At 37.6% G+C, this 72,089-nt stretch overlaps 5 protein-coding genes and 1 long non-coding RNA gene across 8 annotated transcripts in view; 4 read left to right on the forward strand and 2 right to left on the reverse strand.

Moving 5' to 3' along the window:
- The first annotated feature begins 2,999 nt into the window (after nucleotides 1–2,999).
- On the forward strand, nucleotides 3,000–10,592 carry LOC578073 (solute carrier family 10 member 6-like). The gene is made up of 5 exons (XM_031000122.1): nucleotides 3,000–3,546; nucleotides 6,622–6,758; nucleotides 7,195–7,502; nucleotides 8,729–8,939; nucleotides 9,502–10,592. The coding sequence occupies exons 2-5, from the start codon at nucleotides 6,696–6,698 to the stop codon at nucleotides 10,018–10,020; spliced, it is 1,101 nt and encodes a 366-aa protein (XP_030855982.1). The 5' UTR covers nucleotides 3,000–3,546; nucleotides 6,622–6,695; the 3' UTR covers nucleotides 10,021–10,592.
- A 3,154-nt stretch (nucleotides 10,593–13,746) lies between these two features.
- On the forward strand, nucleotides 13,747–38,944 carry LOC583801 (ileal sodium/bile acid cotransporter). Its single transcript, XM_030972389.1, has 5 exons — nucleotides 13,747–14,279; nucleotides 24,860–25,047; nucleotides 25,839–26,140; nucleotides 36,401–36,611; nucleotides 37,205–38,944. The coding sequence occupies exons 2-5, from the start codon at nucleotides 24,958–24,960 to the stop codon at nucleotides 37,724–37,726; spliced, it is 1,125 nt and encodes a 374-aa protein (XP_030828249.1). The 5' UTR covers nucleotides 13,747–14,279; nucleotides 24,860–24,957; the 3' UTR covers nucleotides 37,727–38,944.
- A 4,152-nt stretch (nucleotides 38,945–43,096) lies between these two features.
- LOC583818 (ATP synthase F(0) complex subunit C2, mitochondrial) lies at nucleotides 43,097–49,221 on the reverse strand. The gene is made up of 5 exons (XM_011667624.2): nucleotides 49,129–49,221; nucleotides 48,831–48,921; nucleotides 46,293–46,357; nucleotides 45,458–45,545; nucleotides 43,097–44,032 (listed from the first exon to the last, which is right to left on the reverse strand). Exons 1-5 carry the CDS (start codon nucleotides 49,161–49,163, stop codon nucleotides 43,766–43,768), a joined length of 546 nt encoding a protein of 181 aa, XP_011665926.2. The 5' UTR covers nucleotides 49,164–49,221; the 3' UTR covers nucleotides 43,097–43,765.
- Nucleotides 49,222–56,604: 7,383 nt separating this feature from the next.
- On the forward strand, nucleotides 56,605–68,043 carry LOC754309 (juxtaposed with another zinc finger protein 1-like). 2 transcript variants are annotated; one of them, XM_031000173.1, is made up of 5 exons: nucleotides 56,605–57,129; nucleotides 60,315–60,387; nucleotides 61,148–61,248; nucleotides 62,342–62,580; nucleotides 63,088–68,043. In XM_031000173.1, exons 1-5 carry the CDS (start codon nucleotides 57,030–57,032, stop codon nucleotides 63,565–63,567), a joined length of 993 nt encoding a protein of 330 aa, XP_030856033.1. In that variant the 5' UTR covers nucleotides 56,605–57,029; the 3' UTR covers nucleotides 63,568–68,043. The 2 variants fall into 2 exon arrangements, with proteins under 2 accessions (XP_030856033.1, XP_030856034.1); XM_031000174.1 differs by having other exon boundaries at nucleotides 62,345–62,580.
- A 231-nt stretch (nucleotides 68,044–68,274) lies between these two features.
- On the forward strand, nucleotides 68,275–70,420 carry LOC115929966. Its single transcript, XR_004066769.1, has 2 exons — nucleotides 68,275–68,895; nucleotides 68,985–70,420. It is a non-coding gene; the product is annotated as an uncharacterized LOC115929966 (long non-coding RNA).
- Nucleotides 70,421–70,690: 270 nt separating this feature from the next.
- The window catches only part of LOC580777 (CDK5 regulatory subunit-associated protein 3), a 17,037-nt gene continuing 15,638 nt past the window's right edge, over nucleotides 70,691–72,089 (reverse strand). For both annotated transcript variants that reach the window (XM_031000171.1, XM_031000172.1), the window contains one exon: nucleotides 70,691–72,089. This exon is cut by the window's right edge and continues 505 nt beyond it. The gene's annotated coding sequence lies outside the window, so the exon portion shown is untranslated.

Below are 72,089 nucleotides of genomic sequence, written 5' to 3' on the forward strand. Positions count from 1 at the left end.
AGTCTTCTTCATTTTTTGTTCACGCTTGCGAATGTGCCCAAACGTGTGTCCATGGCACAATACGAATGCCGGAGTGATGCAAAATGAATATTCTGTTATGAATTTGGGATTGGGGGTGATGCGAAACTTTGTATTTCTTAAAAGGGTGCCGTGACTTTTGAGAAATTAAAAAACGCTGCAATAGGTTACTGAAATTGCCTCTGAGTTGATTTTCGAAAGTCTCTATATACGATCATGTTCTAAATACAACGATATTTCTTTAACAAATGCAAGACTAATTTACTTGTAAATTACATCGACCTTTACTACGAACATTCAAACGATGTGAAGTTTTCAATTCTCATTTGACTATCACAGTATTCATGATCGTCATATAATAGTGCTCGGGTAAATTAGTGATCAGTGTAAACAAAAAATTGCATTGTTTTACTTCATAAAATGCAAAAAGGAAGCACTACCATAACCAAGCGAGGGTTTTCTCATCTTGATATGGCTTTGTAGATCGGACCGCAGTCCAGGATTTACCACTCGGCTTTCCAGGACATAATTATCATGGTATGACCGACGTTGGTAAAATACGTGGGTACACGTAAGTAGATGTATCGTGGAGGTTGGATGTTATCACTCAAACCTATCGAGAGTAAATCGTCTTTTACCATACAGAGCCATCATTCTGTATAGATTGCTCTGCTACCATATATTCTATACTGCCATCTAGCGTTAGATGCAAGTTAGATTTTCATTTGACAAAATAGTGTCCTTTCTAGCTATGATCTTTTACATCTACATTGAACTGAATTCGTTTTTATTTTTCCTTATAATTATTGTTGAGCCGAGAGCCAAAGGCCCAAAGCAATATAGCCACGTTTAATCTATGATTTTCAAACCGGCTAGTTGTAATTATTATATTTCAGCAATTTTCTGTTGCAAGCTTTGCAGTTGAAAAGTAATATTTCCGTTTCTTTTCAGACATTTAAAAGAAATGGTTTCATACGAATATTTTATTATTTATATAACTGTGTCAGAATTCCATATCATAAATATATAACACATCATGTAAACGAGAGTGAGAATTGGATGATTACTTTGGCGATTATTTTAATTATTATACGGCAAATTGAGACCGCATTACATTGTCAGTGCAAAGTGATACAAAAAGTCATCAGTAGTTATATCGAAATCTTCATTCATTAAATTAATAATCTTAAAAGAACGATATTGATTAAAGGAACAAAAGTGGACAGATCTTGTAAAAAAAATCCAGTTACATTTTATTTCGACCAACCTTTCTTCTAAAGGGTTCAAAACTATATTCTTTAATAAAGATACAGCAAAGACAAGGGTTGCATGAGTTGGTGTGTTATTTCACTGAGCACATAGTATTGTACTACTATTATGATATGAACTCATGGACCTACTACTCCATGATGAAAAAGAAAATGTACCGGAACCGAGCGAATTCTAAACATACTTTTTCGAAACGGCCCGAAACGTGGCACCAACTGTAGATGGCGCCATACCATCCAAATGTTTGTCAGCCTGTTAGCAAACCTAATAGCTGAGGAAGGGAATCTAACCTCAAACTGAGGACACTGTCTTATCTAACCCAATGATCAGTGCTTTGCCCGCAAACGAAGGACAGTGTCTGACCTCAAGCAAGTTTGACCTCATCTTAAGGTCAATCCGCACGCGCCTATTTAGTATCGAAATGACCAAGTGTCTACACAACAAGGGCAAACTCGCAAGGCGAACGAATTTTGCATTATATTACGCAACAACTTGCTCGAGGCATTAAACGACAACACAGATGCAAGGCCGTTTTATTAGAAAACCGAAAATGACATTAGTCTTGAAGAAACAAACTCTCTTTGAAAAATGCAAAATCTTTTTCTGATCTAGTGGCTAGTGTCATGCCAGCCGCACTGCATATTTGAATACAAATAAACCAGATTACTTTTATGGTTCTTATTTCAACATCGTCTGGTGATGCCAGATTCTTTCCTGAAGCAGTCATTAACATAATGCATGCACGATTCCGTTCATTTTGGTACTTAATTTAGGATTGCAGAAGGGGAGTAACATCTCTTATTCAATTTTTATAAAAGATATGCTTGCCGATACAAAGTGCAATTGTGCAGAACATATAATGTTGTTGTTTTTATACACAGATTGCTTCATGTCCTGTCTGATGATTGCTGATTGTTGTCCATATCCCCCAAATGGCTGTGAAGTGGCAGCTAGCTTGCAACAGGATGTCGAGGCTACCCGCGATAAAAACGGTCTATTGTGACGTCATAATAGCCTGCGCGCCGTCGGATTCTGCGGTCCGCTTTTATAATACACACCCACATGCATCTCATTGAACGTACGACGGATAGGAGCACAGCCGACTGTCGCGTCCAGCTGGGAAAGCGCGACACAATGATGATTGATTGTGACGTCACAAGGGCATCTGCGTTTATCGGACTTACAGTAGCGAAACGACGAGACTGTGACGTAATAAAGGCTTGCTTGTTGTTGCGCGCATGATTGCTTCCGACCAAATAATGCGCAAAGCATTGTTCAAATAAGTTGACCTAATTGACCTTGGCATGTAAACAGTGTTTAGTTCGGTAGACAAAGCTTTTGGCAATCGAACATTGTTTGGTAGTGTCGAGAGCTCTCTTTGGTGATGTAGTCGAGGTCACAACCTCCGATATACCAGGGCATTGCCTCCGAGGCTGAGGTCTATGGTGATAGACTCGTATTTGAATGTAATGTATACGAAGTGAATTCAAGCCGGTGACGATGGGGGAGGGGTTGGAGGGGACCCTATGGATGTATATTATAAGCACTAGCAAATTTAGCCCCTAAAACACTTCTGCTATCGAGAAAAATTGAATATCAAAATTTACCGGTGCTCCAGGTAAATTTTGATTAATTAAAAATACCACCTATACTGCCATCCAATGGTAGCTGCGACCATGAAACTCTCAGAATATGCAGATGTGATATATATATAATTTCCAAACGGCAATAGCTAATAGGTCAATTTTAGTAAAGCAACATTAATTTATAGCATCAAGTGTGACAGATATGAGGGCTATAAAGGCCTACACCCACTGATATTTTTTTACACCAGTACTGACAAGTAAAGTTGTATAGATTCCATAGAATTATAAAAAGGGCGCGTTTCTTTTTCAAAAATCGCTGAATCGTGGAATATGGCGAAGGGTTAAAAGTTAATCCGAACATCAACAACCAAGAAGCATAGAAATTAGAAGAGAAATACGGTTTTACAAAACGTGAGAAAATTAAGCGAACAGGGATTTTTGAAGGTGCAGATCTATGTGCTGTCTGGTACAATTTCAGTCCAATGCATCCAGTGACGTGTATACAACATCTGTCGTATACTGTTAGGCCTAGATCTGCGGAACATCGGTATTGAAGATCCACTTTTCAAGCCGTATTACGACTGGAATAATGTTAAGTGCTGGTATTAGAAACTTCTGTTGCATTTGTACTTGTATGAAAGTGTCAAATTAAGAAAACCCAATGTGCTGTAAGGTGAGTGTGTTTGGCTAAATATGTATGTTCCGATTACAATGATTCTAAAGGTTGAATCTGTGTTTCCTTTTTGTGACTCACACTGTCTAAGTCATCTCTCTAATTGTATTAACGAGCGTAATGTATCATTCCATGCAGACGAAACCTGAATCTATGCAAAACAACGGAGCACAGAAATAGATAAATTATTTTTTTACAGAAAAGTTGAATAATTTAATGTGTATTCCAAGTGTAACTTTAGACTAAGAGAATATATATGATGTTTAAGATAAACAATTGTTATTGGCCCGTTCATGTATCATTTCAACTACAATGAATGTAATGTACAGATAATTTCAGTTCAAGGTATTAAATAATATTCTGAATTTGAATTAAAAATTGTATAGGTCATAAGTTCCCTACTTTGTTCTTTTTGTGACATATTAAATGAAACGATTGAACATTTTTTTTTTGGAAATGTACAACAGTATAAGATTTTTGGAAAAGAGCTGACTATGTTTGATTTCTTGATGTTAACCGAAAAAATGGTAATTCTTGGTATATTGTCGAAGAATTATATTCTTTTTAACCATATATTAATAATTGCAAAGAAAATATTTTACCTAAATAGATGCAAATTAGCTAAACCAAATATTACTGACTTCATTTCCTTATTAATCAAATCGTACAAAAAGGAAAGATATATTGCTATACATAATGATAAAAAAGCTGCCCATGACAGCAGGTGGCAGGGCATGGCCCTGTGGATTTTTAAAAAACTGTATCATCTTTAATGCATTATGTAATCAAATTTTCATTTTCACTGGTGGGTGAATCTTTTGTCACATAATCAATGTACCTTGAAGTGACTGAAAAAAAAAAAATTTCAATACACACAAAAAAGTGTAACTTTTGAATAATTACATGGAAACATGAGACATGATGAAAAAAGCTACGTTGCACTCTCCTCTTTTTCATTTTGTCAACAAATAATTTGTATGCAGATCTATTGTTTGATTGTTACATGCCTTTTCATTTCCTTCTTTCATTCATAATTCCGTATTACGTTTTTATATTATTATTTTATGTGCACAGACTTCAGACAGAAAGTTTTGTTTCTGAGGTGGGCCCTTGCGCTTTTTGAAAAAGAAAGTTGAATTCTGGTAAAAATGAAAATAAATTGTTGAGCTTCAATTTGAGAGAACACAAAAGCAGAAAAATAAAAAGTCACCTGAAAATTGTCCTCATAATTGAAATAAGACAAGAAATAGCTGAAAGTTTGGACCAAAATATGTGGGTAGTCCCATGCATATGCAATTTCTGCGTGTGATCCTTCATAAGATTTGGTCAGTTTCCTTCACTTTGACCGTTTTAAAACGTCATAGTATACACCATTTATAACCATACTACACTTTTCCCTTTTGCTTCCTTACAATTTCCTTTAGAATGTAATCACATAACCAGTACTCAACTTTATCTCTGCCACGGCATATTACGAAAAAAAGTTATCTCAAAAACGAATCTGCTACCATTCTGTCAATATGGAAATTCAGAACTTAATCATCCACGATATACCGCAGGACAGTGTTTGGTTTGGCACAATTCACCCATCATTCACCCATAAATGCAGTGAACCCAAAACGAAGCTATAGAATTAGAGGTATCACAATAGCGTAGAACTACAGTGCTCACAATATTTGATAATGTGCCTAAATGGAGTTTACAATAATTGGGTCAGTTCGAGGGAGAGAGCTTTTATTTGAAAATAAAAGATTCCAATATTTAACCTTTTATGATATGGGGACTTTGTACGATGTGACTAGAATCCCTGTGTACTGTTAGTACACCAAACAAATTGAAGTAAAGTGGGTTGAAAATACATTCTTCAGTTTGGCACAAATCATTTTTTAATTTCAAAGAAAATTTAGTCATTTTGTCCACAACTTTCCAAACTCTTCATATCATTATGGCATAAATCTGACGCTTCCATACGATTTGAACTGCATCACAGATCGCATGCCCTTTTATAAGTGTATACGATGAGGGCTATAGGGCTGCAAAATATAATCTCTGTTTTTGCTTGTCATAAGTTTTTAGGCATTGTTCTACCTCTATGCCCCTACATCAAAAAGCGGGGGGGGGGGGTATTCTCTAATTAAAACCCTATACTGATTTTACCCTAATTTCTATGTTTATTTAGTAATAATAATAATAATAATATGGATATTTATATAGCGCCGGTATCCGCCAGGCTCTGACGCTCATGGCGCTGTACATACATGTATTACTATCACAAAATATAACTTTCTTAACTAAAATAAAGTAAACTAAAACGACACAAATTAATACGCTACATTGACATGATTAAATAGCACTGATTAGAAAGAGATGGGTTTTTAGAGCAACTTTGAAGTCATGAAGGGCAGTTGAATTACGAATAAGTGGCAGCTTATTCCAAAGGGACGGACCAGAATGAGAAAATGCTCTATCCCCCCAGGAACTGCGCGTCTTAGGAACAACTAATAAGGAGGATTGAGATGAACGAAGATGTCTTGTAGGCTTATACTTAACAATCAACTTGATATTGTAGGAAGGAGCAGAGTCATACAAGGAATGGAAAACTAGCAACAACAACTTAAAAATAATTCGGTCACATACCGGGAGCCAGTGAAGAGTTTTGAGAATGGGGGTGATGTGGGTTCTACGAGAAGAAAATGTGACAATACGTGCAGCAGTATTTTGTAGTTTCTGGAGTCTAAAATGATTATTAAAAGGCGATTAAACTCTATTAACACGGTGCTATAGAAGAAACCCACCCCACCCCACCCCACCCCCCAAAAACGAGTAATTTATTTGAAGTTGTAAATGTTTGAAAGTTGGAATATCTAAATATCCATGACTGCACGAGTATCTCATATTAGCAAATGTATTATCACCGTTGTGAATATGTATTGTGGACAACGTATTCCCTTATTGGTTTTCGCTGAAATTTATAATTTAATAGTGATAAGAAATCTCATAGGAATTAAAATTTTCGTATTTGTTTATCCTATATTTCGTTTAACATTCTGATTCCCAGATTTGTTTTCATTTTAGGTGTCTACTTTAGCATAAGTCAAGGCCAGATGATTTCTCTTTGATTTGACAGCAACCTTGTGCAGCTAATCATCATGGAAGATATGTCCCCAAACTTGACCATGAGCCCGAGTAACCAAGACTCATCACATCACAAGGTAACTTTATACAAGAAGTTATCCGGTGCTCCCACACAATTAATTTGAAAGATAAAAGTGCAAATTCCTTGCTCGATACGCTATACTGAATGACAAAAGTATGATTTTGGCCGGGAAATCCGTTACATCATGAAAATTAAACTAATGTTTCTTTCTTTCTGCTATTCACGCTATATTCATTCTCTCTCTCTCTCTCTTTTTCTTCTTCATCCCGTCTCTGTGCCTAGCTCTTTCTGTATATGTCTCCCCATCCACCTTCCTTCTTCGTAGCGTTTCACCTCTTTCTTTGTCTTTATCTTTATCTCTGTCTCTAATATGTTTCACCACCTACTTTCCTTCTTCGTAGCGTCTCACCTCTTTCTTTTCGACTGTTTATTACCATTTTCACAAGAAACATTCCAATAATATTCTACCCGTTTTTTTTTTGTTCCTATAGCTCCTAGAATACTACCTATCGACGGCGAGTTACTACATCAGCTACATCGGCATCGCCGTGGCTCTTTTCGCTATGGGTTGCATCATCTCCATCAAAGATTTCTCCGATAAAGACAAACACATGTCAAAAAGTGTCGTCATAGGAATCGCCTTCCAATCCGTCTTCCAACCCCTGATCGGGTACGGGCTCGCCGTCATACTGCATTTGGATGTCAACGAAGCAATGGCCATGATCATCCTGGCATGTTGTCCGGTATCACCCTTCTGTGCCGTGTTCGTCTACTATGGGGAAGGTGTCGTCATTGTCGGGTATGTGATGTTAAGTCCGTTTGTACAAATGTTTAAACTTGAAGCGAAAAGGCGACGTGATTAACTCACCATGACGCCATGTTTAAGACGAGAGAGTGAGTTGTCCAACTTGCCAAGGCGCCATTATCGGTAAAGCAGCCCCCCCCCCCCCCCAACTCCGAGAACGGACGGATCCCATGCGTGTTACCAAAATGTCCGGTAAAGGGGTACTTTTCGTGCGACAAAGTCCGGCCCGAGAATTCTAAAAAAAGGGGTGTATTAACTTTTCACCCGGAGATTTCTTTAAAAAGAGGGTGTTTTTTTCTTCTTTTTTTCCTCATCTCTTTAGACTCCTGAGAAATTATTCCGAATTTAGGGGGGGTCTCCAAGGCAGGAAAAGCCCACGAAAAGCCCGCGAAAGGGGGGTTCGGAAATGTTGGCAGTCCTCAGATAGGGGGTGCTTTCAAAAAGAGAGAACAAGCATATGCGTACCCTAAATAACACTGAGGGGGGGGGGGGGGGGGGGGGGGGGGGGCGCCGGGGTCAGAACCACGGAACTGTATAGTGGTTAAAACTCGCCCTCTCGTCATTTCGGTCATCAACATTACGCCTTCTCGCTGCACGTTTAAGCTTCTGTTCTTCTTTTAAAGAAAAACTCTTGCACTTAAGAAAAGCACCATTTCCTATATCAAAATTAGGTTTCCCATGATAATTATTATGATGACATATAAACATTTTATTTGCAAACACATGTGGTATGAGTTGTAATAGTTATGCAATGTTTCTTACCCCCTACGCTGGGCTACCGCTGGGCTACTGGCAAGTCCCCTTTCCATAACAAAATATCTTTCCTTGGATCCCCCAAGATTTATGTAAAGTATGTCAGGTTTAGGACATCGTTGTTGAGGTTTCATTTTTTTTTCTTTCTCATTGGTAACGTTTCTCCTTTTGAAATGTAATCATCTCTTTAAGAGATCATATCAAATGAAATAAATTTAACTAATAACTTTGATATTTATTGGTTCATCAGGCATTATGAATGAGCAACGGTTTACCAACCGTGCCCCTACCCTAACTTGAACTAGGGCCTGGAAATATTATTCTTGATGAAATCTAGTAAGTGTAATCAGCCAAGCTATGTTGTTTATTGCTTCCCAGCCAATAAACTAAGTCATCGCGTTGTGATGTTCTTGTTACGGATTTGCGCACTGAACTTTTTCATTGTCGTGTTCAATTGATCATTGCAGGTTATCTCTCGCCATGTTCTCCACAGCCCTATCCGCAGGGCTGATTCCGTTTTGGTTCTCCGTCCTCTCTCGAACCTGGACACGGGAGTATATCGTCATTGGCCCTCCATCTGACATCGGTCTTGCCGAACTGGAAATATTCATACCCACAGCCCTGGGTCTTTTGTACAAGAGAGTACATGGGAAGAAGAAAGCACGGCTAATGGCCAAGGTAATAAACCCTGAACGCTATAATTTTTTTGGGTGTATATTTATCACTCATTCTCTTCACATGCCAATGTATTTTCCCAAATTCTCTTTTTATCCTACTGATCAAATTGAATTAATCCTTGTCTTTTATTAATTTCTCAAAACGCCCTCTCTCGTGTTTTCAGTTTCAATTTTAATGTCTCCGTCACCCCCACCCCCCCCCCCCCATTTTCTTATTTTCCTTCACCTCACCCTCCACCCCTCTCTGTCTTTCTCTTACTGTCTATGTGACTGTCTGCCTGTCTGTCCCCCTTTCTCTCTCTCTCTCTCTCTCTCTCTCTCTCTCTCTCTCTCTGTACATGTCTCTACTTCTGGTCCCTCTCCCTTTCCCTGTCTCCCTACCCCTTGTCTCTACCCCCCCCCCCACCTCTGCATCTCTACCTCTCTGCTTTTATCTCTCTATCTCTGTCTGTATTTCTGTCTTTGCCTCTCTGACTCTCAATTTCTCTGTTTATCTTAATTCCCCCCCCCCCCCCACACACACACACACACACATCCCTCACTCTATTTGTTTCTCGTCATAGGTTTGCAGCAATGCTTTCTGGGTGGCCGTCATCATCAGTCCTATCCTGAACGGCATCGCCTATCCCCAGGACTTTGTCGCTGACTGGCATGTATGGACCGGCGCCTTCGTCCTCCCCTTATCCGGCTTCTTCTGCGGCCTCCTCCTCTCCCTCTACTTCAACCTCCCCTTTCAAGTCTGCAGCGCCATCTCGCTGGCTGTCGGCACGCCCAACTGGTTCATCGCCAAGAGTCTCGCCACCAGGTTCTTTTCCGAGGACGAGGAGACCCTCCACGGTGTCTTCGCGCTCCTGTCCATCATCAGTATCACCCTACCCATCGAAGGGTTCATTTGGTCTATCATGTTCCGCAGCATCCAGGAATTCTTCATGGAGTTGTCTCCCAAGTGCTGCTGCAACGATGCGGATGATGATGACGATGATGACGATTTTGCTATCATAGAAATGGATGATGCGGCATCTCCACCACCAGTGGAAATTAAAGTTTCTCACCATTTTGATATTGATGAGACTGAAGCTTGATCTATAGCAGGAATTGAACTCCTAAATCAGCTTGCTTGCTCCCATCTCTAGTTCCGAGGAGAAAAGTGGTTACTGATAAGATGCAGAAGGACATTCTTATTGCCAATATATAATTTCCTTGCATGGATATTTTAGCCCAAATTGAGGCTTATACAGGCTTGGCCTTCACGATATTATTGATCAGTATATAGCAAAAGCAATTTGTCGCTAGAAAGCATTGTATAGTAAAATGGTCTATAAGGCTTATAGATGTCTGTATTCACGAAGTTCAATCAGAAATAAGCATGAGGTTCTGATGATGAATATTTTGTAGAATGCTTGATAGTCATCAGTGATGATTATGCAGAAATGTTGCAAGTTACAAATGATTTGCCCATTTTCAGAGGTTTATCTTTGCTTACAATGTTTCTGGAATAGCGTACAGTTCAATTTGAATAATTATGTGTAATCACATTCATGACTGTTATATTTTATTTTACGAGATCTGAGCTATAAGCTTTAGTTTGGGGACTTGAAATTCTTGATTCTTAAATATATATTCATTTTAATATACAATATTATAGTGTAACATTTTCGTTACCCCCCCCCCAAATCGTCTCTCTCTCTCTCTCTCTCTCACTCCCTCCATCCACCACTCTCTCTTACCAAGGAGTTATTGCTGATATCTCATTGTACTTACTATGTTCTTACATTTTGTATCTTTCTCTCTCCCTCTCTCTCTCTCTTTTCTCTCCCTCTTCCCTTCACATTTCATATTCATGGTGCCAAGTGGTTCGAGCTAGTTTGTCGTTTTCAAATCCAAATAGTTTGTTTGTAAGAACCTGTCGTTTATACAAAAATATGATATTGTTTTTAAATTTGTCGACATTTATTTGATTACACTATGCAATAATAAATAATAAAAAAGTAATGCGTTATATTCTATCAAACCTTTATATTTTTGAAATTTAAACGTTTTAAAGTAAATGATGTATGCATGATCTTCACTAACCTAAATGTATTCATTTAGCGTTCTACACCCAGGGGCGGCGATCCCGGGGCCGACGGGTGTGTGTCTGGGTGTGTGTGTGCGTGTGTGTGTGTGTGTGTGGGGGGGGGGGGTCCTGGAAAATTTGAAAAATGGCACCCACAAAAAACGTATAGCAAATACTGACTAAAGACCGCAACACACTTTTAGGCTCTGGAGGGCCCACGAGTGCAGCGTTTCGACTAATAAAAATGCAAAAATATTGCTGTATTGCTTTACACTACTTGGCCACATGGCACATACATTCGCAAAGTATTGAAACACAGGGTGCCAAAATGATTCCCATTATTCTTCATTTATCTGAAAGTTGGTGACTCTAAAGCGTGGAACAGGTTCATAATTCTGAACATGAAGAATGGCTCGTGATTCCGAAATGAAACGGGGTTCATAAATCAGAAAATGGAATATAAAGTATATCAAATAAAAGGACAAACCCTAATCGATTTTCGAAACATTTTCCGAAATTTCGAACTTTATTTATTTTATTTTCAGAATATCGAACCCTGTCATTTTTTTTCTCAATTATGAACCTTGAAATAATTAAGTACATTAATTTTGTTCGAAAAATGAATATTACTTTATGCACAGAGCAATAAACCCTCTAGTATAGGATTTTGTGAATCCTAAATTATGAGCGTTCGGAACTATATTAAGAAATAGAAACAGAATAACAAGCACAGCTCATTATATTTCATGATATTGGAATTAGTTCGTGTAAGTACGATCCGCAGTAATCGTACACTACTTTCGGGTTTTCAAACATGACGTCCCTCTACCCCTTTTGAACATCCTGAATTCGCCTCAGATAATGATTTTCAGAGTCTTACAACTCTTCTCAGTGAGCAATGGATGAACAGAAAGACCCATAAACGCCGGTAATCAGAGCTATATGGCTGGAAACGATTGGTGGCGCCTATATAGTCAAAATGAATCTGAGATGGATGACGAGCCTATTTGAAAGTGTCTCCTTTGTCAGTCACTGTAAAATCAGAAGTGTTTAACTGAATTCAGAAAACAAAATTTCACACTTTATGATTCAATATTGAAATTATATGGAGAATCTTATTTTTCGGTTTCGAATGAAATATGATAATAATAATCATATTTTGGCAAACGCCCAAGGGGAAGACCAGCTAAAAGATGGACAGACTGCATCAAGGCGGACTGCAACAACAGACAAGTTGACTCCCTGACTAAAGCCACTAGGCTGACAGAAGATAGGAAGATGTGGCAAGCCATATTGAAACAGAAGCCATCATACATCCCAGTGATGGTGTGGACGGCTTAAATCAATAATTCAATATCGATAATGATAATAATAATGATAATAATAATGATGCTGGCAATGATAATTATGATGATAATAATATTAATAATGATGATAACATTAATAATAATAAACCAAACGAAGTAAATAGACTAGTGGAGGAAATGAGAAAGACGGTGTGATGAAAAGATGATGAAGATGAGTATGCTAATGATGATGATGATTATGACAACGGCGATGACGTTGGTAGAGGGGGTAAATCACGAGCTTCTAAGATTCATACTTCTCTATTTCATGTTCAATTCAATTATGTTTTCTCAAAGATAATAGAAGGAATAAACTTGAAGTAATGAAGAAAAACAAAATTCATACGTCTCGACAGGGCTCGCATGAGATATATATATATATAGAGAGAGAGAGAGAGAGAGAGAGAGAGAGAGAGAGAGAGAGAGAGAGAGAGATGGGAAGGGGAAGGGCTGAGAAGGTTCAATTAAGCAGTCCTTTAGTTTAATTACTAAAAGTATGTCGCCTATGAAGTGGCGTTAGAGGCACGGGTAACGTGTCCCTTATTCGTAGACGAAATAGAAGAGAAGAAAGAGAGAGAGAGAGAGAGAGAGAGCCTGAGAGAGAGAGAGAGAGAGCGAGAGATATATATAGAGAGAGAGAGATAGAGAGAGAGAGAGAGAGAGAGAGAGAGAGAGAGAGAGAGAGAGAGAGAGAGAGAGTGAGGGGGAGGGGCTGAGAGGGTTCAATTAAGCAGCCCTTTAGTTTTGTTACTAAAAGTATGTCGCCTATGAAGTGGCGTAGCTCATTAGAGGCACGGGTAACGTGTCCCTTAGAAGAGAAGAAAAGAGAGAGAGAGAGAGAGAGAGAGAGAGAGAGAGAGAGAGGGAGAGAAGGACGGGAAAGGGAGGATGTGGAATATAAGAGAAGATGATAGGAACCTCCAGATAGTACCCTAATCTGTGACTTGTACTTCATCGACCCCGTAAGATCGGTGCACCCCTCCAGTACGAAGTGCCCACTCAATGACTGCACTCACTCTAAGTCGCTCCCCCTATTTTTGAACACCTCGTAGTTGCATTGGACACTGCGGTTAACGTTATGATATTTTTATATAACGACATTTAGAACATAATATAAATTGATAATTTTGTTTTTCAAAAATTGTCAACATCGTTTATAAAGCGTTTACTTCTTAAGTGTAATTTATACATTAATACATAAATTCTCGAATGTTTATTTTCTTAGATATATAACAAATTACCATTTTTAAATAGCTTGACCTGAGCATCTGGCAAACTAGAGAATTGCCCACGACAAATAATGAGAAAGATCAACAGAGCGAGTAATATACTGGTATCCTAAGCTGGGCAATTATCCTGGTACTACAGTGTCGAATTTCATCTTGTGCAAATTACATATACCATGTGAAGGGGAGGCGACGGTGGCGTTGACATGACGGCACGTACGTTTTCATCATAACGAAGCTTGTTGCATTACGACTTGCACGAGTGCCAAGCTTACAGCTTTTCATCTCTTTCTCCCGTTGTGGTTTAACTTATTAACAAACCAGCTATGAACTTTTAGGCGCCCAAATGGTCTGTGACAGCATTCACATACCCTTTCGATGATAGATTGATGATAAGTGATGTCAATCAGAATTAAAGTCTGTGTTTGGCTTCAGGAAATCACTCAACTGCACTCTATGGTATGGGAGACGCCACTCATCTTTGTTTAGAAGTGTAAATATAATATTACTTCTGTTCCACCAGCCCGCTCTTATTAAGGATCCTAACGAAACGGAGAGCTTTTTCGACACACAAACGAACGCGTTGGACTGTGTGCCCCTCTTGTGATCAGCATTTTAAGGGATTAGATACACTCAGTCGCTATATTTCTTCATGCCGAAGTCTGTTTTTTGTGGAAAGTAATCTATTCAACTGCAGTGAATCGCATCAAGAGGTAACATACTATAGTTTTAGTACAATTCTAACTTGTTTAATAATGCAAATTTGATAATTACATTCCTTTGTATGCAACATAATAATTACAGCTCATTCATTTTAATCTATCATTTAAACGCATACCGTTTGCAGTATCGTAACATAACCTTTATATAGCATAACATAATAACAAAATAATTTTCAATTCCGATGCGAGTATCTTAACTTAGTATCTTAGTATCTTTATATTTTCAACAAGTATATCGATAGTCAAATTACATCATTCTGTTTAGCCATGGACCTACTGGTTTAGCATATACATTTTGTGAAGTAATACAAATAACTTTGACCCGTTGGCTGCCAATTTTGTATTCCGTGTCTAATCCATATGTAATCCCCGCCAATAATATGTGCAGTAACAGAAGGCATTAATGACATATTGTGTAAATTTCAAAAATGGGTATTCCTATTATAGAAATATTCATAGCCATCATTACTTTACACGTCAAGTATAGGGATTGCGAGAGAGCTACCATAAGATTGATCATTATGTTTTGGTTATAACCTGAAATACCAACCAATAACATTCAAATTAAAAACTTACAAGGTATATAATTATATCTACATTTTGAAGAAAAAGAAAAAAAAACATACCCGACCACAACATAATTGCAATGTGTTAACCACATACACATGCGCATCACCACCCATACACCTTCAAACACAAGCACATATTTATACATATCTATATGTACATACATAATTATCATACATATTTGTGTGTGTATAAATATGTATCATCTACACGCATAACACAAATATATATATAATAATCAAAACAATTGGATTGAAACTTCTTGAGAGTTTTCTTCTTCTATGTTTTCTCTTATTGTGTGTGTTCTCTTCTCCTCTTATTATGTATCATGATATTGTTCAAATATTCTTTTTTTATCGTTTCGATATCCTCACATGTGTTAATGTATATAAATGATTTAATTAATTGCTCTGATAAACTAAAATTCATTCTTTTCGCTGATGACACCAATATCCGTTAAAGTCATGAAAATGTTAAAATGATTTATGTCAATTTCTTAATGAGGAGTTATGCCATGTTTCACAGTGGTTTAATTGTAATAAATTATCTCTTAATACTTCCAAATCTAGCTTTCTATACTTTCATCGTACGCAAAATACAATCACAGAAAATTAATTAACCAATCTTAACATTAGTATGAATAATGTAATCATAAAACGTGTCCAATCTACACATTTCTTAGGAATTATTATCGATCAACATTTAACATGGGTTGAACATATATTTACTATATCTAAACAAATATCAAGGAATATTGGTGTCATCAGCAAACTGCGCCACTTCTTGCCAGAAAATATTTCAATCTTACTGTATAATTCAAAGATTTTACCTTGTTTAATGTATTGCAATGTTGTGTGTGCCAATACATAACCCAGTAGGCTCCTTGGATTTATTGAAATTGCAAAAAAAAAAAAAAAAAACTTTAGACTTACACAAATCAGGAGAAGTTATCGACAAGAATTAACAAAGACTACAGGGCTAGAAAGAACAGGAGGATATAATTATGGTTACGAGGGAGCAAGGACTACACAGTTACAAAGAACACGAACAAAATTCGACAAGAATGAGCAAGGATTACCTACACGACGGGTTTAAAAGAAGATTTGAAGACATCGATGGGAAGGAGCAATGACAATATAGAGTTACAGTGATCTTATGAAGATATGAACTTAAGAAGATATGAAAAAGAAGGAGCAAGGATCACATAGCTATAACGAAGCGATACAGACATCGACAAGTGGGAGGAAAACAATAGAATTTCAAAGAATAGGAGGAAGTCATCAACAAGACGGAGTAAAGACTATTGGACTGAATGAACAGAGCTAGAGACAGTGAATATACTGGCAGGAGGGATCAAGGATATTGGTTACAAAGAACAGGAGAAGACATCATCAAGACGAAACAGTGAGTATATATAGGGTTACGTGGATTCGGTAAAGACATCACCAAGAAGGCTCAAGTGCAATGCTGGTTACAAAGAGCAGGAGGAGACATCAACTAAAAAGAGCAAAGACAGCCGAGTTGCGACGAACAGAAGGAGATATCAACAAGGATCACACGGTTACAAAGAACAGGAGACATCAACTAGAAGGAACAAGGACTCTAGACTTATAAAGAACAGAAGGAGGCACCGCCAAGAAGGAGCAGAGGATAGATTGTTACAAAGAACTGATAAAAAAAACTAACAAGGAAGATCAAGGACAAGATCAAGGGTAACATGAAGGACACAGGACTTACAAAGAACGGGATAAGTCATTGGTAAGATAGAGCAAGGAACATGGGGTTACACAGAAGCGGTAAAGATATCTACCAGAGGGAAAATATTGATTTTTTTAATTTGTGGTGGTGGTTATTTTACCTGACTGCTAAGAAAGCATAAATGCTTGTTAGTAAGCAACCAGACGGCCGACGGCTTTAGGTCCTCTCCGAGGGACCTGGTAATGAGGATCAATGCCTTACCAAAGGGCATTAGCGCATCGCCTTGGTTTCGAACCCGGGTCACCGGATTACGAGACCACTGCTCTACCGACTGAGCTATCAAGCCTTCTGAATTACAAACAAACATCAGAGAAATCAGCAATAAAGAGCATGGACTATACAGAGTTACAAAGAACAAGATAAGTTATCAACAAGAATGAACAGAGGCTACTAGAATAAGGCTACTCAGTACACATGGAAACATCGACGAAAGGGAACAAAACGTATAGGATTAGGAAGGACAGCACGAGACACCAACAAGAAGGAGCAATGACTACAGTTTTACAAAGGACAGGGGTAGACATCAACATAATATTGAACAAGAACTGTCGTATTAAAAAGACCTGTAAGTTACATCAACAGGAAGGACAAGAACTACATAGTTACAAAGAACAGGACGAGACATCAACACGAATGAGCAAGGACTGCACAGTGTTGCGAAGAGCAGGTATCAACAAGAAGGGACAAGGACCACAGAGTTACGGAGAGCACAAGGAGACATCAACACGAAGGAACAATCACGTGTAGGGCTGCAGATAATTGGAAAGACTTAGACAAGGCCTAAGAACTATTGGGATACAAAGAACAGGTGAAGACATCGACTATAAGGAGCAAGGACTACAGGGCTACCGACAAGAACGAGCAACAAACTTTCGTTTAGAGAACAGGAGAAGTCATCGACGAGAAAGAACGAAAATTACAGGGCTACAAAGAACAAAAGAAAACATAATCAGGAAATAGAAAGGATTACAGGGTTACAAGAACAGAAGGAGATATTTAAAAGAATGATCAATGACTATGTGTGGTTACAAAGAACAATGTCATCATTGGCATTTGGCAAGAAGTAGCCAGGACTATTGGACTTTGTAGATAGAGTTGAGCACGGTGACATTTGCAAGAAGGACAAACATCATGACAAGAGGGAGTACGGACTTTAGCTTAACAAAAACAGGGAAAGGAAGGAGTAGGCGAAAGATGTCGATAGCACAATAGTGATACAATGGGTTACGGTTTGAGTTAATTTGTTTGTTGGCTAGGTTGCAGCAAAAGGGCAGCAAAATAGGATCCCATTCAATGTCAAGTGCCTAAACCGAGCTATTGCGAATTCACGTGAATTATTTCTGCACTTATAAGACTTATTTTGAAAAATTCGCCGGCCAGAGCTAGCAGAAGACGATCGAATGGAATATATACGTAATAATAATTATGTACGTTTTTAAAAATATAACAAAATCAACAGTCAATTGATGAATAGTGTTCATAGTGTAAAGGGGATTTGACAAGGAGTATACACAGCCATGCGCATTGGACATATCATTTTGTCCTATCTGTGCATACGGTGTTTCCAAATATTGTCTCGGAATGGGAATGGGAAATCCACAAACCAACAAATCGTGCATACTGATTGAAAATATTACCTTGACTGTGGTCGGAAAAGTACCTTCAATAAAATGATTGCGGCAGACTACGACAATGAACCTACGATTGTATTCTGTCGTAGCCTATTCGTTTGAAGCATTACTACTATTTTTTCCTTTAAAACAAATATAAGATGGACACAATTTTATTGCATACCGCATTGAAATTGAGCTCATTGCTTTACTATCTACCGGTACGTGGTCTATAACAGCTTTTTGAATGATATCCACAAGATTAAATATGGAATTTAAACACAATCTTTCTACCATCAAGCATTGCAGTGGTTTTGGTAGGTCGGTAAGACTGAACATTCAAGGCAACCTTCTACGTTTACTCCGCGTTCGAGAAATGTTTTTAAAAAGGGAAAATTGAGTTATATTAAAAATTAAAAATCATCTTTAATCATTGTGTGAGCTTTTTCAGTCTTTAAAATCAATTTGGAAGAAATATCTCTCATAAAATATTACTTATGAAATTGATTTATATTCAAAATGTGACAACAACAAAATGAAAACCTTGTACCTGATGAAGATGATGGAGATGGTAGAATGGAGGAAGCCTGCGAGATGTCTCCGCTCGGAAAATATTGACCAGTGTAAACGATTATGGGGTGATAGGTCATTTTGCGTTGCTGCCCCACTTGCCTGGAATGCACTACCTTTGGACTTGAAGTTGAGCTCATTAATTAGAAATGTTCAACAAATATTGAAGGCCTTGTTGATGAATAAGGCGTACTGTTAGTGTTAGGATTATTATCTCAGTTAGAATATTTTGTATTACTTTTGGTTATTAGTAGTATATCTGTACTTTCGTTGACCATTAATTTTGTCGCCTTTTCATTTCGGAATATAATTTGTTGAATTTTGATTAATGACCATATTCTTGTAATTGATTTGTTGATCTGTGCGCCAAGAGTGCCATTATGTTGGCAGAGTTCGCAATATAAATGTAGAATTATTATTATCATTATTATTATTATTATTACCACGTAATGTTTAATCTAATATAAACCTTTCTATGTGCAGTGCATGTGATATACGATCTAATCAATTTCTTTTCACTTTCATCATTCCAGAGCCTCACAGTACTCGGTAATTCTTATGTACTCAATCTCTCCCAAATGCTTCCAGACAGTATTTTTCTTTTAAGTCATCACTTGACAAGGGCTTATCTTTTAAAGCTCACATGAATGATACGAATGATACATAAACAAATAACGATGCGACATTATGTCGGAGTTGCCTTCAAAATGATGATAATAAAAATGATGTGGGTATAGAGGCGTAAATGTTTGGTGTTCGTTAATAATCAGCCTTATACCCTGTACTTCCAGATGACACTTACAGTAACTTCTCAGTGATATGTATTGCTATCGGTCTTTTCAATCTAACTTGATTAGATATGCAATTTGTGATGGAAAATTGAAATTGGTAACGGTTTTTATTTTGAGAAAATGAAGTCGAAAGAGGCTGTTATTATTAATAGTTAACATCTGGCAAACATTACTGTTCATGATAATTAATGTTATATCTAAAGACTATCGCATCAAAACTGTTCATATAGTGTATTATATCCAAACTGTGACACGTTAAATGTTACATCTTAAATATATGTCACCATGGATAGTATTACATTATGTCCAAACCGTGTATAGTATTGTACACTTTACTATTTCCATATTATGATATCAATACTGTTCTACTTTACCATCTCCCTTTCCTTTGTGGCATATACCTGTACGTCTCTTCTACCAGCATATTTGTAATGACCTGGTAAAAACTTAATAGGCCCAATGGATATTTGCATGTAAGCTGTCATCCCAACATGGATCAAACATTAATAGTATTATATGACAGCAAGCTGTTCAATGTCGGACGATGATTATCGTGGGGCAAGACCTCTTTTTGTTTGGTGGGGGGGGGGGGGGTGCGTCTTAATGTGAATGAAAAGCGAATGAACAGACCCATTAATTAGGGAGTGGAAGAGTGTTGTGTCACTTCTTCTTGTATCTTTCCCCGTCCCCCTCTTACCCCTTCATTATCAATCAAGGGGGGGGGGGGGGTAATGGGGTACGTGCCCCTCAGTGTGCCCGCGGCTACGCGAATTATATCGAAAGGGAAGGGTATGTTCCTTCTACTTTGTACTGCAATAAATCTCCACTATTAAGTATCGTTGCTGCAGGTGTGATTGCATGTGGCTAGCAGAAGATTAATAATGGGCCTTTCGTAAATATGAACATTTTGAAGTTTGGATTTCTTTAAGGCATGTCTTTGGATTGGGTATGGATGAGTCAACAGATGTAGTTCCATGGCTTGTATTGAACTTGGTTTAACCCGAGTCCGTTGATGAACGGCGCGCCGATTGTTTTTTTGTAACAATACGAATTAACGGACAATACAACCTTTGTATTACGTTTATTTGTGTAATTAAAGCAGAAAAATAAGAGAAACAGAAGGGCAAAAGCTTGGAAAAACATTGACCAATAATAAGGGATTTATGACTATTTAGAATATGAGAATCAAAATATTTATCGTACAGCTGTCCTGTTATAGTCGTCTACAAAATTAATTCTTTTTTTTCTCCTAAGTCCCTCTTCCCTTGGGGCATTACTTCAAATATATCATGGAAAACCATGTTTTCATAGGTCTTCTAAAAATAAAATACCGTCCTGAGTCATACATTTTTTTTAATGTGTTGAAAGAAATGGGAAAATCGTTCGGCACTACGGTAACATTTCTAATTCAGCCAGTTTGAAGTGCCCATGGGTATAGTGATTATTACAACTTTCAAAATATCATAACTTTCTTATTTATAGTTCGATTTCATTGACACTTTCACTTATCTGCTTCTCTAATATGTTTTTACTTTCTTTTAGAGTAGTTGTCTGTTCAGATTGGAGTTTCCTTTAAGGAAATTAATTCAGTCAATTCAATGAAAATAAGAAGTTGAGTACATATTGACAAGGTTTTTGTTAGTTCATTTAGTTATCAAATTGTGGTGACTCTTAAGTTAGGCCCCCCCAAAAATTGTTTGGTTGTCCTCGATTGCTATTCTGGAGTAGGGGCGGGCGGTTTTTTTTTTTTTTTTTTTTTTTTTTTTTTTTATTTCATTTTTTGTGTCTTTTTTTTTTTCCCCCCATTTTTTTCTTGTTTTGTTTAAATAATTTTTTTTTCCATAACAAAAAAAAAAAATCATTGGGATTGTCAAGCATTTAAACAAACAAAGTCTATAAAACACTTTAATATGGTAAAAGACTAGTTTAATGTACAATGAATATCAAGACCAACACAGAAAGTATTTTGGGCTTTGAAATACAGCACCTTTTAAATCTCCATTGTACTACTTATCAGCTACTTGCGCCCTCTATGTAGCAAACAATGCCTAATCGGTGACCATTGGTCCCCCATTATCCTCTTTATCTTATATTAACTGAGAGTGATTTGATGAGATAACCACCTGTGCAGTGACCTTGCAGGGTGGTCTAATCCCTCCTGTAAACTAGGACAGATGGGCTTTAAAATGAGTTTAAGAATGCTCAGACCCTGATTTGAATGAACGGCATTTTGACAAGTGTTTTAAAATGGCAAGTTTAATAAAAACCTAATTGCGTACTAAAAAGACCAAACTGGCAACGGGACGCATTTCGATCCTTGCAAATGCATAAAATGGTATGTTTGGCATTAAAGATTGCTCCCCCCCCCCCCCCCCCTAAAAAAAAAAAAAAAAAAAAAAAAAAAAATTATATTAAAAAAAAAAAAAATTATATTAAAAAATAAAAAATACGAGCGGCCCGAAAATGACGAGCGGGCGGTCGAGGACAACCAAATGATTTTTTTGGGGGGCCTTATGGTATGATGGGTTGGCGATTGGCGCACCATATTCGTCGAAGCAGAAACTAGGGGTTATGTAACAGTTGATGAAAATATTGTCTCCCTCATTTACAGTTCTACACAAAATGCCTACCAGCAAAGTTAATGGAACCTACCTGTATTATACCTGAAGCAATACTTAAAATATTGTATATATAGCCATCTACACGTATATTTTCCATCTATCACAAGATTTAACAGCCTTATCAGAAAAAAGCGTTTTACATCGTTCTGCAAGGATCATAATCATTTTAGGGATGCCATATAGATATTGAAATGTATACATGTAAAGCATCATATTAAACAAAAATTTGGGGGTCGGCGAAATAAATAGTGGCGTGAAATGCCTGTCACATTAAACAGAAATCAGTTAAAAACACGCTATCGGTATTAGCAAGGTGTCGTCCTGACATACAATGTCAATTAGTTGACGATATTCCGGGCCCCTCGTTAACTATAGGTATTGTGACTGAATGTTTGTTTAGTTGAAGATACTCCCACATAAACTATATAGATATTGTGACTGAATGTTTGTCACTCTGTACAGCGGCCTGATGGAGATTCCCATGTATTAGCAAGGTGCAGTGGCGGATCCAAGGAGGGGGCGGGCCCCCCTCCCCTTGGGGGAAAAAACGTGTAAAAACACGTCAATTTTACCTTTTTGGGGGAGATGGGGCCCCCTCTGACGCTCAATTTTCGAGGCCCCCCCCAAAAAAAAAATGTGCTCACTACCCCCCCCCCCCCCCCCCCCCCCCCCCCCCCACCGAGCGCATTTTCGTCTTCTTCATGTGTAGCATGGACGACTAACTTTTGTTGAATGAGCAACCATGGTGAAATACTAATAAATGTAAAAAATGTAAATAATTATTCTTTAAAGATAAGCAAGTATCGACATTTTCTCCTCGATGTGAAATTGGCCATGCGCTGCCTCGGGTCATAGGGAAGTATAATATAGAATGCTAAAACATCGATTGGCATGCTACATCCCATCCATAGCTACAGAATAATGTTAATTACGATGCTGGGATTCGTCGCTTTCCTTCCATCTCTCTGGCTGCTTTCAGCATAATGTATTGTTAAGGAGAGAGCATGGTTTTGCTTCCCAATTATTCAATATTTCTATTTCTTCCGTTTTGGATGTCTAGGAAAATAATGTAGATTTAAAAAATTCATGTCAAAATCCACTTGTGCAACGTTGGCACTGTTCATGTCGAATAGTGATCGGAATACGATTATGCTAGCATATAGTCACCTGCGGCATGTGCGGGAAGGTATATACGTTTCTTCCTGTATTGTTATCAGTCATGGATTCCAGGGCCATAGGGGGCATGTGTCTCCACCCCCTCGCCATATACCCCCTCTCTCAATCTCTCTCTCTTTCTCTCTCTCTCTCTCTCCATCTTTCTCTCTCTCACACTCCCCCTTTTTCTTCTTCTCCATCTCTCCCACTCTTTCTGTCCATCCCACCCCCCTTTCTCTCTCTCATGCCAGAGACTACACAGGTATGCTACTGAAAATGTATGAACCCTTTCTTTTGAATTGCTTGTCAGAGATTTTTGAAACTATGTACCCCTCATTTAGTTACAGAATCCTTGCTTCTTGATGTAATAAGATTTTAAAAAGGAAGGATTTTTTGTTATTGAAGATGTTTATTGAGTAACTTCAGATTGTTCATTTAAGTTATTCAACAACAGGAAAAAAAATATGAGTAAAGTGACCATTTTAGATGAATGTATATAGGCTATAATAGTTATTATTGATTTGAAACAATTTAGATAAGCATTACAGAAAATATAGATCAAACTATGAGTAAGTTAAGTGGACGATACTCTGGTCTGCCTACAAAACGACATGGGTTCGAATCTCAGAAGCATCTTTCGGATGATGACCCGTTTGAAAGCCGTTGTCTATAGGCGTAAATAATCTTTGTTGATTTGATACATGTCTGTTATAAAACAGAACACGCTGATCTAACATAAATCACATTTATAATAATTGAATTTAAAAATCTATTTCAATTACCGAATCTTAAATATATCAATACAAACTTGGCACTAAATAATTTGACGAGTTTGCGTCGAGTCACAAAATAATAGTAAATAGGAGTAAGGCATTGGAAAGCAATTTTTTTTTAGACTGGGCAGGAATGTTAGAATGCTAATAATATAATCCGGCTAACTTGGGTAGAGCTAGTGAGCACTAATTTTTTTGGGGGGCCCTTGAAAATTTGAAAAATCGCACCCCCCCCCCCCCGCTTGAGCGCCAAGGGGGGGGGGCATCTCTAAGAAAAGGTAAAATTAACGTGTTTATACACGTTTTTTCCCCAGGGGAGGGGGGGGGGAGCCGGGCCCGCCCCTGGATCCGCCACTGACTACTACTACTACTACTACTACTACTACTACTAATAATAATAATAATACTGCTGATGCTGCTGCTACTTCTAATGATGATGTTGTTGTTGATTATGATGATAATGATAATAATAATAATAGCGGAAATAATAATAATAATTAAAATAATAATGATAATATTAACAACAACGACAACAACGACAACAACGATAATAACAATAATAATAATATACTACTACTTCTATTACTAATAATGATGATAATGATAATAATAATAGAAATAATGATGATGATGACGACGACGACGATGATGATGGTAATGAAAGTGAGGATAGCAAAAACATTTGAATAAATAATTTGAATTTATATCTTTATCTTATTCATATAGATTATAAAAAGGCTGGTATATACCTTGGACCAATAATTTTCCGATTGAGTTACCCGGTCTATTCATCCACCTAATCGTCAACTAAGATCATACCAATAATGGGGATCATCGACGGGAACGTTCACGACGTCGGATTCGACAACGTCACATCGCTTGAGAATATGCTTCCAAATGGTGCCCCACCTCGAGTAAGTATGCGAACGAGCCTAATAAACTCAGATCGCATTATAGCGAGCCAGACCTTACCCCTATCAAACCCTACTTGATTATATCCTTACCCCCAATCTTAATCTTCTCTGTACCCAACATCATTATGTTTATTAAAAAAATAATGTGAGGGGCCGGGGGGAGCAGCATTTTGTCCTTTACATACGATTTGGGCTAATTTAGATAAAAGTTAAATTCGGACCTCATTATAGCAAGCCTAAACTTACCCTTATTAAATCATGGACCCAAACCCTGGAGAAGAGTGTAGATCTACCCTACCTTAATCATAACTCAGATATTCTCTTGACTACCTTATGCTCTTGACTAATAAGCCCATCATATTCGTGTAGAAAATAAAAATCATGCCAGAGGGGGGATGTCGACGTCAGGATCCAATTGTTATGTCACATTCACAATGGAATTGAGCGTAATAATGGAACACTCTTTCAAACTTACTTTAATCAGGATTCTTAAACGACCTATAATCATAGTGAAGATTTAACCCCCCCCCCCCCAAAAAAAAAAAAAAAAAAAATCGACGGCAAGTTTAAGTGTTTTCAATTAATCCGGTGGAACCAGAAGGAAGATGAAAAGCAGTTCAGAGCAAAAGGTTTCTTCTCTTTTATTTTTCACTGTGAACGTGATCGCAACTACTTTCGAAAAATGACCCCAAGAGCATCGATCGCGTTTTCGGTATATTTATGAGTGAGATAAAATTGTATGGACCACTTTCACTTTCGTAAAATGGCTTCTCTCTCTCTCTCTCTCTTAGAGCGATTGGTTGGTCCTGTCCATTGTGTTAGTGAGCTACTGCGGGGCAGCCATAGCCATGTTCGGCATGGGTTGTTTCATCTCAATGGACGACTTCTCCCGTAAAGAAATGCATCTTCCGCAGAGTGTGATGATCGGTCTAGGACTCCAGTACTTTATCCAGCCCCTGGTCGGTTACCTCCTCGCCCTCGTCCTCGACATGAAAGTCTTCGATGCCCTCGCCATGATCATTCTCGCGGTGTGCCCCGTATCGCCGTTTTGTTCCGTGCTCGTCTACTACGGCGAAGGGTTCGTCACTGTCGGGTACGTATATCGGGTCCCTTGTTGATGGAGATCCAAATTTTGCTCGGACGACAAATTATTACTCCGGTAACAAAATTTCTCCGTGCTTTATTTGGTCCGTAAAAATTTAAAACCGACACAGGGCTAAAGTAGTAAGAGGACAGTTTTTCTTCGTTTGACGAGGTGATTTTATATCCAGCGTCTGGTTTAATTAAATTAGCAGCATATCAGGGTTAGGCAGGCGTGGATCCAGGATTTCTTAGGGGGGGGGGGCCCAAATTTGAAATTATGCGAGCCAAATATTGGTACGTAATGGTGACCAGCAGTGACGTAATGCAGGGGGATGTAGGGAGGGGCGAGTTTCCCCCCTCCCTCCTCTGCAAAGCGCGGAAGCTATATATGACGTTTTATTAAAGTATTAGAGAAAGAAGACAATTCGTTGTACCGTTCTCGACTCTTAATCCTTCTCTTAATTCAGCCCCCCCCCCCCTCTCCGCGCAGCGCGGAAGCTTTGACGTTTCATTAAACTATTATTGAAAGAAGACGATTCGTTATAGCGTTCTCGAAAATTATCCTCGTTTTAATGCAATTTTCCCCTCCCGCGCAAAGCGCGGAAACTTTTACGTTTCATTAAATCATTGACGAAAGAAAACGATTCGTTGTACCGTTCTCGACTCTTAATCCTTGTCTTAATTCAGCCCCCCCCTCCCCCCCCCCCCCCCCCGTCTCGCGCGAAGCGCGGAAGCTTTTACGTTTCATTAAATCATTGGAGAAAGAAAACGATTCGTTGTATCGTTCTCGACTCTTAATCCTTGTCTTAATTCAGCCCCCCACCTCCGCTAAGCGCGGAAGCTTTGACGTTTCATTAAATTATTAGAGATAGAAGACGATTCGTTGTACCGTTCTCTTTACTCTTAATTCTTGTCTGAATTTCAAAGATGTTTTTTGTCTGCTCCTTTTTCTCCCTACGTCCTCTTCCTTTCCTCTCCTCTCTATTTTTTTCTTCTATCCCCCCCCCCCCCCCCCTGGCTACGCGCCTGCGGTCAGATAAACAAATTTTGATACCTTGTCCGACCCGAGAAGCTCAGGGGTTTTAGGCATTTGATTACGGTCAGATGAACATATTTTTATACCTTATTTGTGACATTGGCAGGACACTAATTGGCGTGAGGTCCAGCGGGCGAAGCCCCCAGAAAACAGGGGTTTTAGGCATTACATTTCCGTCAGATTAGCATCCAGGGGAGTCTAGGGCCCTAGGCGGGGTGCAAGGGACGGAACCCCGGAAGCTCAGGGTTTTTTAGGCGTTTAATTTCGGTCAGATGACCAGCTAGTTAACTATTCTTTCTTTCTTGCTCTCTTTATTTCTATTTCTCTTTACTATACCTTTTCAAAAAAAAGTGGAGGGGGTGGGGGAGCTCGAGGCTTGCGATTCCAGCCGATCCCCGGGCCCTAATTTTTCTCAAGAATCATATTTCTTGCCTGGCTGTAAATTTAGGAATTTGTCATTTTCCAACAAACGCATGCAAAAGTATAATTTACTAAAAACTGAGGAAAAATCTCGGAAAGAATTCAGCATTATTTGTAAGCCACCGTTATGGAATTAGAAATAAACCACGTTTGAATTTGAATTCCCCCAAGCCCCCCCTATTAGTACGCCAGTGCCCCCCCTTTTCTTCTTTCTCTTTTTTCTTCTTTCCCTTTCTCTCCTCCTTAAGGTTTGCCGAGGTGGGGGTGGGGGTGGGGGGGGGGGGGCAAGGGCCTTTCGGCCCCCACCCCGATCCACACGTTGTTGGCGGGATTAACCAGAACTGATCTCCCGTTCTTTTCACCCTTTTCTTTTCTTCTTCCTCTTTTTTGTTCCCTTTTAGCTCTCCTCTTTCCCTTTTCCTTCTTTCTCTCTTGGGGGGGGGGTGGGGGGGAGGTAAGGGCCTTTTGCCCCTCCTCGATCCACCGGCGGGAAAATTGCAAATGATATCCCCTTTCTTTTCTTTTCTTCTTTTTCCTTCCTTTTATCTCCTCTTACCCTTTCCCTTTCCTTCCTTCTCTCTTTTTTTTTTATTGGAGGGGGGGGGGGTGCAACAGCCTGGAAGGCAAGGTCCTTTCGCCCTCCCCCCCCCCCCCCCCGATCTCCTTCTCCACCCGTTTCTTTTCTTCTTCCTCTTCTTTCTTCTGGCGCTACACCTCTTACAAAAACAAAATGCAAAAATATCCAAAAAGAGAGGACTGCAATGGGGAACTTTGATTTAAGCTACGCGACCATTATTCTCTCATTTCCTTTCACATTGTATCTCATAACCATGAGAATTGCCAAGCTATTGTAATATATACGTTATTTCGTTACACGAACACACACAAACACACGCACACACACAAACACACACACGCACACACACGCACACACACACACAAGATCATAACCTGCACGAGTCTACAAGGTGTGAGAAAACTCTGATTCAGGAAAGAATGCAAGGGTGAAAGTAAAAGCGAAAAAAAGTGGACACTCTCACAAGGCTTCCATGGATGCCGTCTTTGTTCTCTTTTTGCCTTCTTCTTACTCCTTGACCGTTCGCGCATATTTTTTTTTACAAAACTGTTTAGCCATATATAGTTCATGTGCAAGCACGTATACCCAGGGAAGAGAAGGTAATAGAAAAGGGACAACAAAAAAATACATAAGGAGAGTGCAGAGGATATGGAGAAAGAAAGACAAAGAAATACATAAGAAATACATAACGGAAATGCTTTTAGGCACCAAATTACGCATCTAGGGACCCGCCTTAGGCCCCTTGGTTGAGTCCAGAGGGCAGAGCCCCCGAAAGCTCAAGGACTTTAGGCATTTAATTACGGCCAGATGAGCAAACAGGGCCCGCCTTAGGGCCCTTGGTGGGTTCCAGGGGGTAGAGCCCCCGGGAGCTCATGGAAAAATACTGCCATTTTAGCAATACTTGTAAATCACTGGTATCAAATTAAAAATAACCCATGTTTAAATTGTATTGGGGGGGGGGGTACTGCCCCCCCCATCAGTACGCCAGTGAAAGAGGCGGAGGTGACGGAAGGGACTACCCCCATAAAGCTGTATGATAAGTCTTATATGTAAACCCCTCACAGGTTTTTGAAGTTTTGTTGTGTTACAAAATTACATTTTGCGGACACTTTTTTTTTTTTTTTTTGGTCTCGAAATTTTAAAATTTGACATTTTTTCGTTGGGGGGGGGGGGGGGGGGGTGTTAAGGTCACTTTACGTTAGCCGTGGGCATAATTTTTTTAAATTTTTTTTATTTAAAAACAAAAAACCAAAGGGGGGGTTTAGTTTTTTTTTAGGGGGGTTTACACACATAAAAATACCAAAGGGGGGGGGGGGGTTTGAACCCCAACCCCCCCCCCCCCTGCGTACGCCCCTGATTACATGTGCGCACAATATATATTGATGTGTCAACCTTACGAAAGTGGTGTTTTCATAATGATTATTGACCTCCTTTAAATTTATATTTATATGGAAGACTTAAGAAGACAACTGTTTACAGTCCAACTAAGGGTGTAGAGCATGCCGTGTAGACTAAAATGTGCATTGTTGTTCAATTTCTGAATTCTTTGTTTAAAAAACTTGCTTGCTGTCAATAGTGTATACATTTTTTATACGTTTCAAATGTCTAGTCCGGTTAAAAATAGCACGTAATGATTTCATTATTTGACACGTACTTCACATTGATTTATCTTATCGATAAGCGAAACGATTTGCTTTAGTATCATATAACAAATATAACAGTAATAACAAGTATGGTTTTCCTGAAAATTGCATCATACAATGTATATTCATCGTTATGGAAAATGTTGTATAATATACAACAATGGGCATTAACATTTTCCAGACCATTGATTTAATTACGTTTAATATTCAAGCTGCTGCCCTTTGTATATACATGAACTTGAAATAATAAGTAGCCTTGAAAGTGTCGCAATAAATCATGTGTGAGTGAGCTTGAAGTTTAATGGTGTATAGCCTTTACTCTGTTTTTAATGAGATATATCTCCAATCAAATCAAATCAAACTGAGTGATGTTATCGTACAACTAAACAATATCAATCTTCTGTTCTCCTAAATAAGCCTGGGAAACTTGAAAATTGCATTACAATGTGAATTCATTGTCAGTGAAAATGTAATACAATACACAACAATGGGCAAATAATTGTTTCCAGACCAATGATTTAAGTAAGAAGAACTTACATTTTATATTGAAACTGTTGCCGTTGTATATACATCAGGCGCGGATCCAGGATTTCTTGGGGGGGGGGGGCAAAATTTGAAATTATGCGAGCCAAATATTGGTTCGTAATGGTGACCAGCATTGACGTAATTGGGGGTGGGTGGGTGCAGGGAGGGGCGAGTTTCCCCCTCCCTCCTCCGCGAAACGCGGAAGCTTTGACATTTCAATAAATTATTAGAGAAAGAAGACGATTTGTTGTACCGTTCCCAAAAAATAATCCTCGTCTGAATTGAGTTTTCCCCCTCCCGCGCTAAGCGGAAGCTTACGTTTCATTAAATCATTAGAGAAAGAAGACGATTTGTTGTGTCGTTATCCCCTTTTTTTTCTTTTCTTCTTCCTCTTTTTTCCTTTCTTGTATCTCCTCTTTTCCTTTTTTCTTTCCCTTTCCTTCCTTCTCTTTTATTTTTTGATTGGGGGGGGGGGGCCAACAGCCTGGGAGGCAAGTCCTTCCCCCCCCCATCTACTTCTTCCCTCTTTTCTTTTCTTCTTCCTCTTCTTTTTTCCCTTTCTCTCCTCTTTCCCTTTCCCTTCTTTCCTTCTCTCTCTCTCTCCTTTTTTCTTTTTTTTTGCGGGGGGGGGGGGCCAGGCCAGCTCGGCCCCCCTGGATCCGCGCCTGGGGTTAGGGTTAGGTAATGTTTGATCCAGGCTGAAGTTAGGAGTTCACTTATATGACCACGGAACATTTTGTTGTAGGAAGTGGCGACGAAGTGTCTTCCAAAGTTTTGGGGAGCACTAACCCAAAAGAGCACTTTCTTGACAGAAGGGGGCACCTACAAGGGAAATCTTGAGGCGGAAACATATACCCTTTATCATCAGGATGTTTTCAATATTTGTTTCTCTTTTTACATAGTCCAAGATACTGCTTAAGCTCAAGCTTTGTAGAAAGGGTGTGATTGTCTGAATATAATCATTTGCGAGCGAGTGAGCAAAATTTTAATATAGTGAGGTCGCAATGGGAAAACTACATCTTATGAAGAGAAAGACAACAACAACAAAAACAGTCGCGATCGGGTTTTAAGCACAATCTCATCATGATAGACTAAAAAAGACCTTGAATAAGTTACGGAATTATATGAACTAAATAGTTGCACTTTTCGCTTTAAACTAGGGACACATGTTATGGAGAAAGGAAAAAGATACACTTATCAGAGGTAAAAAGAGGCACTTATTAGAAAGGGAAGGGGCAATTGTCAAAGTAAAAAGGGCATCTCTTATATTTGAATAGGGCAATTATCAAAGATATACGAATGCATAACGGGCACCTACCAGAAAGGTAGTGCGCTACTTCTGGTTATATTAACATGTGCCTAGAACCGTCGTGTGGTCTTAATTTTCTTTGCAGTTGTACTAATAATGAGAGGAACTTGCAGAGATTCCACAGTGAAGTGATCTGACCCGCCACGATATGTCATATTGCAAGCGTAGAGTTATTTCCCACGGGAGTGTTATGGCTCTCTGTAATTAGTTTGAGATTCGGCTGCTAGAGCAAGCAACAACACTGGTCTAATTAATACGACACCATTTTCATGTCCATATGACTGTATGGATCTGATTACACGAGTATTATGTTGTGCAGGGGCAGATCCTACATTATTTACAAAGGGGCAGGGCGAAATTTATCAAAAATATAATTTTCTATATAAAAAATATGGGAGTATGATTTCGCTTAACTTTCCCGTTTGGTGGGTGTAGCCCCGTCCAAATATTAGTGCATCATTAACTTTTTAAAGATAATTTAGTACCTTCGTGACGAGGGGTTCTATAGCTTAAATGCTTCCCAGTGGAATAGAGAGTGTGCGCGGCATGTGCAGAATACTAATTTAATTGAAAAGCCTATTCTACAGTGTAATATGAATGCAAACATTTTATTTATCGTAATCATTATGGTCAGTATTGGTATTATTAACGCAACATACGAAAATTACATAAAAGGGGAAATTTGTTCATGTATTCATGTCTTCCCTTCTATTCTTGCTCTCTATCTTTCTTTCTCTCTCTCTCTCTCTTTCTCTGCCTTTTTCATCTTCTCCCTCTCTCTGTATCTATATTTCTAATTCTTTCTGCAGTGTGTCTATGTCTGTCTGTCTGGCTCGTTTTCTCTCTTTCTATGTATCTCTCCCCTCTCCCATTCTCTGACTGACACCCCCCCCCCACCTCCCCCGTCCCTATCTCTCTCTTTCTTTCATGTGCAAGAAAGAGAGAGAGAGAGAGGGGAGAATTATAGAGAATGAGAGGGTGGAAACAAGAAATAATTTCAATGAAAGGAGAATATCAATGTTTTGTTAAAGGTCCTTTAACAAAATCACATGATTATTCACTGACATGTAAATTAAAGCACTGCAGGTGATGGAAGTTGATTTAAAATATATTCACGAATCATGCTCCGAATACAGTATTATCTACCAAATGCAAACAATCGACTGAAACATGCATTGTATCCAAGGGCAGGAAGATCTATAAGCCACTACCGCTATATTAATAATTGATTTATTTTGCAGAAGTAAGGGCAGGTTTGGATTCAGTGGATGGGTATATTTCATATATTATACGGTGAAGATGGAATACGCTTTCCCTGTTTGATCCGACCCCACCCCCCCCCAAAAAAAAAAAATCATATACAATTTGCAGTTAGTCATGCGGGGCACCCCCAATACATTACCCCCCCCCCCCCAAATATACATTAACCCCCCCCCCCCCTCCGGATTACAATATTCCAACCCCCGTTAATTAATTTCTTGATACGCCACACTGGATTTATGAAGTGTGTGTGACTGCATGTTGGGGAAGAATAACAGCCTTTGCGTTGCTTTAAAAGGACAGTCAAGACAGGTGCTGATAGGCCAACGGTGAGACGTTATGCTACGGTCACAAAGGTTCGTACGAACGATAATTTCGTACGAATCTCCCTGTTTTTCCATTGTCTTCCCGAATTTCCATTGTCTGAAAATCGTTCGTAGGGCGTTCGTAGCAGTTCGTGATGACATTTGTGACCGAGGCAATTTACATGAACATTACAAGGAGTACAATTATTGTATTTTAGATATTTTAGGGTGCTTTGTGACCGTAGCATTAGTTTAGTATCTATCAATTTTCGAAGATAAGGGCGGAGGGGGCATTGCAAACGTATGGTATGTTTAATATGACACACTTAAGAGATAGATAATGTTCAGACATAGAATTTCGAGTATACATTTTGATGGTAGGTACAACTGAGTTCCATACATACCTACATACCTAGATGTAGATATTGACAAAAAGGTAATCGAGAAAAGGTAGTTGGAGTCGATTCAGAGCAAATTTAGTTGAAAGTCATTTTATTCGATTTAGTAAAAAATTATTATCAACATTATTATTATTATTACTATTATTATTATTATTATTATTATTATTATTATTATTATTATTATTATTATTTATTATTATTATTATTATTATTATTATTATTATTATTATTATTATTATTATTATTATTATTATTATTATTATTGTTATTATTATTATTATTATTATTATTATCATCATCATTATTATTATTTTGTATTAATATTGTTATCATTACGTATTCACACCAGTTATAAGCAGACTCAATAACGATACCACAATTATATAACACACTTATATTGCACCATAATTAGATAATTGCTAGGCGCATTTATGAAATTAAGAAAGAAAGGCAAGGAAGGAGAATTATGTTGGTAAATTTCGTATTATATAGAAGGGACATTGGAAAACCCAAATGCTGAAATATTTTCTGATATCTCATGTCACGGACATAAATGTGGGATAACATTTTTGTGGGAGCATGGTTAGATATCAGAGGTCAGAAGTGATGATATTTGAATTGCATTAGAGTGGGGTGGAGAATGTGCAGTATACGTGGAGAGGTGGAGAGACGCAATAAATAATATTGAATCCAATTAGCGGGCTAATATACACTATATACACTAAGCGCTTTGATCAGTTATATGATTATAAAGGCGTTATAGAAAAACAGTTATTAGTTTGTTGTTATTATCATAAGGTCTGTTCACACATGGCATTATTTACAGCTATGTGAACGGGTCTATGGTGGGATGAGGATTTTCAGTAACATTGCCATTCAGAAATGTAGAGATATTAGTCACATTATATACACTTCTGGTGTGTCTGTCCTCTCTTCATTAATTTTGGTGCCACTTGGTAAGTTTTAAAACATATCTGAATAGACATTTTAAAATAATTTTTACAAAAACTGAAATATTTTTGAACGGCATATTAAGTACGTAAATGCCTTTGGACTCGAACTCACTTTATTTGAAGACATTTCGACAACTTTCGCGCATGTTATCACACGAAAAGGAATATTTATACATCTTTATAAACTTAGTGAATACAAAAATGAAATCAACTGTAATTAAAATACATCAAGCTAATTGGCTCAGGTTTGTTTAATTAGTGATCATTAAAAAGTATGATGTCAATCAAAACATTTGCGTTTAGCCCCTCCTGTCTGTCCCTCTTGTTCTCTCTCTCTCTCTCTCCCCCCCACCCCTCTCTCTCCCTTTTTTTTTTTCTCTCTCTCTCTCTCTCTCTCTCTCGCCTTTTTTATGTCATGAAAGAAAAGTCATCTACATGTATCATTCTCATGGTACATGTACATGTTTTGACCCTTTTCCTGTCAAAGTGTTTTGTAATTTGATTTCTTCAGACTGAAATTGATGATCACGCTTTATCCAAACTATCTGATAAATGTTCAGCAACCATACTGTGAACAAGATCATTGATACCGAAATAAAAGAGGAAATGTTTGTTTCGTCAGCCAAGTAAATGTGTTTATATTACGAAAGTCTTGAAGAATGAATAATATATAGAGTAAGACCAATGATAGAGGCAATCTACCAATGCGTCGCCAATGCGAAGTATTCCAGGGACATCCATATACCATGCCAATTAATATCACCATCCCTTATTGTGCTCACCCTAGTATATAAGGCCATAGCTGTCTAAAATAATTTTATTCAGTCATCCATTACATTAAATGTTCAACAGAAGGCAATGTACAGCTGACATTTGTCCATTTATTACGCAATATAGTTATCTCAAGTATCTATGAGCTCATTATTTTGTTATTGGGTAAAGGGGTGCTTTGTGTATCCATTTTTGTTTTGGTTGCGCGTAAAAATGTTCATATTGATCTCCATTTTATTTCTGCATTGTGTCCCCTTGCTCCCCTACTAGCTACTGCCCCTCATCATGGTGATAGGAATTAGAAAATGGAAATGTAGGTAAAAAGGGCACTTATCAAAGAGGAGTTATAAATGGGGGAGGCAAGGGACAAAAGTGGACACAAACGTAACAATCATCATTCATATTTGAATGGGGCAATTTTTAGAAAGGAAAAGTGGCACTTATAAAAAAGGAAAATGGGCAATTATCAGAGTTGAAAGGGGCACTTATCAGAAGGAGAAAATTCAATTATTACAAAGGAAAGGGGGCTTTTGCCAAAGTAAAAGGATTTTGATATATGGGGGCACTTATATCATACGTGAAAAGTAGCATTTATTAGAACGGGGAAGGCTTACTAATTACAAATGTAAGAGGTGCACCTATGGGAAGAGAAAGGACGCTCATTAGAAAAAAAGTGCGAGTCAAAGTTAAAGTAATACTTATAGGAAGTGAAAAAAGCACTAATAAAATTTGGAGTAGATTATTAGGCTATTATTATATTATATATTATTATATATTAGAAAGAAAAAAGTGCACTTATCTGAAGTAAATATAGACGCATTTCGTACGTAAAAAGTGGTACTATTGGGATACTTGAAAAGATGTGGGGGCACTGTTTACCTCTTTCATGCCCCTCACCCCTCTGTCCTCCCTCTTATAAACAAAAGTAGTTGCTATCGGTTCGAGTTGGACGCAATAATTATTCAGACAGGGTTAGATATATTTACACAATAACATTCGAAACAACATTAGATTCCAAATTCCAACAGTAATGATAATGTTGCCTTTGTATTATTTTCATCTCCTTTCAGACTGTGCCTTACTATGTTCTCTACAGCTTTATCTATTGGGCTCATTCCATTCTGGTTCTCCTTCTACTCAAGTGCATGGTCAAATGCATATTACATCATAGGTACCTCCACTGAAATCTTATTCACCGAAGTCATCATCTTCCTACCAGTTGCACTAGGGTTGCTTTTCAAGAGACTGGCAGGGGAAAAGCGAGCGAAGAAAGTGGCCAAGGTAAGAATCAAATATTTTGTTTAAAGATTGATTATAAATTATTTTGTTTACCATTATGAAGCTTGGGTCTCTCTCTCTCTCTCTCTCTCTCTCTCTCTCTCTTTTAGTTTTAGTTTTAGTTTGGCTAGTGATGAAACGTCAATTTCATAAAACAGAAAATAGTCATGATTTCATGGGTTCTTTTGAGATGGGACTTCAAATGGTTCAGAATATAGACACATTGACCGCTATGAGAGGCATGGCTGTTTCCATACGCTCAAGGGGACGTTACATCCTGATATGACCACGAGGCACGCCGCGGCGTCTCCGAGAACCAGTAGAGAAACAGGTAGTCTCGAATATGAAAGCAGTCCATATATCTTTTATAAACCGAATTATATACTAGATTTATTCAACATATTAAAGAGAGGTATATAATAATGGATATTTAAATAAAAATGGGTTTGTGTTGTATATATTAATAATTTTTTGACCAATACTCCAACATGTAACTGTATGAAAATGAATCACTATACGTCAACTTCATTAAATGTCAAGTGTATTTTCCAGGAATAGTCGTCGTTCATTTGCACTTTTGTTAATGTTCTTTTCAGATTTGCAGCTTTGCTTTTGCAGTGACTGCTGTCGTCTGTCCCATCTTAAATGCCATAGACAACCCTAGTCACTATGTCGGTGCCTGGCAGCTCTGGGTAGGTGGCTGCCTCCTGCCCTTCGTCGGGTTTGTATGCGGGCTCATCCTCGCCTCGTTATTCAAGCTACCCTACGAGGCCTGCAGCGCAGTCTCACTGGCGGTCGGCACGCCCAATTGGTTCATCGCGACCGCTATAGCTTGGAACTGTTTCCAGCATGACGAGACAGCTCTCCACGAGGTACTCACACTCGTATCCATCTTCAGCATCTCGATGCCCATCGAGGGTTTCATCTGGTCCGTCACTTATTACGCCATCGAAGAGCTCATCCGTAAGATTTACCCCAAGATCGTCACGATGTTTGACGATCCCGATAGCGACTTTGAGGACGAATCGGTCGGAGGGGATGACGAAGAAAAGAGCGGGAAACCAGAGAGAGTGATGTATATACTCGGGCAAGTGCTGGACGATGATGAAGTATATTAACCATACATGTAAATAATGTGACCTCACCTCACTTAATAAATTGGGACGATATATACTCATTTTCAGAATGAAGGGGGGGGGGGAGCACAGCCAAAGATAATACACTCCATAATGATAGAATGAAGTTCATTCCGATTTGTTTTTTAGGGAGTAATTCGCTATCCCAAGTACAGACGCCTGCACGTACATTCTGCCTTAAAACGCTTCGAATCAGAACTGTAAATTTCATCATTGCAAGCAGTATTGGTGAAACCGGGGTCAAAGGGATCATTATCCCTCAGTTTCCCCAAAAGAATGAAAGTGCCCATGTGTTGAGAAAGTGCCCTTCCCATATAAACAAATGCCCCCTCCCCATGTGGGGTTCATTACCTCTTCCATGTGTCCTTGCTTTGTACTTTTTGGAAGAAAACAGTTGCCTTATGTATGAAAATGTAGATCCCAGTCTATTCCCTAATTGTGCTTTGTTTTGATTCACAGAAGAAAATGCCATTATATCCAAGCCGAAATCAGTAAAGACCAGTTCTATTCATGCGATTGCATTGTGAAAGAAACGCTGTGGAATCGTTAGATTTAATTGATTTTTCTTTAACACCATGCCTTAAAAAATCATTCCATCGTCAACATTTGCATGAAAATTGTTATCCTAAGAAGTGATTGGATGGTATGTTTTCCAGATCGTGGCAATGCACTCTGAAAAGACTAAAGAACTTTAAAAACTGATTATGTAAACAAACAAACAAACAAAATCCGACTAGTAACCTTTTTCAATGAGAAAACTCTGATAAAATAAATTAATAATGCAGCAGTGACTGTCTGCTAAAAAGTCTGTTCTCTTGCACATATCTGCAAGTGTAGGCAATCGGCTGCTGTTGAGCGGGAGCATAATGGTTTAGCATTGATTGAGATGGGTGGTTTTTTTTGGGGGGGGGGGTGGGGGGAGGGGTGCGCGTGAAGAAATTGCGGGTGCTGGAGCCCCCAACCCCGCTGTCGAACCACTGTTGAATAGTTATAAGCCCACGGTTCCTTCCGATGTATTAATTCACCATCTTGAAGTGAAATGGAAAATGATGGAATTAAATGGAAATTATGCACATGCTGTAGGGAAAAAAGAGTTACGTATTACATTTTTCATTTATTTCATCCCAAAATGGAAATTCACTCGATGTGACACTAATTGACTAATGATTTTTTTACGGTATGACTATGTAATAAAAAAAACAACACTTTTTCATAAATCAGTGTATAGTCTTTAGATTAAAATATATTGTTAGTCGTTATTTTGTATGTACCGGGATTGCCGTAAACCAGGGTTTTCTGGATGTTAGTGATTATGCTTGTATCGAGTCAATAATGTTATATATATTCTGAAGTATGTATTTTTCACGTGCTTTATTTAACATATATCATTACTATGGTGCTATAATTTTATGCAAAATAATGTACAGAGTACCGGGCAAAACTGAGTGAGACTTGAATGAGAGAAATTCGATGTTAATGTATAACATGCTATTTAATATAATTATAATATGATACATGGACATTATTAAATTAAAAGTGTCATTGGCTCGAAAGGGGGCAGTATGTGGTCAACCACATTTTTATTACAATTATGTCGAAAAGGTCTAATTAAACTCTCATTGTCTAAATATATAACAGGATCGCAAAGACTTTCGAAAAATCCACTTAATGGTTTTTCCAATACCCTCTTGTATTGTATATCCCACACAAATTATGTTCCGATTACGTCATTTTAACGTTGTAATATCTCAATCGGTGATTGCGATCGTGTTATATGCGTTTAATCATCAGTATTCGATTAAAATATACAAATATTCTGTTTTTGCGGAATGAAATAATTCGTGATTATAACTTTAAGGCAGGTAATTGAGCACGCTCTGTTGATACACAGGCTGATTTGCCGGTGTAAAATTAAAGGTGGTGGGGAGTCAGAGGGAAGGGGGGGTAGTGAGCACATTTTTTTTTTTTTGATCCTCAAAAAAATTTCAATTTGCACCCCCCCCCCCCCCTTGAGCGCCAGGGGGGGGGGGGGCCCAACCCCCCAAAAAGGTAAAAATCACGTGATTTTACATGATTTTTTTTCTCAAGGGGGGGGGGGGGGCCGGGCCCCCCCGGGCCCCCCCCCCCCCCTGGATCCGCCACTGGCTATGAATGTGTACATGTATCAACATTTTTCGGTGAAAAGTATAACTGCTAAGACAAACATTTATTCAATCATTTATTACCTCATTTTCTATCGATCTTACGAATTAATGTCCTGTATATGTCATTAATTATTCATAGAAGTTTCAATGTGTGTCAGAAGATGATCGAATTGTTTTATCACATGAGCACGATAAAGGTAAAAGTCTAATTCATTCCGCTTTGGGCTCCATTTATATAAAGAAAATGAATCCTAGTCATGGTAAAGAGCACATACGAGAAAACGGTGAAATCAATCCCAATCTATGTAATTTCATTTCAAGTTTTCTGCCTTCTTTCAATTTTGAGAACATAATAAATCTATATCCGCGGTCTTGATTTTTCACTTCTGAAGTTCAGAGTTTTCAAGTCAAGATCTCAATTAAACTGTTAGCTTTCCAATTACCCATTTAAACATGAAATAATCCATTTGGCCGACTACCGACAATTTTACTTTCATTGATCTAAGATTGAACACATATGTTCCTATGAATACACGCCAGTGGTGTAGCTACAGGGGGCACAGGGGCACGTGCCCATCCAATCGAAAAGTGAAGAAAAAACCGATAAATTTATTTTAAACCGATAAAGAGAGAAGAGAACGGAAAGAAAAGGAATGGAGAGGAAGAAGGGAGAAAGGAAGATTCATAGACCCCCTCCAGCACCCCCTACCTAATCAGTAGCATTGTAAAATCACAAATCATTTTCCAAAAAGACCGGTGCCCCCCCCCCCCCCTTAATATTCACTGTAATTACTCATGCTACGCCACTTGGATTTTAAAAAAAATGGAAGTGTTAGTAAACACTAATGGTAAATCAATAATGATAAATCACAATCAATTTTAGCAACTGTCCACCAAAAAAAGTATATTCTAATCTCAATTGCATTAACTCCATCACATAGATCACTTGAAGTGAGTTTGAGAATTGAAATGCTGCAATACACTGGCAAAATCATACCCCCATCCCACTGAAGACAATGACAATTCTTTAATTCTTTCATTACTCCTGTCGACAACATGGAAATTAATAGTATTTTCTACTAGTAGATACTATGTTAGGGAGTGTGCAAATGAAAGTTGTGGCAGCAGAGATTATTTCGAACACATAACAAAAATCTATATGCATGGAGCAATCATTTAGCCTTTATCAGTGTGCTTCCTAAATGTTAGCACATAATGTACATGTACATGTAGCTGTATAACAGAAGCTGGAAGATTTTTTATATTACTACGTATGGTAATATGTTGTGATTATAAATTATATTTTCTTTGTAAATACACATGTATTTCTGGGATTATGCGAATTTTGATAAATGATAAACAATAAAATCATGGATGAAAACTTAACTTAGATCGAAAAGACGTCTAATTTGATAAGGGATTGAAAGAACGTTTGAGAGGAGAGGAAAGAGGGAGAGAGAGAGAGAGAGAGAAAGAGGGTGAGGGGCAGAGAAAAGGTGGGAGATGGAAGGAAGGGGATGGGGGGATCTCAAGTATTTGGTATTTAGTAGTCTGTTCTGCGATATCCTAGAAATCAATTACCCCACGAACATATCGATCCGTTCTCATGTTCCATCAGCCTTGCAAAGACGGTGGATTGGCCAACATTGTAACTCAATATTGCTGAAAATACTCTGCACTAATGAATTCACAGAGCATCTTATATGGATTGTGGATGCAGGGTGTAGAAATTAATTGGTGAGGCACCTGCATATCAAACATCAATTCTTCCTTCTGCATTTCTATTTCTTGCTGATGTGTTGTTGGTGTTTGTATGTACATGTATTAAGAGGGTAAGACTTGCATGTTGTACAGTTGGTTAGGCTGACAAAGGAATTTGATTGATTATTAAAATTATGGTTGTTCAGCCAAAATTAAAATCTTAAGTGTTATTAGGTGTTTCTGTTCCAGGATTAATAGATTTACCATCATTTTACAAGGTTTGTATGCAATTGATCCCTCCCCCATTCATAATTGGTCAATGAGACATACCCCTCTCCCATGCAATCAGTATCACAATCACTCTCATCTCTCTCTATTCTCTTACTGCTTTCCATTCAGTTCAAATGTGCCTCTTTCAGGGATGTTTATATTTCTCTTTCCTTTCTTTTTACATGTGAGTCTACTAATGAAAGAGAAAAGAAAAGAAAAATATCTCATTATCTCAACTAATCTGCATTCACACTTTCCAACATATTGGTCAAAGTTTTGGGTTACAACAGTTGGGTGAATAGATTTGACTGTTCTACACTATGAACATGACAGACAATGAAAGCGGACAAAATATACAGTTCCTCGGGTAAACAAAGGAACATCCCTTCACTGCTATTATGTAAAAATGTGTAGAACAGGTGAATATGCATGTGACATCTGTTCTACACATTTTTACATAATAGCAGTGAAGGGATGTCCCTTTGTTCACCTGAGGAACTGTATATTTTGTCCGCTTTCATTGTCTGTCATGTTCATAGTGCTAGGTGCCTAAACGTCAACTTTTCTGTTGCACTGTGCACCCAGACAATGGATAATTTTGCCCTCTGGGAGTGGGTAACAGTGTAAAGGGGATTCAAGAATTGTGTCCAAAAAGTGTACATGAACATGTAATGTCGAGATGAACTTCAATTTTCCTTTGGCACTTCCAAATCTTCACGCAGCAGTCTAACCGAACAAGCAAACATATTCCATACACTCATCGCATTCACATCAGTGGCCACAGGATGCAGACTGCTACATAAGAGTTTGTCCAACAGCCCCGTATCCATACATGAGCTAGCATGCTCAGAAGTCCATGGGGGTCAGTCTGGACGTTAAAGGGGATGTAATGAATTAATGAAATGCATCTGCAATGGCACCTGGGGGCAAATTTTTTTTGACAAACATTAGTTAGCCAGGGCATAAAATGTTAACATCCAATGTACTACCACATTTATGGAAAGTTTTTAAAGGAAATTCTCTTGCTTGCCATAACCACTATTATAAATTGAGAATGACAGATTTTCTCAATGAACTTTTCTATCTAATATAAAATGTATCTGTGTAAAGCAAATACCAGTGTTACACCAGCACTATGATAAATGAAGCACCTTGCATCATGAAAAAAGTCTAACACTATATATGAAATGAGATCAAAAAGCTAATTTGTGAACAAAAAACAATTCAAACAAATATGTTTCAAGTTATAATCACTCTTTAATCGTCTTTATAAACCGAGACCACATTTCTTAGATCAGTTTGCAACTGTCTTCTGATAATGGCAGTACTGCACCAACAGACTGTACACCGCACAAGGTATTTGGACCGCAGTAGAGTGCCAAGGGAATTATACAGGAAATATATCGGCTATACATATATAATATCGCACGCCATCTAGCCCCCCTCCCTGACTGAGCATTTCCCTACAAGAGTGAAGATTGATGTTACAAAACAACAATGTAAAGTAACTGTAACAAATGTGACAGCACAGAACACAATTCATTGAAGATGTTTTTCGAACAATTGCTGCCCATGCAGTCAACAGTCATGAAGCACTGCATGTCCAGAAAGTATTAATTTAAATATGTGGAGGACATCGGTGCATTGATTGGTCAACAAGGCTATGCCTCGGTAACATAACAGTTATTTTGGGAAAATCATATAATTTGTCTTGTCAATAACCAATGCTATAAAATTTACACAGAACTCGCAATCATTTCTTTTCAGAACATTCACTAGAACTCTCTCTCTTTGAAGACCAATCAAGCAGAATGTAATTCACAATATGGTCTCTAATATTTTATATACTTATGAAACAAATGGGCATGGCTGAACTGTGTACAACAAAGCTATTGAACAATGCTGCTCACAATGCAAAGAGAATCAGGAAAGCCATCATAAGACAGAAGAGACCCATGGCTTCTGAGAGGGCAAAGCCAAGGATGGCGTATGTGAATAGCTGTTGCTTGAGTGATGGGTTGCGGGCATAGCCGATGATCAAGCTTCCGAAAACTGTTCCGATACCAGCTCCTGAGCCAGCGAGTCCTACGGTGGCAGCACCTGCGCCGATGAACTTAGCTGCGGCTTCTACATCACGTTGTGGAACAGACGTCTGGAAGCCACGGCTCACAATCTGGGATGAGGAGAAATGAAAATATTTGAGGTTAACATACTGCAATTAAAAATGTTCAATTGACCACAGTCAAGTTGTAGCCATCAATGCTTGATAAACATAAAGGCCCGAATTCACAAAGCAAGGTTTGACCTCAGACCAAGGTTTGAGCTCAAACCTCATTTTGTTCTTTACAAACCAGGTTTGTAAAAAACGCGTAAAACGCGTCATATGACGTACGAAAACCAAGGTTTGTTAACAAACCTCCTTTGTGAATTCGGGCCAAAGGGTTTGTCATGGTACAAGATTGTCATGCTGGTAACTTGCTTTTAAGCAACCATCCCTGTACAAGTACATAAAGACCATATCTCTTACAGACTGCATTTGTCTCTTTTGAGTTGTTTTAACATGCAGCTTCATTAAACTATGATACTCCCAAGTAATTTCTTGAAATTAAAAAACAAGATTTGTTACCTTGAAAAATAACCCAAAAAATAATATAACAAGCTTTCTTGAAAATGCAAATGGTTTGACTGAGAAACACTGGGTTACATATCCAATATAATTAGGACAAAGTTGTAAATGATTCCATAAAGCCTACAAACTAAATCACAAGATTATCACAATATTTCAAGTGTTATTATTCCTATTAAATTATAATGGTACATATCAAACTCAATATTCTAAATAGATAGAAGTCACATTGAACATGCTTTCCAAACAGTAACTTAGTGATTTCCACCAAGTTACTTAAAGGTAAAGACCAGTTATGGTCATGCGATTGCATTGTGAAAGAAACGTTGTGGAATCGATCAAAAAAGGTTGATCATCTAGCATCTGCAAGGTTCTGGAATCATCAAAATGATAAGAAATTTGGCCCATTCTTTGTAAAGTTACAAGCACTATACACAGAAAGATGTATATGGGACTACCCTATATCTCTCACAGACCATGAGAGAACAAATTTACCAAATATATGAATTAGTAGGCGGTTTCCCGGCAAATTTTTTATCATCATGTATTATTCAAAACATATTCTTTCACATGATTGGTAATGAGAGCTTCCATTTCATTTTTTGAAACTGGGGCGTTTCCAATACTGGTCTTTACCTTTAAATTGTTTTACAGGGGCTCAATTTTTTTATGGAGATTAGGGGGGATCACAACAAAAATTCCCTCATTATTTTCGTTTCGCGGCGAAAATTGAGGCGGTCATATATGCGACCACTAAAAAAATACAGGGCATGCTAAATATCTGTAAAAAAACTTTATTTTTTCTGGTCAAAGAAAGGGAAATATTTTTCATGTAAGAAACTGGTGATATAAAAATATTAATAACATGTAAATTGATTTTAAGGCAAACTTAAAAGGTAAGGCAAGTGACTATTTCACTTTATACAAAAATGGCTCCTCCTCATTATGATTCTTGATGTTGGTTAGACTTACTTGACTAACAAGTGTCTCTGGACTCTTTACACTCATTGCACTGCTAAGCCCTGCTAGGCTGCTGTATGAGGCTAGTGTCCTCTTTGAACTGTAAAACAAAATAATAGTGGTCCAAATTTATTGGTCAATTCAACAGAAAAAACAAAACAAAACACATGTGTGGTGAGCGAATGAGCTCTCGAAAGCTCCAATGACCTCAGGTAAAAAACATATATTAAAATACTGCTGTATGAAAATCACTATTATAAAACCAAATGCTATAAAGGATACAAACATTATTTTTTTAAACACTGAAATACAAGCAAAGTATAATTATATTACTTTTTTTTAAGTCACAGAGGCATTTGGAAATACCTGGACATCCAGTGAAATAATTGCATGATTTGCATCAAACAAAAAGTCTACTACAAGACTTAAATAATACATGTACTCATTTGCATGTACTCATCAAGTATACATTAATAATTGGAAATACCTGGACATCCAGTGAAATAATTGCATGATTTGCATCAGCCAACAAGTCTACTACAAGACTTAAATAATACATGTGCTCATTTGCATGTACTCATCCAGTATAAATTAATAATTTGGAAATACCTGGACATCCAGTGACATAATTGCATGATTTGCATCAGCCAACACGTCTACTACAAGACTTAAATAATACATGTACTCATTTGCATGTACCGGTCATCAAGTATAAATTAATAAATTGATTTATAAAATGTTTTAACATAGAAAGCACAATACTCAAAATGGGTCAAAGTTGACATTCTGTAATTTTTTTCTCTCCTATTCTCAAGTAACATTGTGACAAAATTAGAAAATAAATTACCTGACATCTGTATTGCTAGTTGCTGCACAGAGGGGTCTGGCAATTGCTCTTGAATTCCTTGCAATCTGAAAGTGAATAAAGTAAAAATAAAGCTTACAAAAAAAGAGCACACATACATGTACAACAACATAACAATGAATTAACAGGATATGGGGAACAATATGTTATATGAGTTACTATTATCAATCAATCAATGAAGAGTGCCCTGTCACTGCCTGCTGAAACACATTCTCACATGCTCCAGCACCTGGCTGAAGACAGTCAGAGGACGCTTGAGGTCTTGTTTTGGAGGGCAAATAATCAGGGTCCCCATTATAACAAAGTGGTCTGCCATATTGCATATTTAAAACTAAGATTTTGATTGGTTAATGGTCCAGCCTTTTGAACAATAATGTGCATTCAATAATGATCTTGATTGGCCATTATCATTTTGCAACTGATTGCAAACCTTTGTTACCTGTATTCCAATGCTTTTTTCTGGGGAGGGAGGGGGAGGGAGGGGGAGGGAGGGGGAGGGGAGGGGGAGGGGGGGAGGGAGGGGGAGGGGGGGGGGGGGGGTAACAGATACCTTTTTTTGCACACTTCTACCCTAACCCACATCACAAGTTTAAAAAGAATTGTTCAGAATCTGCAAATTTCTTGATTTAGGTTACATCTTTTCAGACCTTGATGTTAAAAACATCACTGATTGCCACTGTAATTACATGTACTTCATGTTTTTTTGTGGGCATAATCTTCAAAATCTTTCTTTCCTCTTTCATGTCTGATAGTCTTAGGTTAACCCCTCCTCACAAGTTTGAGGTGGACCATAAGCTACACAATATTTGAAGGCTAATACTTTTCTAATGCAGTGTTGTGGGCAAATTTTCATGGTAATTGATAAATTGGTATACCTTGGTTTGAAGTACTAGTATCACATTGTTAAAAAAACTATAAGAAATAGCATCTTAATACTAATAGTCAATATCCATGCCTGTGTAAATATCGAACTATTTATAAGATGGGGCCCTGGATATATCATTTTTAAAAAATAAGCCCCCCCCCCCTTAAATACACACCCATACATGCATTCATAATGCTAAAAATGACTTCTAGTCAAGAATATGACATTTAAAAAAAATTCAATCTGATGAAAGAAAGTTACACAATGATCTGTTGGTTTTTAAATTTGTAATCCATCAACCAAAAATTTGCAACTCTCATGTGCTTAAAAACCTATTGGACAATTTTCACAGTTCTTCTGTACTGAAACTTACTAAATTTATTACTATATCTTTTCAGAAGATAAAATTTCTCAATCCTGTCCGCTAGATATATTAATGAAACAATTTTTTTTCAGTCGACACATTTGGGAAACTGCCTCTTAACATAACAGATTTTTTTTGGGTAGCTCCATTTGGTCTTTCATTCCAGAGTTCGGTTACAACTTACAAGGTTGTCAGACGTGGTCCACAAACAAAAATGCAAACATGTATGATGTAATTAATGCAACTTGGAGGAATGTGAACTGGGGTTTTCTTTGGACTTGTTTGGAGCACATTTGCACGTCTGTTTTTAAACAATCACTCTATCAAAAAGTTTTGATTCTTCATCAAATCCTCAAAAGGGACAAGTTCGAGAATTTTCAAAGCAAAAGCCCAAGTAAAAGATGTGCTTGAAAGTCAAGGTACATCAAGTTGATGCCATTTCGCCTTTGATTTAATAAAAACTTTTTATTATTAAGTTTAATAAATTTTAAAAAGACCCAAAGTACTAAAATGACTAAAAAAGATACAACAAATTATCGAAAATACCTGCTTGATGCAGTAATTAGTCCACGATTAAATTCAAATTGAAGCTCATTTAGTCAAATATTGGGCGTTTTTTCGGGACAAGTCAATGCGATCCTTCCTCTAAATCGAGATCTAACCGTGTACGAACGTACGACAGCCAGAAGCCTCGCGATACCTCCCTTTTGCCTTTTGGCCGTACGTACGTACATCTACGCTACGTGTCTACACAAGGTTGGAAAAAGGATTGCATTAACCTGACAAAGCGTTAAAAATTGGACTAAATGAGCTTCACTGTTGACCTTGGACTAGACCTAGTTATTCTGCATCAATTCAAGAAGATATTTTTGATAATTTTTAGTAGACCTAAAAAAGTATTTTGTAAAGTCAAATTCAGAGCATTTTTTTTGGTTTTCTTCTGGAAATTTCGACTAATTTGGGAGGAAATTGTAGAATTACCAAGAATAGACCCTATTACTATTAGAAACAAGAGTGGGTGGCAATATTACGATATATTTGTTCTTGTTTAAAGGTGGAAAATAAATAGAATTGAATTGAATAGTTCTAAGTTAGACTCGGTATGACTCGCCAGGCCAGGGCCAACTAGTACAGTACGCCTACACTCACTGCACAATATACATGCGAAGGTAGGCATTTAGCCGGTCAAGTAATGGCCGACGCGACAAATCTAAGCATTGCACTGCGAGTTGAAACTAAGAATAACCGGTCCATAAGAAGTAAAAAATAAAATAAAAAGTGAGGTACAAACCAGAGCTTGTGAAGCAGAAGAGCAGATCTTTGCACAGCTGTTCATTTTGGATGATTTTTGGTCGGCAGACAGGCCAAGAACTTGAAAAAAACTGTGGAGTTAATAAGAAAATGCGAAAATCAAAGTAACACACAAGTGACTGCACTCAAATAACGACGAAATTACACTTTCGGCAGCACAAATACCAAACAAGTTGATTTGAATGTAATTGTAAGTACGCTTTGAATTGTTCAAAAAGAGAAATGGAAGTACGATTCCAAAGATTTTGGTCGATAATGACGGGCTAAAGAATTCTTACCTGAGGGGTACCGGCGTTCCTGAATTGCTACGCATGCGCACGACCTTTTGCCCGAGAAATTTCGATAGTGGTGGTAGTTAGCTTCGATTCAAGACTTTGATAAATATATTGTAAAAATAAATGCGATCATAAGCGGATCCAGGATTTCGTAAAAGATGGGGGACAATGTTTTTCTGAAGAAAAAAAAATATACACATGTATGTAAACAATAATTAAGATTAAATTAAATAAATCATCAGGAATTTTAGGTGCAGTTTTTGCTAAAACATGTACAGTAATTATAAACAAATATTTTGTAGAAATGAGGAAAAAAAAATCATCACCAACTCAAAGGGTGACATCATCAGGCCTAAAAAAAAGATATTGTATTGCCCTTTACGTGCCAAAACATGGGTCGGTCGGTAGGTTTATAAAAAAAAAAAAACCTTTTCCCCCTTTCTTTTCTCCCTCTTTGGGCTGATATTTCTCTGTTTATAATGCAATATTTTTGTATTTATTTTTCTCCCTCTTGGCCTCTTTGGACTGATATTTCTCAGTTTTGAATATTCTGTTTTCATTAAACATTTTTTTCTAAAAATCGGTAAAAAAAAGGAAAACTTTTTAAAAAAGTGGACCATAGATTTCAAAATATTTGGGTCGGTCGCAAAGGGCAATACAACATCTTGTTTTTACGCCTCATGCTTGTCGGGTTTGAGGTGGGGTGTAGACTGTAGGGGAGTGGGAATGGGCGACTCCCCAGGGGACAAATTTCTTCACAAATTCGACCAAAAATATCATATGTTATTACATGTATTATTATTATTTAGAGACATCGTCGTTTGTTTATAAGCGCTACATGTAATTTAAAAAAAATTGTTATAGGTATTCAATTATTTTGCTAATATTTGTATATATTTTTTCCAGATTTTTTAAACAATGTACTTTATCTGTAGTTAGAAAATACAAAACAACTAGCCTGTTGTCGATTTAATGAGTAACCAACTGATCTAATTTTTACATTAGGCTTATATATTTTTGTTGTTGTGTGTTAGGCATGTGAACATGTGAAAATCTGTCAGCAAATTTAAAAACACGACAACCGTTATTTTCCTTGTTGGCAAATTTGAAAATGTCATGCTAAGTTTTCGGCATATTGCCCCCCCCCCCAAAAAAAAGTGGCGGATCCAGGGGGTAATCCCCTGGGGGGAAAAACAGGTAAAAAAACATTAATTTTACCTTTTTTTTTTAGATGGGCCCCCTCCCCTGGCGCTCAAGAAGGAGGGGGGGCGTGGTGCGATTTTTCAAATTTTCGGGAGCAAAAAAAAAAAAAAAAGGTGCTACTTAAGCCCCCCGCTTATTCAATGGCTGGCTGTTTCGCCGCTAAATATTTTCTTACAAATTGGGCCCCCTCTTTGGCCCCCTCCCCTGCCTCCGGCTGGATCCGCCCCTGCCCCACCCCCGCCCCTATATAAAATGGCCTGGTGACTTCTCTGACTAAATGACCAACCCTACACTTCTCATTCCTCTCAAGGGGAAGGAACACATAATTGGCAAGAGGAATTTAGTTTTCTAAACATGGAAATGAACAAAGGAGCTAGTAGGCCCATATAAGGTGCACAACTGGGAGGGGTTACGTTTTACCCATGTTTATGGAAAGGCCAATATTTCTTGAAGTTGTATTAAGTCTAGCTCGAGTACCTACTCTTTATTTTCCTTACAACAATCTAAATATGAAAAAAAGTAACTATTAAATATGTAAAGAAAACTTGAATGAGAACTATATATCGACACAGAAGAAGATAAATTTTGATAGAGATCAGTAAATGAAGATGAAGATGACCGGTTTATCACAATGCCTTGATTTAGACTACGTAGAAATGAGTGACCTTTTGGACCTTCAAGTTTTTACACTGCACCATACCTCGTGGAAATAAATGAGCTTTGCAGAAACGACTGGTACGAGACTACATATTCTTCTGCGTTACGTGCGGTGTCGACGTAGTCTGCAGGCACAAACCCGGTCAGTCGTAAAAGAGAGTCTGCGCTATAAGACTACTACAGGCCATGTACTATAGCTGCTCCTGACACAACCATTGGTAGCTGGGCTAGGCTAGGCTTCTCTCAAGGCTCAAAGATTTTTTTGATAAAATGTCAAATTAGAGTCTGTGCTTACAGACTAGTGTCGACGCGACGGTGTACCACGTAGAGGTCTGTGCGGTGCTCGTTGATATCAGTGTTGATCTGATTAATTTTCCAAATTTTTTCTTGCACCTTGACGAATGTTGGCTTGCTTATGATGATGGTATTGGGACTACTCTCAAACTATGTAGGGAATCGAAAGAGTCAGTCAATTTCAGTGGCGGATCCAATATCATTGGCGTGGGGGGGGGGGGGGCAACTTTCACAATTAATTCCATATATGGGGGGGGGAGGAGAAAAAAGGATTTAAAAATAAATAAAAATTCAAAGGTATTAGAAATAGTCATCAAACTTTGGCGGTGCGTATTGGGATCTAGATTAGCCCACATAATTATGGAACAACGCCTATAACTGGGGCATGTGCCCTTGTATCCCCTTATCCCAAACCTGGTTACAAGCAGAGGCGGCGTTCCTAGTAGGGGGGGGGGGGGGCACAGTGCCGCTCCACTTTCTCAAGAACCTGAGAAAAGTGTCCCTCTTTACTTCCGTAAAGTGCCCCTCCCCATTTTGTTTGTGTATAGGTGCCACTTTTCCATTTTTATTTCCTTCTGAAATGCCCTTCCTTTTCCTTCTCATAAAATGCACCGTTTCCAATCCCATATTCTTTTTATAATGAATGCCCTTTCTCCTTTTTGATAAGTGACCCTATGCATCTTTGATAAGAGCATCTTTTTATTCTCGATAACTGTCTTTATTTCTTTCTAAGAAGAGCACTTTCCCCACTATATAGGTATCCCTTTACCCCGCTGATAAGTGCCCCGTTTTTTATACTTCTGATAGCTGCACATTCTCAGCCTTTCTTAAATGTTGTCTCCGCCTTTCCTTAGTGTGAGAAATGAGCCTTTTCTGTTCAAATAAGTGGCCCTTTTCCCTTTTGACAAAATACAACCTTTTTGATAAGGCACTTAAGTGCACCTTTTTTCAATATCAACTTTAATTTGAAAAAGGTAACGCAAATCAAATTCAGGTTACATGTTTTAAAGAACAATGTACAGGTCAACAATGGAAGACATATTTCAAAAAATTACATTGAAACATGAAATAAACATGCAATTATTTTTGAACGAATTATGGATCCTTTCTAATGAGTGCCATCCCCTCTTCTCATAAGTGTCCATGTTATCCTCTGATAAATTCCTCTTTTCCTTGCCAATGAGTTCCCCTATTCAAATCTGATTAGTGCCCAAATTACTTTGATAAGTGCCCCTCCCCTTTTCCTCTCCTGAGAAGTGCAACTTTTCAAATGTAATAAGGTTTTTAAAGTTCCATGCACCTTAGAAGCACATACCAAATGTCAGTCATGATGAAAAGAGGCCTACATAATATACACGAGCTATATGACCTCCAAAAAATTGTGTTAAAGGTACAATGTCCCCTTTGCAGGCCAAAAAATGAAAAGGTTGAATTCCAACGGTATTTGAAAGATAGTAATTATTTCGAAATTCCCTCTAAACGAAAGGGCTTGAAAATGTCTTTAAGTGGGGAAATAACGAGCATTAGTTGTCGAATTGACTTTTTCTTTATGATTACAATTCATTTAGTAATAGTCTGATTTTTTAGACCCTTGAACCAAATGGTCGTACGTTTTGTGCTGCGCAAAGGTTCAATCAGTTTAATTTTGGCCAAATACAAGAAGTGGGTTATTGATGTAGACAAAATAATCAGGGTCCTGGGAACGATTTTTTTACCGGAGCCGCTGAGATATATATATTGCAAAATTTTTGCAACGACTCAGCCAGCCGTTGAAAAAGCGGGGGGGGGGGGGGGGGGGGGGGAGTACTAGGACATTTTTTTTTTTTTTGTCCTATAAATTTCGCAATGACTCAGCCAGCCGTTGAATAAGCAGGGGGGGGGGGGGGGGTAAGAGGACACGGGTGGGGTAAGGTCTGTCATTTTTGGTCACCAATTATCACAATTTTTTATTTTTTATTATTATATAAAAAAAAATTAAAAAAACGCTTCGAGGGGTCAATATGATTTTGTGAAAGAAACGTTATAATTTTGTACTTTTTAATCTTCATTTTTGGCTGTCGGCTGTGTGATAATTTTGTAAGCGAGGCATATAATGATATACAGTAAATATATCATACCAAAAAAATTTGCAGGGGGTGCTGTGCCCCCCCCCCCCCCCTGGAAAAATTCCGGGGGTGCTGCAGCACCCCCAGCACCCCCGCTTCCCAGGGCCATGAAAATAATGCTCATGTATCCTTTTCAGCTCATTTTCTGTATGTTATTACCAAAGAAAAAAAGAAGTCTGGCAGGCAGTCACTCAATATTGTTTGACAGTGAAGTCTAGAAGGTATACAGGTTTCCTCACATAATTTGAATACCAGAACACTATTATAACGTTTAAATTTCACAGACCTATTCAAAATTCCTGCAAAGTTCTACAGAATTTGATGTAGGCTGCAAATGGGACAACGTACCTTTAAACTTCCCCAATCTTGCATCGACCATGTCGAGGTAACCTTAAAGCTCTTATTCCGGCATGCGACCACCATCAGGTTTGGTTATATTATAGTATTAATGACTGCTTTGAGAGAAATAGTTGTTTTATTACGCTCAAGGGAAGGTTAGAATTGTGCTATATTCCCCGAGGCTTGCCGAGATGGCTGGATTTCTTAAGTGAGGTATATAATATCGTATAAGATTCGATCCGTCACAATGTCACCCGTCATAAATCCCTATTTTTTTTATTTAAAATTTTTTTTTATTGTTATTTCTGAAAAAATTTAAATCCCAATTTGTTTTTCTTGTTTATTGTTATTTTTGAATAATTATAAATCCCAATTTTGTTTGCTCGCCCTTACAGTGTAGAAATTACATTATGGGAAGGTACAACAATGTCCAAATTTGTCCACGTTTTGTGCATATTCTTTGCAGGTGTCCCCCCCCCCCCATTGCCCTTCCCACTTTGAAAGACTCAGACTTTAAAAACATCAACCTATAAGGCAATTTCAAGAATGAGGGTCGTCCATCACCTACAGAAGTATGCAATCTTGTTTATTGTTATTTTTGAAAAATTATAAATCCCAATTTTGTTTGCTCGCCCTTACAGTGTAGAAATTACATTATGGGAAGGTACAACAATCATTGTCCACGTTTTGTGCATATTCTTTGCAGGTGTCCCCCCCCCCATTGCCCTTCCCACTTTGAAAGACTCAGACTTTAAAAACATCAACCTATAAGGCAATTTCAAGAATGAGGGTCGCCCATCACCTACAGAAGTATGCAATGCAATTCCTTCTTAGGCCTTTTAGGGCGGGGGGGGGGGGGGAGTAAACCTTTTCCTCGAGCCAAACCAGTCCGTCATTTTTAACTCACATCTCCGACAAAAACCGGCAATTTCCCCGAGGTTCGCGTGAACCCTCCTAAAAAAATCTTATCAATACCCCTCCCCCCCCCTCCTCTCAGTCTCTCTCTCTCTCTCTCTCTCTCTCTCTCTCTCTCTGCAGGGGCGCCGCGGAGCGTCCTTCAAAGTGGGGGTGCACTAAATAAAAGGGTACTGTCTGTTAAAAACAAAACAATTTATAGACCTTGGTATAATCATACCCCTACATAATAATCGATACATTCTCAATTTCGGCAGAGTGTTGTGTTTACATCTCATCATTCACAATCAAGGCATGTGTTTAATGTGCCTCGAAATTTTAGCTATCTTATGAAGACAGGAAATTTTCTGTTTAGTCTAGAAGCGTGTCGTGCTGGTGTCGTGGAAAACAACTCTCACGTATTATACCGTACCCTAGTGGTATAAATGTGATCGGAATATTTCCCCTGCACGGAATAAAACCGGCGCTAAAAACTAAACACAACAGCTAAGTACCAGGGTTGGATTGAGACGCACTATACTTGGCACCATACGAAAAACTACATGGCTAGCTCCTAAGTACTAGCTGCATATGATAGAGCTGGAGCACCTATACTAGTCCCACAAGGATCGATACTCGGTCCTTTATTGTTTCTACTGTATGTTAATGATATCTCGAACTCAACTACATCATTACAATATATTATATTTGCTGATGATACTAATGTGTTTTGCTCCAATTCCGATTTTCGATCACTTCAGAGAATTCTGAACACCGAGCTACCTAAGCTGTCTTTGTGGTTTAGGAGCAACAAATTGTCTCTGAATCTGAAAAAAACTAATTATATTCATTTTCAAAGCAGGAAAAATGCAACTGATAAACCTATACCTGAAATAGTCTTGGATGGTGAATATTTGGAGAAAAAAGAAAATACTAAATTTCTTGGAACTATCATCAATGAAAATCTGAAATGGAGTGATCATGTACATTACGTTTCAAAGAGAGTGTCACGCACTGTTGGTTTACTGTATAAGTTAAAACATTATGTGCCTTTGAATATTCTATATATGCTATACAATTCCTTGATTCTTCCTTACATGTCTTATTGCAATATACTGTGGGCAGACTCAAAAGTATATACTGATAAAATGCTACTTTTACAAAAGAAAGCGATTCGTGTGTGTACCAATGCTGGATATCGCGATCACACTGATCCCCTATTCGCGAGGTTAAAAACTCTGAAAGTAACTGATATTAACTTTTTACAAAAAGCACTGTTCATGTTCCGTCTACATAATGATTCCCTACCTTCCCACTTCCCACCAATGTTTTGTTTGAATAGAAATATTCATACATACCCAACCAGACAATCAAATAAATACCATTTATGTAATCCTAAAACAACAATGGCTATGAAATCTATAAGACATTCTGGTCCGGATATTTGGAACTCACTGTCCGTTGACATCCGTAACTTGAAGTCAGTATATACTTTCAAGAAAAGTGTGAAATCAATTTTATTGAGCAAATATTGAAAAATCTCTTAAATTAACACATGATATCATATATGTTTGTCAGCATTTCCTTGATATAGCAGGAAAATCCCCCTCCCATGCACCCTCTATCCCATTTTTTTTTTTTGGTTGCAAGTCACTGTTTATTTTTTGTTATTTTCCCCCAATTATGTTCTGTAATTTACTTTACTTTACAATCGTTATGATTTTAAATGTTTCTGGGCTGCAAGCGTATCAAGCTGTCACGCTTAGGCTGTAGCCCTTCTGTATCATCACCTCTTCGAGCGTATGTATCTATGATTTACTGAATGTGGAAATGTAATTTAACTTATGTTTTATACTCATGTAAAGACATTGTCACATTATTGTTATAACCTATGATGATTCAGTAACCAATAAATATTTCAACTATTTCAACTATAATAGGCGCGCCCTGTGCCACTGCACTGTACTGCACTGCACGAGCTACTACCACAGTGCAGTGAAGTACGGCTAGCGGAGCAGACGAAATAGGAGCAGTTCAGCAGGACGAAACAGTCCACGAAAGCTTTAACCTGGTTTAGTACGTATGTCCTATGCTAACTTAAGAACGCGCCCGGTACTGGTAAACTCTAATTGCAATTTCCTGCTGATTTCTCTTCGCAAAGCCAAATTCGAAAAGGCAAACCTTCTTTTGCAAACCACCGGTACAGTGTTATTAAACGGACGCGATCATACGGGGCGCGGTGAGGCAGTCTACTGTGTGGAGACGCCGTTACTAATATTCGGGATGCTGACATGAACACTAAAATACACCATGGATATAATGCCGCATCTGAGGTATATGAGAATAGAAATTGCATCTTTTATCTGAGCGGAAGCCACGACAGACAAATCTGCTATATGGGTGACCGGGATAATGGCCGTTTTCTTCACAAATGTGTGTAAATTCAGCGACTGTGGCCTGACTTTCCCGTCTCTCCGTCAGCTGATCGAGCACATAGAGGATGCACATATTGGTGAGTTGATCGCTCGTACTACGTGCGTACACACGTACACAGCTGTATACAGAGAATCTATTGTTCAGTCTTCCAAACAAAAGCTAACGGGACAGCGCAGGCGAACGTTTATGGGATTTGTGGCATAGCCTTTTGGCAGTCCACAAAACAAAGAACGTCTGGTCAGGTACAAAATCCTTTGTTTGGGTGCTGAGGTTGAGCTGTCAGAATATGTTCATTATGACAAAAAACATCACTTAGAAGTTAGAGCCCTAGATCTAGTAATATTACAAATGTGTATGAGCAGATCTGTTAATGTTATTGTTAATCAGTATTCTGCCATTTGACTTAAAATTAATTAAGTTGGGTGAAATATTATTTACTTTCTAATTCAAGTTTTCTGAAAGAATGTTTAGTGAATTAGTGAAGCTTAAAGGCATTTAAACATGTAAACTTGATAATGACATGCACTGATATTCAATATATTTAAGAACCAATTAATAATACATGTACTTCTCTATTCGTACCTAGACAGAAATAACCGTCTGATATGGGTCATTTCTTTAATAAAACTGACATTTGTTGACATTCCCCATAGAGGCGGTCAGTAAAGCCAGATGCAATCTCAGCGGAACCACCGTCGATATCAGAGACTGAAGCTTTCGGTTTAATTCGTACCATGTATTTTCTGTTTTTATTTTTATATATTTGATTCCCAGGAACTTGACATCAAACAATAAAACACATAAACGATGAAATCATACCAAAAAAAAATTGTGTCCCATTTGCAGGCCAAACAAATGAAAAGGTTAAATTCCAACAGCATTTGAAAGATAATACTAATTTAGAACTTCCCTAAAAAAAAGGGGGGGGGGGGGCGGGGGGCTTGAAAAAGTCTTTAAGTGGGAAAATAAAGACTATTAGTTGTCGAATCGACTTAAGAGCTATAGAGCCAGTAAGTAATAGTCTGATTTTCACACCATTGTACCGAATGGTTGCACGTTTTATGCTGTGCAAAGCTTCAATCAGTTTAATTTTGGCCATTACAAGAAGTGGGTTATTGATGTTACCAAAGAAGAAAAAAAGCCAGTCAGTCGCTCAATAGTGTCTGACAGTGAAGTCTAGCAAGCAAACAGGTTCCCTTGCATAATTTGAATATTAGGACACTGCTATCGTCTAAATTTCAGCGATAGGACATACATGACATATTCATAATTCCTGCGAAGTTCTACAAAATTTGATGTTGGCTGCAAAAGGGACATACATGTAGTATCTTTCATATTAAAAAAAGAACAAAAATAGTAACCAATGCCTTGAGATTGCCCAAAAGAAATTAATACCAATGTCAAGTTTTACACAAGCATGTAACTTTATCTATTTTCAAGAGAATTTACTTTTACAGAAATAGAAAGGAAGAAATTGTATTGAATTCAGACACAGGAGAGAGAAGATAAAACATAAGTCTGTTAAAGTCTTGGATTATCAAGGTATTTTGAAAAGCATCGAAACTTAGAAGTGAAAGAAAAGGTGTGGTTATTTGTCCCACTATCAATTAAGCATGAGTTCAGGTTCAGCTCAGGCACACAACTGAAGCCCAAGTTGTTTGTAAACATGCCCCCTTGTTCAGAGATGCAGGCTAGGTTACAGTCGATGATAATACCTGTACATCTCTTGGATGGGATGGGAATCAACATCTTGTCTGAAAGACAGCCACAACCCAGCGCTGTATTTCTCTAAAGGAATTGTGAAAATGTAACCAGTAATTAACTGCTCATCTTAAGCAGCTGGAAGTTGTCTTTATCTGTATTACATGGAGGGTAAGGTACTGTGAGGAGGGAAGTAACTCAGCAGAGGGTTAAACATGGCACAGGTGTTTTAAAATCATGATAATGTGACTTTTGTGTGTACAGGGGTCGTCACAAGTATTCTATTTTGAATATGAGCCCGAGCCCACCCCCGCCCCCTTTCTCCCCTTAAAAAAGAGAAAAATTGAAATTCTATTTCAAAGAATGTTATAATCAAATGTATCATCACAGGAAAACATCGGTGCAAGACAGCAAAACACTAGCCATCAATCGAAATGACCAAAGTGGTCCAAACTGTAAATTCATTCAATGTCAAAACCCACCCGTCAATTAATTCTGACTGATTTTTTTTAAAAATATTGTTCATTTTTGGCCGAAAAATCACAGAAATTACCATATTATAATTGATGGGGGTCAGTTTGACCACATTTTCTAGCATAATACGGCTTTTAAATCCCATTTCTTATCATAACAATTTGAAAAATTACCCTTGACTAAAAGTGACCATAATGGTAATGTAGTAAGTCTTGGCCCAAAAGTGGCCAAAATGATCGAAATGTCATGAGAAGGGTCAATAAGAAATTTTTTGAATTAGCACAAAATTTTACCCTGGATAAGCTATTCAAACCTTCCCCACCAAAATATCTGATTATATCCCCTAATTTCCTATGTACTGTAGGCCAGGGTATGTAACAAAGCCTAGGCACAGAGCTACCATTAGAGAATATCAAAATGCCCTTCCAAGTGTTCTTTTGTCGCATATAAAAAAATGATATCATTTTAGAGAGGGTTTTGTTTAACATAGTAAAATGTTCAATCAATTGTATTTTGAAGTCCATTGCAAATTTGCAATATCTATTTTTTTTTGGGGGGGGGGGGGGAGGGAAGCAAAATCTAAACAAACCCAGCCAAACCAAACACACCAAAACAAACAAAAAAAGGATGAAGAGAAGAAAGAGTTAGAGTGTTAGAGTTAGGAATTTGAGAGTATAAGTTCTTTCCCATATTTGACATTAATTTCCATTTTCATTCCAACAAATGTACTGCACCTGAAAACACAAAGCAAAAGTTATTTTGGTTAGATTTATTCTTGTTGTGTTGAATATGCATCCACTTTCATAGAGAGAGAGAGAGAGAGAGAGAGAGAGAGAGAGAGAGAGAGAGAGAGAGAGAGATTACATAAAATGAATGAAATAGGACCTCTAAAGTTCTTTTCTTCCGTTTGAGAATATCTAAATGCGCTTCCAAGTGTTCCTTTGTCGCATGATTGATAATGACAGTATGGGGAAATTCAAAAGTACAATTAGAACATGTTATACTTTATTGAGCAATGCAGTACCTGTTATTTTGATAATATGATTGATTATGATTGTTTGTTTTTTGTGTGTGTTTTATTTTCAGATAATGATCCCAAGTTCATAGAGAAACAAGAACTTCAGCAGCCATCATCTCTGCCTCTCAGCTATGTGATAAAGTGAGAATAAGTCTGAACTTGAAAGTGACAGTTACCTATAAATTTTATAAACTTTTATTTCATTTGTAATGACTAATGAGCCCCCCTCCCCCCCCCCCCCCCCACACATCCCAAAAGCTCCACTTCTCAACCTTCTCTTTAAAAGAACCCTCATCCCAACAAATAAGTGTACATGTAGGTATGCTGAAACATGAGCTTTCTTTCTACCAAGAGATAAATGAAGATATTCTTGACATGATGTATGGTGTAATGTGTTTTAGCATGACATGGGCGCAGCATTCTCTTGATAAGGTGGCACACCAGAGAACTTGTACATGTATCATGTACCAAGCTCAAGATGGAAAGACGTTTTAGTTCAATAACAAAACCATTACTTTACATTGAGGGAAAATCGTAGCGGAGAAGGTAAAAATGATATTTAGTGAAAAATATATATCAGGGGCACAATTACCAGTATAACTCATTATTTGAAAATACTAAAATATAGCAATTGATAAATCTATTTAAATGCAAACCTGTCACCATAGAAGAGCCACAAGTTATTTACGCAATTCACGTTCTGACAATCATATATTACAAAAGATAATGGCAGGTGAATTAAATATTTCATCACCATACGCACTGGGAAAGAAGCATCTATAAATTTGAATACATTCACTTGATAAACGACTTTGCATACTATATTATGTCATCATGGTATCAAGAAAATGGTGATGCCAAAGTCGTACTAAGTTTTTCAATTTTTTATTTGAAATGAAAGGTTTGTGACTGATGCAGCGAAGCATCAACATGAGAAGAAGAAGGCACGGGTGCACAGTTCATCAACATCAAGTCCTAAGACTATCGCACAGACTCTTGTAGGTAAGTCTAGCAGCTCTAAGTTGCTGTTTTCACAGATGGACAATTTCATTAAGTAAATAGTGTGTTCATTTCAATAATTCCAGTTGTGTAAGCAAGTTCTGTTATCAGTTTTACTGAAGCAAGTAGTAGCCTTAGAGTCAATAATATTGAAGTATAGCACATAGCTAATGAATGCTGCCCTTTGGTGGTTTATTCAATTATTTCCTGAATTATTCTCTGCTGTAAATTCACAAATGTGAATGAGCAGGCCTTTTTGATGAAAAAGAAATATTGCAAAGACATCCCCTGGCATACTCACAAATGTCATAGATTTGATTACAAGCCTAAAATAAATATACTTGTACCATCCTGTAAGGAGTAACTTTGGCAAATCTATGGCATTTGGCCTATACGCGTAAAATACAGACTGCATACAAGTTATCCTCTAAGTTGAGCTTGAATGTCATCAAATATGAAGGAGAGAGACTTTTTAAATGTTCCCTTTAGTTTGTTTTTCATTAGCGCTGTTAATGTAAGGGTTAGCAAATTACCAATATGTTACATGTGTATTAAAACAAATATTTTTGTAATAAACCTTTTGTATTTGAATATATTAATGAAACAATAATATCTGAGCTGCAGGGAACCAATTTGATTGGCCTATTTGGAACTTCCTGTGTGACCTGGGGGGTTTCACAAAGATCCTAAGTAGAAGTTAACACTAAGTTAGACTTAAAAATTATGGACAGCCATTGAAGCCTTAAAATGAAATACATTCAAAAGCAGAAATTCAAGTATTTTAGACTTTTTTATAACTTCCACATGAAATCTCCTTGATGATAGAAAATATGAATGATTTGAATCAACATTTTATGCCTTTCAAAATAACTTTTACAAAATATTTTCAAAGTCGCTAACGGCTTTCCATAATTTTTAAGTCCAACTTAGAGTTAAGTTCTACTTAGGATCTTTGTGAAACACCCCCAGCTGTCAAAAATTATCTGTTGATACCTGAAGTTTGATATTGTTCACAATGGCACAATTACATGCAACCAATAACAAAAAAATTATTATTTATTGCCTTTATGAAATTGTTTCTTTGTCATGTCTCAAGCAGCAGTCAACAGTAGTGAGTGGGACTTTGACGATGACAACGACAAGAGTGATTCTGACAGTGATAACTCCTGGACAACCCAAGATGAGTTCAGCTATGAGCTTATCCTACGCACCATGGCCACCCAGGTGGGGGACGATAAGCCCTTCCTCTGCCCTGTCCCGGGATGCAAGAAGAGATACAAGAACGTCAATGGGATGAAGTACCATGCAAAGAATGGGCATAGGAATGAGAAAAAGGTATGTTTGGATGGAATACCTTCTTAGATCTTTGTATATGTAGCGCACATTTGAAATATTCTGTGACATATATGGTTCTGCCGCTGAGGATGGTGTCAGAAGCATCAGTTGAGGGCGGGGATCGACTGGCTCAATTTATGCCTAGTAATCTCCTTTAAAGTATCCCAATGGTTTGGATGTATGGCTTTATTCATGGTAGTATCACTTGCTTAACTATATTTTTTCTGTATTTTGTAAATAAGGATCTCCCAAGAGGTTACTGTGAAAGGAAATATAGGATGACGTTACTTGAAGATGGAAAAATGACAATACATGAGAAACAGAATGAAAATTTAAAAGTACATCTTCTTCAGAAGTTTGAAAGAGAAGTTATAAATACCGATAGTAGTTTTTTATGTAAGACCAAGAAAAGACAATTTGAACTGCCAATAGGTTCTTTTAAAGTATGTAGTAGTGATAACAGAATGAAGATTAACTGCTATTTTTTTAAATGTCCCCTCAACTCAGGTGAAGAAGAATTTCAAGTGTCAATGTGGAAAGAGCTACAAGACAGCCCAGGGCCTCCGGCAGCACCGACAGACACACACCAACTCACTGGACTTGCCTCTCAGTTCTCTTACCAGTAACAAACAAATCAAAACCTCTAAAGTAAGCAGCGCCCTGAGCAGCCTGGCGTCATCGACCGTACCAGCGTCCATCATCCACCAGGCAACCCCTCTCCTTGCCAGTCCCCTGGGGATGTCCCTTGCCAATGGGAGCATCGTCCTGGAATCCATCACCCCCATCTCAGCTGGTAGTATCATCATGGAACCAAGGGTGTCTACAGCGTCTGCTGCCCTCGGTGGCATGGCCCAGGCCCAGCAGACAGGCCTTATAGTGACCTTACCTTCTGGTGTAGAACCCACAAGCATGAACCTTGCCCAGGCATCACTGGCGGCTGCTAATAAGGTCAAATTCAAACAGATCCAGATCCAGGGGGAATTGTAAAGACTGAAATGTGCAATATGAAATTCTTGAGGATTTTGAGGGATTGAAGAGAGCTTTTACAATGTGGGAATGCAATTGGAGGCCATGCAATGCTGCCAGAAGATATCTATATGTACATGAACATTTGCAACATCAATGTCACCATTATCTGATTTTAGGATGGAGTATGTTTTACAAAATACATGAAGAGGATCAAGATACCATGCAGGAGGAACTTCTAAACATTTAATAGCGCATTATGCGGTATCTTAACAAAATCAGTTACACTTGATGTACAGTGTAGTCTCCAGAACACATGATCTTCATGGATGGATTGGCAGAGACTTTCTACAATTATCAATTATCCTCTTCTGTTATTCATCTCAAAACAAACTTCTGTACCTCATCTTGCCACCATTTTTTCTTCTCTGTATCCTTTTTTCGCAAAGAAACCTTCAGCAACATAGCTCTGTTGCTTACAAGTAAATACAACTTCAGAACTACCCGTCATCTGCAAAATTCCTGTTATATGTTGCTTACAACTCAATGGAAGTGCTTGCAACTCAAAATTTACCTCACAGCTGTTGTTTCAGAGACACTGACAATCAGGAGATGCACATGTTTGGTTTTTAATATGCAGTGTACATATATTATCTTTATTTATTCATGATATTTATTATGTTATGAGATTTAGGTTTTTGAACAGTTTATGGGCAGATGGCAGGGGTTACACCCTGGCTTTGTAAACGGCAAGCAAGTCTAGGGTATTTGATACCAACCACATCAATTGTAAGGTTTTTGTATACCTGATCATGGTATTTTAATAGCCATACTGGAGCTAAGATCAGTCCAGTTATGAAGTGAAATGAAATGTCAATTTACATCTAGATCTCAACAATGTTTGGTAATGTATGTGACTCCAGTGGAGCTTTTCACAAAACCATTATTAAGTACAAGTTTACTGACATCTCATTGAACTCATGTATCAGAATCAACATACATTTCAATGGGATGTTGGTGAACTTATACTTACAATCATGTCGTGAAACATTACCCAAATACCTTGGACTTGCCCCAAACTGGATATTATGGTGCAATTTAGTTATTAGTAATGACGTATATTGGACAAAATGTGTATGGATTGTTCACAAATTTTGAGTGTCAAATTATTCCATTCTCATGTGCATAGGTAATTGCCATGCTGTGCAAAGGATCTGATTACGTGAAGCTAAGTTTCAAAGTGGTTCTGTTGCGGAGGTCCCCATCTTCCAAAATGACAATCTCATCCTAATTTCGGTTAATTATTTGTCAGTTTTGTTTTATTCATACATTTATATGATTAATGTAAAATTTAAAAGATGAAACAAGAGTCACCTTTGAAGCCATATTTTCTTACCATGACAATTGATGCTGAAGCAAACCATTCAGTCAAATCAAATGCTTTTTTTGTTACTATTTTATTTTATTTCTTTGCATTTTTCATCTTTCATTCTGTCTTTTAATTTTTAACCATGGAATGGGTGAACAATTTTAAAGTGTTTTGAAATAATTATTTTCTGTTGAAATATCAGTAGGGAAAAAGTGATTATGAAAGTTTACATATCTTTGTTAATTTCCTTTGGTATGATTTTAATTCTTCCATTAAATGTTCAACTATACAAGTTATGCTGTGATGAAACCATATAGATTCCTGCTACATGTACATGTAGATAACTGTAGAGCACCCTAAACCATTGTGTAAATTATACGCAAACTCTCTCGCTGTTATTGTTCTAGATCTATTTGGATCGCTTTAGCAGCGGATCTGTAAAGTGGACCATATAAAATTATCCACATGCTTCTTCCTATTTTGCAGCTGAGAAATTTGCCTGTTCCCTTGAAGTAGGATATTGTATGTACATGTAAGTGCTATGACAGGCATGCATTATATCAGCTGAGGAAAAGGAAGATATAATTATGGTAGAGATATAAGCAGGATTTAATAGTGCTCTTAATACATTCATGATTTATCCAAGCACTTTACAAATATCACATTACCCCGGTCAACTTGCCAGCACGCTAATATGTACACATTCTCCACTCCTTGGGGAGCATTCCAGGTTTAAAGCCAATGGCATTTGCATCCTCCCAGGTACCCACATTCTACTCCTGGGTGAATAGAAGCATTGTAGATTTAACGCCATGCTCAGGGAATTGAATGCCATACTGGAGTTTGAACCCCTGACCTGTGTTTTACCAGTCAAGCATTTGAAACTTTCAATCTGCTTGAGCAGCGCCTGATAGTCTACTGGAGAAGTCAATTGATAAGAGCCAGAAGGGCGTTAACTCTGTGTCAAAGTATGAGCTAACGCCCTTCTGTCCACCAAAGAGAGACATAATGTATGTGATCTCCATGCACTCTCAAACCATCTCATGTGTAGGTGTGCACCCTGAAAGTAAAATGTAGGCAGCTAGGTCACCTAGTTGCACTCAGTCGAACCTTCTCTCATGCGATGTGAGCTCCCTGTGTAAACACTGGGCTATGTAAAGTGATATCATTCTGTATACACACAGGTCAAGCCAGACCCAACGCCTCTAATCTATATTCCTTGCAAGGCTCTTCAAGTTGATGGAGCCCTTACAGCGGAGCCCTAACATGTGCCTGTCCTGCAAGTTCATCTAGATATGTGTTAAGAAAACAGAGATGTTCTAGATATATGTGCTTTACGTATTGGCCTTATCGTTATACCCCATGACTTCACAGCCTCCATGCAGAGTATGTAGTTTGTTTAATGTATTTAAAATATGATGTAGAGCTTGAGAAACCCTATGTTTGAGAATTGAATTGTTACAATGTATGAAATATTGAGCATAAGAGGCTACAACCACTGCCATGTACATAATTTGGCCTCGGTGCCTGTAATTATTTCATACACAGCTCATTTGTTGGGATTCAGTAATTTCTGTCTTGAATTACATTTAAAATTAACAAGATAAAGACATTTTTTCCATTTTTTATAGAACAATATGATGAGGATTACTTTACCCTACTACATTATTCATCCTGAAATATGAGATACAATGAGAGAGAAAAGCAACTGTGTACCATGTCATTATTCTTGCTTGTTCAGATTATGCCTTTATGAATACTGATGTAAATGTAATAAAAATGATTGTTCCATCTATTAGTAGTTGCAGAAGAAAAGATCAGCATTGCAGTAAAGTTACCTTTTTTAATACCTGGTAATCATTAGAGCAATCTAAGTGATTATAATAATGATGATGATGTTACAATTTGCAGTTTGTCTGTTTGGAGCCAGAAGGATGTTATTAATTTAATGCCCTTTTGACTCTGAACAGATGACATGATGTATATTTGTTCATAGAATACCAGCAAGAAACTTTATAACCATTGAGTGACAGGCTCACTTGTTTAAAGAGCAAGATACGATTGTAGATATCATGTAAATATCAATACAGTTATATATTTTTAGTATGAAGAAAACTTTGATATGCATTTTTTGTAGATGTATAAACACTTTGTGCACTGGTAAACTATTATTACATGCTGTCGTTGTTTTGTGGTAGTTATTTGCTTATAACCAAGTATGCTTGTCACTCATTTTAAAAGAATGTCATTATTTGGTCTTAGGATGGTGGTGAATTGTTTTTTTGCAACAGTACAAAAGAGGGGAGGGTACTTAATTGTGAATATGAACTTTGGTGTTCTGTTTTTTTTTGTATCATAGAATACTGGAGTATTGATTTATTGGTACTATACAGACACTAGTTCCACACAGTGGGAGCTTGGTTGTAGTTATGTTTGAAATATTATTATGATGTGTCTTTTTCTTCTTATTCAAGTACTAAGTTGTACAAATTGTTTTTTTGTAAAACTATGGTATCAGAAATTCCATTTTGATAGTTTGGTTTATTTGTACATGTCTGCTAAAAAAGCATATGTGTGCTTGTAAGCAACCAGGGGACTGATGGCTTTAAATCCTCTCAAAGGGACATAGTAATGAGGATTAATGCTGTTCCAAAATGCACTAGTTTAAACCTGGGATCTCTTTGTTACAAACCACTGTGCCACTTGGCCTCCCAGTCTTCAGGAAATTGCAAAGAATAAGAATTTTCTTACCCTTTTTTTTTTAGGGGAGGGAGGGGGGTAGGCCAAGCTCTTTGGCTCTGTAAATATTTATCATGGGGCTTCTTGTAATGGTAGAGTTATGAGGGAGAAGTGCAATGTCTATAACTCATATTTTTTCCTTCTTAATCTAGCTTTCTTTCTTATTTCTTAGATTCAAATATATGCATGATGATGTGCATATACTTTGTTTTAAAGTTGATTCTGGCAACAATCCAAAAAGCAGAGTCATTGAAAAAGACACACTTTCACCACCCATGATTTTACATATGTTTTTATAGTAGAGTCTATCCACAGTAAGCCACAATTAAATATTAGTAAATGAATGACACAGGTAAAACTACTTTTCTATTGTAAATCTCTGCACTGAACATACCACTTGCAGTTCACATTTCATATTCCTGCAGCATGTACATTGTCAATATTTTATATCATGTAATTCTTTTGTCCATGTTGCATACAGCTCTAGGTCTTTGGTACAAGGAAACCTGTACATTAAGACCAATCAAGGGAGACAACAGAGTTGGTCTTTGTAGGCAGGTGGTCTTTATGTACAGATCCTCTTATACAGGTTTCTATGAGAAGCACTTTTAAAGCTGGGGGGGGGGGTGTAGTCTGTATAGACAGGTGGTCTTTCTAAACAGGATTGGCCGAAGCAAGTTTGATTATATTTTATTTACACAAGTGTACAAATTGATGGTCTAGGAAACCCTTGCGTTTAGTTCTCCAACAAGAATTCAAATACAAAACAATAAATTTATTCTCAAAAGGGGCACATGCCTACCATTTTTAGTGTAACTATACTTTGGCATGGTGCAAAATGCCCCTGTGTCCATTCCTGGAGCCATCTTTGATCTGTCTCCAACTAGAGAGGACACTTTTTCCGCAACTTTTTATAGGAGGAATTATTGTTGACTTGGTATATTTTTAAAGCTAGTCAGTTCAACACCATATATCTGGGTGCAGTGAGAAACTGTGCAATTTATATTCTGTTAGATGCATGCAAAATCTTGTACATTTCTTTTATCCACTAAATAATCCATTTGAAGCTCCTTTCATGTTTTCTTGCCGTTGGTGGAAATCCCAAAATTGTCTAAACCACTTTTTTTTTTTTTACTAAGTCATTGTGCAGTTAAGTGTACAGTTGTCTTCTGTGTTACTATGGAGAAACATGATTAGGAAGACTATCCAAGGGAGACACCAAAAGCGGTCTTTATAGGCAGGTGATCTTGATACACAGGTTCCATTTGACACATGTTTCATTGATGGGCATCTTTTCAAGAGATACACAAAATGTGGTCTTTATAGGCAGGTAGATCTTTCTTTACAGGTAGTCACAAAAGTAGGTTTGATTGAGTTTGCATGTACATCTATATGTAGATAACATGAAGCAAGTTGTTAAAGATCATGAAGCTAGAACTAAAGATTTGCTTGCTATACTTTGTCATCCTTCATTCATATACAAGAGTTGCCCATACCAGATAATCTCCATTAGTAAGCTCATTTATCTTACCTTTATGTTTCAAGACATTATTTCAGTTAGGACTGCCATTGTGTTTATTTTTTTGTAAGGATTCCCAAGTCACCCTGGTACATCTATGACTTGCTTAATCATGAATATCTCTGACATGCTAGTGATTAGGAGAAATGAAGTTTTAGTGACAACACTGAGATAAAAAATGATGTACAAGGCTACAACCATTTGAAATTCTTTGTCTGTTTCATAGGGACCCTTATATGGTCATTTTAAGTGTGATTGAATTGTTCTTATTTCAGTTTGAATGATCAGAGCATACATAAATCATCATTTGAGCTTTAGATCATGGAGCTGAAACCTGCAAAAAGTACAGAGTTATGACCTTGACTAATTTCGTAATTCTTTAGAATATTCTGAAGTTAAGTCTTATAAATATATTTCTATATTGATTTGCAGAGTCTTTGTTCATTTAGTTTCTTTGGTAGCTATCTGTATGAGGTGCACATGTTTCAAGTATTATTCAAGTGTATATTTGATTTATATTTATGGTAGAGGTACAGTTGTACTTTTAATTTGTATGTTGAAGATAACCAGCAAGGGATAGTACTATATTTCTTAAATAAGTCACTTAGTGATGAAATGGTCAATTCTTTATGGGTGTTATTCCAGGAAAACAAAGCTGATCTATTTCAAAGTAAGATATTGTGTCTTGAGAGTCCAAAAGGTGCTATGTTCAAACATATGAAAGATAATGCCTTCTGGCTCTCAACAGATGATATCTCTTGTACTTTTGTTAAGCATATCTTATTTTGCTGCAAATAATCTTACATCAGTAATTTTCTTTCCTGCATGTATATTTCTGCATTATTTTGGGGAACTATTTAAATGGGAGAATTCAGACCATGTGGTAATCAGCGATTCCTCATTTAAAGTTACATAGCTAAATATGACTCCTTTATATGAATACTTTATGGAAGATTCAATGAGCATCTGCAGTATAATTTCATTAGTTTCTTTGTTGGCTTCAAGCATTTTAATTATCCAGCATATAGCCACAAATCCATGTTCATAAGAAAGAAAAATAAAATCAATGCCTGTTCATGTAAATGAAACTACATTGGTTTAATATGTAGAACCTACATTGTATGTTGATGTGCAAGATGACATCATAGAGGGAAAAAAATAGAGACCGATTTATATGCATCTGTACATGGGTTTACTTCAGTAAATAAAAACAAATAAGGATGAACTTACCCATCCCCTTTTCAGTATTCTTGTTTTTTTATGTATTTTCTTCAATGTCCTTTTGATTTAGACTTTGTTTGCCAACACACAGACAATATCTACAATTATCTACATGTGCATTGTTTAGGTTTAGATATCCCCCCTTGTTTATATTACTTTCCCAATCGGTATGGATTGGTTTTGTATCATACCAAGTTTACCCATCTCATATGAAAGGGCAAGTCCAAACCATTTGCAAGTTGAATTGAACAAATAGAAACAAAAACAAAACAAAAAACGTTGAGAAAATTGAAAAATTTGATTTTACAACAAAGATATTTATTTCATATGTTCATATTGGAAGAAATGAATGAACATAGGCCTCAGAAGCATTAGCACTAAGACAATGTATGCCATGTACGAGTCGTACATCTGAATGAAACAGAAACACATTTACATGTGTATATACAGAACCAGAATAACTTACATATCTGACAGCACAGAACATGAGAAAGTGGGTAGAAAACTATAAGGTCATCCCTTGTGTTTTCATTGTAAGGTATAGTTGTCACTATTACGTAGGGACTGGAAAAAAACATCAACAACAACAATACATGACCATCAGAGATGAATCTTGAGAATTCTCAAAACGAAAGTGAAACAAGGGGGTCTATTCGGAATTGAAATATATTGCACATAACCTGGATAACAATGGCATGCTCACTGTAATTTCACTGAAATTGCTTGTGCAGATTTGAACAAATAAAACATAATATTATCGATGGAGAAATCACAGGCAACAGATATACTTAGGAAGTTGAAAAGGGAAAAGAATATCTTTTGCTGTATTTCAAAAAGTAGTTCATCAAATACGCTAATGATAACTGGTGACCTTTTCCCAAATTACTATAGCGTGTGATAAGGGTTACCTATGGGTATGTGGCTGCTCACTGATATTGATTTTCTCTTTTCAAAACTAGTGATAAAAAATTTACCAGTCTAAGATTCATCTCTGTCCCATTGTAAGCCATGCTACACTCAGCTCCAATGACACAGCATGAAAACACATCTAGATGATGAGGCAAATCTTATTTGGAAACTAATACCATGAATAGCATATGAAGAACCTACTTGTACTTTGGAATGGATACGTGCAAATTATACATACATTAGAGGCATTTTTAGAATGAATTGAGATCTCCAGTCCCATTTGGTGACAAAAATAATGATGCAACTTTGGTTCAATTCAGCCTCTACACAAGTTGTACGTTTGTTCTGCTAGGCTCTAAACTTCCATTAAAACAAAAATATCTGATCTGACTTCTTTGCTTGCCCTGAGCTACCCCGCCCATGATGTCATTTATCCAGGATGATTGGCACTTGGATAGGATCTACCTGGGCCCTGTCTTAAAAAGAGCTGTAATTGATCCAAATCAATTGCAAGACTTCTTATCAGTCGCAAGTTTGAAGTCTCCTATCTCGTATGTACATAGTTGCGATCAATATCAACTGTTCATAAGATGGAGCCCTGAACTTTGATGAATTCTCAAATTTTACCCACAAACTAAGGAGCAAAGAAACTACTTGCGACAATTCAGAAATAACCTCGGATTAATCAAGCCTCTTCATAAAACAGGCAGGACCCAGGGCTTACAAATAATAAACACAAATTGGGAATAGTAAAATGACCTTATTATAATGAAAGTTGCTAACACT

Source organism: Strongylocentrotus purpuratus, unplaced genomic scaffold (genome assembly GCF_000002235.5).
Source record: "Strongylocentrotus purpuratus isolate Spur 01 unplaced genomic scaffold, Spur_5.0 spur5_scaffold_6, whole genome shotgun sequence".
NCBI classification, from domain to species: Eukaryota; Metazoa; Echinodermata; class Echinoidea; order Camarodonta; family Strongylocentrotidae; genus Strongylocentrotus; species Strongylocentrotus purpuratus.

Bases quoted from the DNA above. Each gene is read 5' to 3' on its own strand.
- LOC583818 (XM_011667624.2), bottom strand. From the start codon at position 49,163: ATGCGTAGCAATTCAGGAACGCCGGTACCCCTCAG. The intron at 48,922-49,128 runs GTAAGAATTCTT...TTAACTCCACAG, and splicing joins GGAACGCCGGTACCCCTCAG to TTTTTTTCAAGTTCTTGGCC. The intron at 46,358-48,830 runs GTTTGTACCTCA...ATTCACTTTCAG, and splicing joins CTTCTGCTTCACAAGCTCTG to ATTGCAAGGAATTCAAGAGC.
- LOC754309 (XM_031000173.1), top strand. From the start codon at position 57,030: ATGGCCGTTTTCTTCACAAATGTGTGTAAATTCAGCGACTGTGGCCTG. The intron at 60,388-61,147 runs GTGAGAATAAGT...TTGAAATGAAAG, and splicing joins CCTCTCAGCTATGTGATAAA to GTTTGTGACTGATGCAGCGA. The intron at 61,249-62,341 runs GTAAGTCTAGCA...TCATGTCTCAAG, and splicing joins TATCGCACAGACTCTTGTAG to CAGCAGTCAACAGTAGTGAG.
- LOC578073 (XM_031000122.1), top strand. From the start codon at position 6,696: ATGGAAGATATGTCCCCAAACTTGACCATGAGCCCGAGTAACCAAGAC. The intron at 6,759-7,194 runs GTAACTTTATAC...TTGTTCCTATAG, and splicing joins AAGACTCATCACATCACAAG to CTCCTAGAATACTACCTATC. The intron at 8,940-9,501 runs GTAATAAACCCT...TTCTCGTCATAG, and splicing joins AAGCACGGCTAATGGCCAAG to GTTTGCAGCAATGCTTTCTG.
- LOC583801 (XM_030972389.1), top strand. From the start codon at position 24,958: ATGGGGATCATCGACGGGAACGTTCACGACGTCGGATTCGACAACGTC. The intron at 26,141-36,400 runs GTACGTATATCG...ATCTCCTTTCAG, and splicing joins GAAGGGTTCGTCACTGTCGG to ACTGTGCCTTACTATGTTCT. The intron at 36,612-37,204 runs GTAAGAATCAAA...TGTTCTTTTCAG, and splicing joins GAGCGAAGAAAGTGGCCAAG to ATTTGCAGCTTTGCTTTTGC.